This window comes from Quercus robur, chromosome 10, assembly GCF_932294415.1.
Source record: "Quercus robur chromosome 10, dhQueRobu3.1, whole genome shotgun sequence".
Classification (NCBI taxonomy): Eukaryota; Viridiplantae; Streptophyta; class Magnoliopsida; order Fagales; family Fagaceae; genus Quercus; species Quercus robur.
In genome coordinates this window covers 9,344,568-9,416,656 of record NC_065543.1, presented here as the reverse complement: position 1 = coordinate 9,416,656, position 72,089 = coordinate 9,344,568, and the positions used below count along the sequence as shown (strand labels likewise).

The 72,089-nt window shown below is 33.7% G+C and overlaps 3 protein-coding genes and 1 long non-coding RNA gene across 12 annotated transcripts; 1 reads left to right on the top strand and 3 right to left on the bottom strand.

Annotated features, from left to right (window-relative positions):
• The first annotated feature begins 16,010 nt into the window (after positions 1-16,010).
• Positions 16,011-19,258, top strand: LOC126701917 (uncharacterized). 2 transcript variants are annotated; one of them, XR_007647555.1, is made up of 3 exons: positions 16,102-16,452; positions 17,777-17,838; positions 19,045-19,258. It is a non-coding gene; the product is annotated as an uncharacterized LOC126701917 (long non-coding RNA). The 2 variants fall into 2 exon arrangements; XR_007647556.1 differs by having other exon boundaries at positions 16,011-16,452; positions 17,777-19,258.
• Positions 19,259-20,427: 1,169 nt separating this feature from the next.
• Positions 20,428-28,853, bottom strand: LOC126702793 (uncharacterized). Of its 3 annotated transcripts, none has more exons than XM_050401649.1 (9): positions 28,593-28,852; positions 27,473-27,663; positions 27,325-27,385; positions 26,931-26,979; positions 25,802-25,856; positions 25,633-25,720; positions 25,106-25,224; positions 22,006-22,131; positions 20,428-20,678 (listed from the first exon to the last, which is right to left on the bottom strand). In XM_050401649.1, the coding sequence occupies exons 1-8, from the start codon at positions 28,741-28,743 to the stop codon at positions 22,045-22,047; spliced, it is 801 nt and encodes a 266-aa protein (XP_050257606.1). In that variant the 5' UTR covers positions 28,744-28,852; the 3' UTR covers positions 20,428-20,678; positions 22,006-22,044. The 3 variants fall into 3 exon arrangements, with proteins under 3 accessions (XP_050257606.1, XP_050257607.1, XP_050257608.1); XM_050401650.1 differs by having other exon boundaries at positions 22,017-22,131; XM_050401651.1 differs by lacking the exon at positions 22,006-22,131 and having other exon boundaries at positions 28,593-28,853.
• Positions 28,854-35,660: 6,807 nt separating this feature from the next.
• Positions 35,661-42,984, bottom strand: LOC126703063 (uncharacterized). 2 transcript variants are annotated; one of them, XM_050401972.1, is made up of 11 exons: positions 42,479-42,984; positions 41,812-41,936; positions 39,683-39,816; positions 39,402-39,604; positions 38,573-38,854; positions 38,433-38,491; positions 38,078-38,114; positions 37,861-37,932; positions 37,547-37,697; positions 36,537-36,680; positions 35,661-36,362 (listed from the first exon to the last, which is right to left on the bottom strand). In XM_050401972.1, the coding sequence occupies exons 2-11, from the start codon at positions 41,927-41,929 to the stop codon at positions 35,946-35,948; spliced, it is 1,617 nt and encodes a 538-aa protein (XP_050257929.1). In that variant the 5' UTR covers positions 41,930-41,936; positions 42,479-42,984; the 3' UTR covers positions 35,661-35,945. The 2 variants fall into 2 exon arrangements, with proteins under 2 accessions (XP_050257929.1, XP_050257930.1); XM_050401973.1 differs by lacking the exon at positions 42,479-42,984 and adding an exon at positions 42,079-42,181.
• A 5,718-nt stretch (positions 42,985-48,702) lies between these two features.
• LOC126701659 (uncharacterized) lies at positions 48,703-55,403 on the bottom strand. Of its 5 annotated transcripts, XM_050399955.1 has the most exons (8): positions 55,245-55,395; positions 54,781-55,118; positions 53,803-53,902; positions 53,257-53,322; positions 52,202-52,316; positions 50,554-50,636; positions 50,150-50,232; positions 48,703-49,164 (listed from the first exon to the last, which is right to left on the bottom strand). In XM_050399955.1, the coding sequence occupies exons 2-8, from the start codon at positions 54,999-55,001 to the stop codon at positions 49,053-49,055; spliced, it is 780 nt and encodes a 259-aa protein (XP_050255912.1). In that variant the 5' UTR covers positions 55,002-55,118; positions 55,245-55,395; the 3' UTR covers positions 48,703-49,052. The 5 variants fall into 5 exon arrangements, with proteins under 5 accessions (XP_050255912.1, XP_050255913.1, XP_050255911.1 ...); XM_050399956.1 differs by having other exon boundaries at positions 50,554-50,618; positions 54,781-55,399; XM_050399954.1 differs by having other exon boundaries at positions 54,781-55,397.
• Between the last annotated feature and the right edge of the window lie 16,686 nt (positions 55,404-72,089).

Sequence of the window (72,089 nt, the reverse complement as noted above, 5' to 3'; positions counted from 1 at the left end):
TCAAACTTAATTTTGATGCCGCGGTTTTTAATGATATTAAGGCATCAGGTATTGGAGCGGTAATCCGAAATGACCTGGGAGAGATTATGGTGTCAATGTCTACTAAAGGTCCTCAAGTTGCTGACAGCGAAGAAGCCGAAATTCTGGCGTGCCGCAGAGCATTAGAGATGGCTGTCGACTCGGGGTTCTCAGAGTTAATAGTTGAAGGAGACAACGCCTCTGTCATGAAGAACATTGCTGGTCCGTGTCCAAGATTTTCTCGCTTTGGCCATTTGTATGAGGATATTCATTGTCTTGTTTCTGGTCTTCGCTCCAATTCTATTCAATTTGTACACCGTGAGGCAAATAGGGTGGCACATTCCTTAGCCAGATATGCTAGGAATTTAGATGATGACTTAATATGGATGGAGGACATCCCTCCATCTGTATTAGAAGCCTTGTATGTGGACTCTTCTTAATTTAGTCAATATATGAGCAGTTCATTTTCAAAAAAAAAAAAAAAAAAAGTATTTTCTATTTTTTTCTTCAAAAAACTATTTTTTTAATTTCAACTAACCAAACATGTTTTTTATTTCAAAAATATAAGAAAATTGTTTTTTTCTTTATATTCCCCAAAACAAGTTTTTGAAAATAAAAAACAAAAATTGTTACCAAGCATAACCTTAGTTTTTTCCCATTTGAGTTTGGTTGGAAGGATAGAAAAGTGGAGAGATAGAAAACTTATTTGTTTGGTTGAAAAGAAAAGTGAATATATCCTTATTAAATAAAACAAAAGGTAACACATTTTTTTGTAGAGAGATGAAAAACTTATTTGTTTGGTTGAGAAGAAAAGTGAAAGGATAAAAATTGAAGTTAGTAAAAAATTACAGTTATATCCTTATTAAATAAAACAAAAGGTCACACAATTTTTTATTAAAAAAATGGCATAATTGTATTTCATACATTAAAAAAATAATAGACAAGAAGTTCAAGAACCCAAAATTATTTTATATATATATTAAAAAAAAAAAACTCAACTAACTGTTTGAGAAAAAAAAAAAAAAACATTTTCCACATGCTAAAAGAAAAGAAAAAATTATGTCAAAAAAAAAAGTAAAAAACTTAAGAAAGGATAAGCACAAAAAATTTAATAATAATAATAACAAAGTTTTGTACGAAACCAAATGACAAAAGAAATAGAAAAAAAGGACAAAATGGTTCAGACTTTTTGAAAGTTGGTCTGGGCAATTTTGTCCAAAATGTTGCTAGACATTTTCCTCCTTATTTTCACCCCAAATTGGAATGATTCAATTTTGGTCAGCTAAGAGATAAAACTTTCGGCCCTAGCCACTTTTCCCCCCTCTTTCCCCTTTCAACCAAATATACCAATTACTCTTTTCTTTTTTTTTTCTCCTACATTTTCTATCTACTATGTTTTCAACCCAACCAAACACACCTTTATTGTAGGAGGAAACTTTTTTGATGTATAGAGCAGTTAAAGAATTGGTTATTGTGCATATGACAGTAAAATTAATTTCGACAAGGAATCTAAAACTTTTCAACATTACAGCAATATAGGACGCACCCCCCAATGTAGGCACGCCGCAAAGGAAACAGGGATGGGCCAAGTTAGCTTGTCTCAAGAATTAAGACATCAAGTTCAAACTTCAAACTACTCTTGATTTGACAAACTCTTATGATAAGTTTAAAGATTTTTTTTTAAATTATTCTTGGTTTGATAAAATTTTAAAATAATTTATTTAAATTAAGTTAAAGGGCCCATTTGGATACAATTTATTTTTGTTGAAACTGAAAACTGAAAATACTGTAACAAAATAATTTTTAAATGTGTGAATAGTACTGTGGAACCCGTGAACAATGTGTGAACAGTGCATGAACAGTGCATTTTGTCTCCTACACAATAAATTCATGTGATTTTACTATTCATGCGCTAGGGAAAAAAAAAAAAAAAAAAAAAAGAGAGAGAGAAAGAAGCTGAAAACGTGAACGTGGATCTGCAAACGCGGATCCAAACGCTCACAAAGTCTACCTTTCATAAGTGATTTTTTTTTTTAATCCATAGTTTACATTGTACTATTAATGTAAACTTACATCGTAGATACACAGAATATGTACAATATTATACACATTTACAAATATGTATTATATTACAAAAAGTGTACAAATGTGTACAATTTCTTAACAGTTTAAATTTCTGGTATAGTTGATAATTTATTATTATATCAAAGCAAAAGGTCTTGATTTTTTACCCTTACTCCATCCTATCTCTCATTTAAAAAAATATTCTCACATGTAAGGCTCTACTTATTAAGGGCGAGCTTTGGTTCACATGAGTGTTATCCCACATTTTGGGTCCCCACTTACTAGGGATGACTCTAGGTGCAAACTTGAAGAAGTGTTAGAATATTTGATTAGAGGAGGGGTACCACATTCACCCCTTTTGTAATGTCTAAAATACCCCCAAGAAAATGTTAAAATCCCAATAATTCTCCTAGTGAAAAAAATTTCCCCTTTTTAGAAGTTAGAACCGTCGATCGGATTCGTCTTCTTCTTTAGAGCGATGCTTTTATCTTGTAATTGAAAAACTGCCCAATTTATTTTTGGAGGGGTAAAGACAATGTTAATTGTTAGAATAATTATAGTATCACACACTTTTTGATCCCACGTAGCAAACTATAATTGGTTGTTTGTTACTATTATATAAACCCACAACTTTTTCTCCAACACTCGCAATCTATCATAAATAACAGTTGTGGCAAAGTCTATGGTACAAAAATCAATCAACCAATATTACATTCTAAAACCATAGACTTCACGTAGGAGAGTATAAGGTTCTGCCATATAGCGCATTCCTTGATTTTTTTTTTTTTACTTAAGTTTCCACCTCAATAAAGTTTGCACTCATATCAAATATTAGTTCATTGAATTAGCCAATGAAGCTGCATATATTAATTATCTATAATTGTGCATTAATTATTTATATTATTATTTTTATAAATTTTATGTGGGGACACGATTCTCAAACGGCCCAACGATGACGTTGGGCTCGCACGTGAAGGACCCCTCACAATAAGATTTGTAGAGCGTGGGCTTGAAAGGCTAGCGTTGGGTCACGGGGCGTTGATCCAAGCCGGACCTTAGATAAACCTAGACCAGAAAAGGCTTTAGTCCGGGTATCCAAGCCCAATAACCTTATAAATTTGAGGGATTGGACTCCTCGGATCATGTCCGAGGAGCACTAGTGTTTCTCTCCGGTTACCCGGCGGTAGGTTTTTTCATGGTGGAGCGCATATATTATCCGGGCATTCTCATTCCTGGAGTTTTTTTCCAGGAAGTGAGATGGGGGCCCCTTCCTAATTAGTTTACCTTTCCTTTTATACTAGCCTACGTTTGTTGTCCCTCGTCCACGTGTAGGGTCAGTTTTTCCAGGACTGATATTTGTCCCGTCAATCTCATCCCAACATTGTTGGGCATGGTTAATAAAGCCTAAGAATCCGGTTCTGTTAGGTGCAATGTCATATCAATGAGGGGTATTAAGGACAATTTCCCCGAGATATTTTCTGATCTTTTAAGTTTGCTTGCCTGCCACTTTCATCAATGAGACCTTGGGTCTGCCGAGGACTAAGCTGTCCTCGGCCGTATCTTCGGGCCCCTTTGGGCTTAATATTTTTGGGCTTGGGCCCTGGCCTCCTTCAGTTTGGGGTCTGTGGACTCCCCATAAGCGAGCGGGCCGAACCCACAAACTATTGGGCCCCACATTAGCCCCTCAAAACCCTGCTGTCCAACGTCTTGGTTGAAAAGGTGGGTTTTGATAATACCAAGCCTTTACTGCGGTTCATTTAATTCAACCCTTGACCAACGTTGGCGACTCTTCACCTCCCCGAGGAATGCACCGGTCTACAAGACGTTTCCCTCAATTTACGCGTGATGCGTTTATGCCGTTTGGTTACTCGAAGCATGCCTTCAATGTCTTCCTTTTATGAGACCTCCCAGATCTAACGGTTACTGACAGCGTGAGGAACGAAACGGATGTACATTTATCTGCAGATTTCCTTGGGGATTAGAACGTGTTACGTACCCTTGCCTTCCTCCCCTATATAAAGAGAGAAGACAAAAGGTGATTCTCTCATATTCGAACCCCTCAGGCTCTTCCCCAAGTTCACTTCTTTCCTCTGGTTATATCCTATCTAATAATATGTCCATCATAGCAGTCAGCCATGAATAAGCCCTTCCTTCCCCAGAAACACCATGTCCTAACAAAACTTGAGATGGCTCGGTCGGGGCAAGGGTGGCGGAGACTCAAGATTTGCCTCCCCACTCTTTTAGCCAAAATCCGAAGCAGGGACTCGTCACATCTCACTTCTGGTGTGACTGAGTCGAAAACCTCCCTTATCATCTCCATCCGCTCTCTCATGAGCATACCTAATATGGCTCCAGTGTGCTAAGAGTGAGGATTGAGGCAGGGACTAAATGCCCTTGCTTCTTCTTCTCTTTGTTCACTGGCACCATCCTTTGATTCCCCTTCTCTCTCTTTTGCTCCTTTCTATTTTCTTCATCTCTTCCCTCTTCTTCTCCTCCTTCCTGCTCATGTCCTCCATCTTCTTTTCCCTTTGCTCTCCTCAGCGACAAGAGCTTGCTGAAGTGCTTCCATGTGTTCCAATTCTTCTTCCTTCTCCTTCTCCTTTTCTATATAAGGCTCTTCTTCTGATATGAGCAGTACTGAGGCTGAGATTTTAGAGAGACTCTGAAGGCGAGTTTAAAGGACACCTGACGGTTTACTTATCTATATTACGGATGTTATTACTGCTTCGGCAGTTCATTTTTTGTATAGGCTTGCTTAAGCCCTTCCTTGTACGTTGTAATAATTTTTTATATTAATAAAAGTTACTGTTATTCTATTTCGCATGTTCTGTTTATATGTTTTAATAAATTTACAAGCTTTGCTCGGCACAGTAGTATAGCATTTGGACCGATGACAACTAAGGCCAAAATACTCGCTAATAAAAAGACGCTATAATAACTTTAACAAAATTATTATTCGACATAACAATCCGACCAGTGAGGAACGAGACTTACCTTAAAATTAGTCGAGATGGGGACTAAGTGTTCGATAAGGTGTAAGAAGCAGTTATCCGAGGACATGTCACCCTCCTAATGAACAATTTCCTTAGGCTAACGATCATCAATTCGTTTCGCCATCTTCTTAACACACTGGCCTCAACTTTTTCCCGTATTTGAGCCGAGAAACTTCTCCATCCGAGCAGTTGATTTCCCAAAAGGCCTGAGTCCGAGGACTTCGCAAAGCCTGGGTTTTATTTAAAACTTACATTTTTTCTTTTATGTACTTGGCTTCCCCATAGACTTGAGTCCGAGGACCATGCAAGCCCTAGGTTCTGTCCAAAACTTTTATGTCCTTGGTTTTCCCATAGGCTTGAGTCCGAGGATCATACAAGTCCCAGGTTCTGTCCAAGACTTTTATGTCCTTGGTTTCCCCATAGGTTTGAGTCCGAGGATCATACAAATCCCAGGTTCTGTCCAAGACTTATGTTTTCTCTTTTATGTACTTGGTTTTCCCATAGACTTGAGTCCGAGGACCATACAAGTCCTAGGTTCTGTCCGAGACTTATGTTTTCTCTTTTATGTACTTGGTTTTCCCATAGACTTGAGTCCGAGGACCATACAAGTCCTAGGTTCTGTCCAAAACTCTTCGAGTTCAGATTCTCCCTTTCATCAGGCATTTCATAAGGCGCCGAGCATGGGTTGTCCTCGGTAACGGCTATTTCTCGGCGTGGGCCGCAGTCCCTGGGCCCTCACGCAGAGCGGGCCTGGGCCGCGAATCCACTTAGCCCATGAATTAAGAGATATTTCTGCAACCTCTGGCCACGCGGTGCTCTTTGATGTCACAATGATCGAGGTGCGCCTTTACGAGGCTTCTTTAATCTTGTGGTTGCAGTTGATGTTGGAAGTTGAGCCAGAACTGTTTTGTCTGTAGCGTACCTTGGGATGCTGCGTGAGTTGACTGCCACCATCTTATCTTTTCAAATAAACAGGAGGGAGAGAAAGTTGCTTTATATACGCACAAATCCTTCAGTTTTCTCCCATATCATAGCTCCCATATCCGGAGCTCTCCTCCCTTAGCACAACATGTTTAAGGCAAGGGTTGGGAAGAAAGAACTCTCTCCGCCGCTGAAGCACCTTGTCCTCATGAGACTCAAAGTAGTAAGGTATGGGCACAGGAAGCATAAGTTCAGGAGAACACTCTATTTCGACCGAGGGGGAAGGGGATCTCTCCCTCTTTTAGTCAAAATCCGAAGCAGGTTCTGTTCATGCCAGAATTTTGGTATGTCAGAAGAAAGATTTTCCGCCATCAGCGCCTCTGCTTTGCGGCAGGCGAATATTTAGAGAAAGCCCCTCAACTTCCAACTCCTTGCACCTTTCCTTCAGCGGTGTCAGGCTCAAGTTGGGTCTCTTTTGCTGTTTAAGTTGTGGGCATGTGAAAGCATTGAGGAAGAACAAGGTCTTGGAGCTGTAACCAACCTCTCCTCTGATCTACTTCCTCAGCTTTATTTTATTCTCTTGTATCTTCCTTTCCTTTTGGTTATGTAGTGAGCTTTGACACAAACTGATTCCAGCTTTTCATTGTATGCTGTACTATTTCTTTGTTTTAGTGAAAATGGAAATTTCTTTACTTGTTTTGGATATTGTTCCTTTGACAACACTACTTAGTGAATGGGTGTGCCCTATGTGTGTGTTTCTTCAAGAATATTTAGAGCAAAGTAGCTCGAAACATAATCTAACTAACTCCAATTTATCAATACTACCAGGCATTATATCGATAATTCATAGTAAATCAAACTTAGGAAACTAACCGGGATAACAGTTGAATATTCTGTGATACGCGCTTGAACACCGTCCAAGGCTGATAATCTCTAAATAATCCATCCGAGCAATCGACTGGGAAGTAGGGAACTCCGATGATGCTTTTGTGTACTTGGTTTCCCCATAGGCTTGAGTCCGAGGACCATACAAGGCCTTGGTTCAGTCCAAAACTTGTAAGATCTCTTGTTTGTACTTGGTTTCCCCATAGGCTTGGGTCCGAGGACCATACAAGGCCTTGGTTCTGTCCAAAACTTTTTTGTTTTTCTTTTGTGTACTTGGTTTCCCCATAGGCTTGAGTCCGAGGACCATGCAAGGCCTTGGTTCTGTCCAAAACTTTTTTGTTTTTCTTTTGTGTACTTGGTTTCCCCATAGGCTTGAGTCCGAGGACCATGCAAGGCCTTGGTTCTGTCCAAAACTTGTAAGATCTCTTGTTTGTACTTGGTTTCCCATAGGCTTGGGTCCGAGGACCATACAAGGCCATGGTTCTGTCCAAAACTTGTAAGATCTCTTGTTTGTACTTGGTTTCCCCATAGGCTTGGGTCCGAGGACCATACAAGGCCTTGGTTCTGTCCAAAACTTGTAAGATCTCTTGTTTGTACTTGGTTTCCCCATAGGCTTGGGTCCGAGGACCATACAAGGCCTTGGTTCTGTCCAAAACTTGTAAGATCTCTTGTCTGTACTTGGTTTCCCCATAGGCTTGGGTCCGAGGACCATACAAGGCCTTGGTTCTGTCCAAAACTTGTAAGATCTCTTGTTTGTACTTGGTTTCCCCATAGGCTTGGGTCCGAGGACCATACAAGGCCTTGGTTATGTCCAAAACTTTTTTTGTTTTTCTTTTGGAGGTCAGCCCCTTGACCATGACGGGGAGGGCTGATTTGGAGTCGGAAGCCCCTAGAGATGCCCGTGCCACTGGCGCTACAGGATGTAAGCCCTAGTGCAAGTTTATATCAAAGCGACAACTTCAGGTCACCGGAGATGGGAAAAAACTCGCAAATCTCCGCTTGCTAGAGGGTTGACTCATGCGCCACCTGTGCCAACGCGCAAGCCTTCCCATAGACGGCGCCAATTGTGGGGACACGATTCTCAAACGGCCCAACGATGACGTTGGGCTCACACGTGAAGGACCCCTCACAATAAGATTTGTAGAGCGTGGGCTTGAAAGGCTAGCGTTGGGTCACGGGGCGTTGATCCAAGCCGGACCTTAGATAAACCTAGACCAGAAAAGGCTTTAGTCCGGTTATCCAAGCCCAATAACCTTATAAATTTGAGGGATTGGACTCCTCGGATCATGTCCGAGGAGCACTAGTGTTTCTCTCCGGTTACCCGGCGGTAGGTTTTTTCATGGTGGAGCGCATATATTATCCGGGCATTCTCATTCCTGGAGTTTTTTTCTAGGAAGTGAGATGGGGGCCCCTTCCTAATTAGTTTACCTTTCTTTTTATACTAGCCTACGTTTGTTGTCTCTCGTCCACGTGTAGGGTCAGTTTTTCCAGGACTGATATTTGTCCCGTCAATCCCATCCCAGCATTGTTGGGCATGGTTAATAAAGCCTAAGAATCCGGTTCTGTTAGGTGCAATGTCATATCAATGAGGGGTATTAAGGACAATTTTCCCGAGATATTTTCTGATCTTTTAAGTTTGCTTGCCTGCCACTTTCATCAATGAGACCTTGGGTCTGCCGAGGACTAAGCTGTCCTCGGCCGTATCTTCGGGCCCCTTTGGGCTTAATATTTTTGGGCTTGGGCCCTGGCCTCTTTCAGTTTGGGGTCTGTGGACTCCCCATAAGCGAGCGGGCCGAACCCACAAACTATTGGGCCCCACATTTTATATAAGAAACTATTTTTATTTGAAATAATAATAATAGATTTAAAGTATGACAATTTTCCTCAAGTTTAGTAGCTTTGACAAGAATTGACACAAAAGCCATCAAAAATTAGATATTTGTGAATTAACTAAACTTAATCTTAACCAGATCCTCAAAAAAAAAAAAAAAAAAAAAAAAAAAAACTAAACTTAATCTTAACCATTATATCCTATGTAATTAAAAAGGTTACTAATAAGATAAATAAATTTATTTCTTATATTAATTATTTTAAGGGTACTTTAATTATATAACATTACTGAAATTTTGATGTAATTTTTCTAATATTTTTATGAGAAACAATTGATTTGAAATATTGTATTTCTACTCAAAGTTGGTTGCTTTTGCAACAATTCAAATGAAGTCCAACAAAAGAATAAATAAATAAATCTAATTACACACAATTAAGAATGTAAAAAAATAATTGAAGGATATTTGTAATTTTATTTTATCAAAGCAATACTTGCATTCTTGAATAGGTATGAAATATGTCTATCTATATCAGTGATTATATCATGCAATTTTCAAATTTGTAAACATATGTAATATAATTAAATAACTACACCACTCTTATTGTCTTTCTATTTTGTCTATAATTACATTTTTTTATAAGAAAAATTATTGAAAAATTGGAGGAAATTATAAGTAGTTAGTAATATAGTTATCATAAAGTATTTCAAAATGTACCGCACATTGTATAGGCCAGTTATTCTAAGCGTGCATTTGGATTGGGCATTTTGCCCAATCCGTGCGTTCTACGTTTTTTAGTGGGTCCTATGGGTACTGTTCACTTTTCCATCAAACTCAGTAAACACAAATTTCAATGCATTTTTGGGTCCCATAATATTATTCACACTTTTAAAAATTATTTTGCTATAGTGTTTTCAGCAATAAGTTTTTAGTTTTCAGTTTTCAGCAAATAAATGGTATCCAAATACACCCTAATTGTTATGTTTCATTTTCTGATATTCAATAATCTGGGTGTTTAGCGTTTACAAATTACAACACACAATGATGCGTAGACTCTACTATAGTCCACATGCTTAGTTCATTTATGATGTGTAAAAGAATTCAGTATGTACTTTATCATTACGGAGCCAAATTCTCAGAAGGTCCGTTTTATTGTTGAGACTAGATAGGATGTGGGAGGTTGAATTTGTATTTTGACAGGATGATTATTTCTTTATATCTTCATTGATCACAATCATTTTGTTGTTAAACTATATAACAGTTCTGTTAATTACTGTTATGATCACAATCCTTTTTTGTTATTAAGTGAATTTATTTTTGTTCACATTCACTGATTACATTGATAAGAAGCTTACTAGAAGAAGTTTTAGCCAAAAAAAAAAAAATGCACTGCCAAATCTTTGAATTGATTTTTTTTTTTTTTAATTAAATTCAATAAGGACGGGGTGTAAACCCTTTGGTATACACCAGCCAATAAAAACATGCCATATCAGACTTTTATTTAAATTCATTGTAAAATCAATACATCCTAATGCATCTAATAACATCTCAACAAATCAAAAGAAAACCTATTTCACGTTTTCCCTAAAATCTCACTCCCTCCTCATCTCCTACCTCTCCAGCCACAATCCTCATCGGGCCTCCGTTTACCGCTGCACTCTCTCGCCAAACCTAGGTGATTTCTTCTTGTTCTTAATATTGATGGGACCTAATTCCGCCAGCCACAGCCCTCTTACTTTTTCCTTATTTTATTCGTTTCATTGTTTCTATGATGTAGTAAAATCTGGTTTTCCATTACTCACACAAATTGTTGCTTCTCACAAAGTGAAACCGATTGTCCATTCTACCTCAAAACTAGGAGGTGACTATTTGCCTATTTATGCTCTTTTTTTTTTTGGATATATATGCCCAATTGACTTAATAATTTGTATAGTATAAAAAAAGTGTTCTACCGTATATATGCCCAATTGAGTTTTATCCATTAATTGTTAGGTAGTGCGGCGGCGGAAGTAGGCCCGACGAGGTAGTGCGACCGCAAACGGAGGCCTAGCGAGGATTGTGGCTAGAGAGGCAAGAGTTGAGAAGGGAGTGAGATTTTAGGGAAACCGTGAAATAGGTTTTCTTTTGGTTTGTTGAGATGTTATTAGGTGCATTAGGATGTATTGATTTTACAATGAGTGTAAGTAAGAGTCTAATGTGACATGTCCTTATTGGCTGGTGTAAACCAAAGGGTTTACAGCCAGGGGCGGCCCAACATAATTTGGGGCCTAAGGCGAAAAATTTATGCGGGGCCTTTAATATGTAAATATTAGTTAAACAAAATTATTTAATACTAATCAAATTAAAGTTGTAAGAACCAAGTATGAGACTTCTGGGCCTTAAATTACTTGGGCTCACAATTTATTTGTAGTGGGTTTGGGGATTTCCTACTTTGGGTCGTTCTCGGCAAAAAGATTCAAAGCAACACTCAGTTTATTCTTTCTCACTTGACTGTTTTCTCTCAGTTTTTCTGAACCCCTTCTTCTCCCAAATTTCTTCTATTTATAGCCAAGGTTAGTGGGGAGATTATGATTACAGCCACCGTTAGTGCTACTAAAGGTCCAATATTATCTGGTTAAAGTGGATGTTTAGGTGAGAGGGCGGTGCAGCATTTATGGCCTTGGAACTTGGTTTCAGCTTGATCGATTATGTTCGGCAACTCAGTTTCCCGTGCATATCATGACTTTCCCGGACACGGCCCATTCGCTTGCCCGGGAAAGTTAAACCAATCGTCTATTGGAACTCAAACCCCAAAACTTGTTTTCACGTTAAGGCAGTTTCAAGAAGGGCGTAGGGTAACTGGACCTTTCCGCTGGGCCTGCACCCAAAACCGGTATGGGCCTGGGCCCAGGGCCTGTATGGGCTTGGGTTCAAGGCCGGTATGGGCTTTGGGGTTTCGGTGCCGTACAAAAGTTAATTTGATACATTAAATACATAAATAATACCAACTGGACTAATGTTAATTTTATATAGAGAATCGAATATCATAGTTGAATTATAAATATTAATAAAAAGAAATAAAAATATATTGTGATTGAAAAAGATACTTTATTTTGCATATAAGACAATGCATAGTTAAATAAAGTTGTAATCTAATTTTTAATTTTATATTTTGATTTTAAGAGAGAGAGAGAGATAGATATTATTTGGTGTATGGTTTTGTAGGGTATTAATTTACAAAAATCAAAGTCTCAAACTATTAGGGGAAATTAATCTATAATTGATTATTTAACATATTTGCAACATCTTTTTGAAATATTTTTGGGTTTCAATTGAGTTAAGGTTCTATTGGACTTATACTTTGAGAGTCTTAATAGAAATGAAAAAGAAAAATGTGCTAATTAAAAGTACTATAAAATGTTCAAAATATAATATGATATTGTCTCTCATTAATGAACATCATCAATTTAACTAATGAATGTTTATATCACGTTTTTTGTGATTAATAACATGGCAATTTGTAAGCCAATAGTAAAATTTGTACATCACTAATAAAAAAAAATGTACAACCTTTAAAAAATATATATAATTTTATAAAAATTTGGGTTTTTAACTATAAAAAGTGGGGCCTTTTTTTCAAGGATTTTTTTTTTTTTTTTTTTTTTTTTTTTCTAGTGGGGTCTTAGGCCTAGGCCTAACTTGCCTAGGCCTTGAGCCAGCCCTGTTTACAGCCCGTCCTTATTGAATTTAATCCTTTTTTTTTTTTAATTAGGGGAATTTTTAGGATTTTAATATTTTCATGGTCTATATTAGACTTTACACAATGGAATAAAAAAATTCCGTTAGGATTTAATTGAAAGAGTAATGAAATGGGAGTATTTGCTCATTTCTTAAACATAGAGGAAAATTGTTTGGTTTCAATGTTTGGGAGTGAAAACTGTGAACTATCCCAAACATAAAGGGGGAAAATTGCATTTTTTTTGTCTAATTAAATAAATTTTACAACAATATTTGTTCTTGATTTCTATGATTTTTTTTGTTTTTTTTTTTTTTTTTTTTTGTTTTTAATTGTGAAAATGATGAGATGAGTTATGGAAGTTTAACTAGAGATAATTTTTAGTGGATAAAGTGAATTTTTAAATCATGGATATGTATTTGTAACATTAGATAATGTGTGGGTGTGTCATTTAAAGATTAAAAAAAGAACCTCATGCCCTATTATGGGGTAAGAAAATTATGAGTCATGAAAATCAAGGAGAGAGAGAGAGAGAGAGAGAGAGAGAGAGAGAGAGAGAGAGAGAGAGAGAGAGAGAGAGAGAGAGAGAGAGAGAGAGAGAGAGAGAGAGAGAGAGTACAACAGTCCTCCGACAAAAGAGGTATGGCAAAAAAAGTCCATTTTCTTCACCTAACGCTATCGGCCAACGCTTTTTCAAAAAGGAAAGCTTCCCCCCCTTACCTTGAAATTTCAGTAAGTCCAATTTCCTCCTCCAATCTAGGTCTCTCTTCTACTCAGATTTTGCTTACAAATTCCAATGCCTTCTTGGAATTCTTCTAGTATCCACTCATTGTGGGGTCTCTCTTCTACCTAGATTTTGCTTCCAAATTCCAAATCCTTGTTGGGATTCTTCTAGCATCCACTGATTTGAAACGATAAACAATGGTTTTGATGGTGAAGAAATGCCCATTTGAGTGAATAAGTTTTTATAACCATATTTGTTCTTGATTTTTACAAAATTCTAATCTTCTTATCTTGATTTTTTAGAGTTTTTTATTTTTATTTTTATGTTTGTAACTATAAAAATGTAACGGAGATGACTAGGTAGGTAAATAAAGTGAACCTTTTTTTAAATTTAATTAAGCAATATCAAAATAAATCATAATTAATTAAAAAATAAAAATAAAAACATAAAAGGTCTCATAGTGTCAATTTGCACATGCAAGATTTGATTTTTGGAATAATGTAATTGCATGCCTCCTATAGGAAATTTAAGTCAACCTTATACAACACCAAAAGTGTCCTTTTAGGTTTTCACTATACTATTTACATTTCTTGTAATATAATCTCAACACTTTACATGAGGTGTCAATGTTTTTGAAGAATATTCCCCATTTTAAGACACCGACACATGATGTGTATGAAAAGTGTACAAATTGAGTGTCTTAAAAAAAAAGTATTTCTAAAAAAATAAATAAATAAAAGGTTAAAATGCAAATTGTACTTTCTAAATTTGATTGAAATTCATTTTAGTTTTCTAATTTAACTTTTATTCAATTGAGATATTTAAGTTTCAAATTTATTTAATTCAATTATCCTGCCCAATTTCATTAAAAAATTGTCATTAAAAAATATTTTTCTCACATGAAAATAAACTATAAAAATATTTATAGATTTTTTATGTGAATTTTTTTCAAATAATCTTTTTTATTAGTGAGTTGCATACTTGGCAGGAATTTTTTAACAGAATTGGAAAAAAAAATGCTTAAATTGAACAAATTTGAAACTTAGACGACTCAATTAAATAAAAATAAAGTTAAAGGACTAAAATGAATTTTAGTCATATTTAGAGATTTCAATTTGCATTTTAACCAAAAAGAAAAAGTGTAACTAAGAGGATTCATTTTAATCATACCTTAATATTTAATTTTACAAGATTTCTCACTACTCAAATTCTTCACCTGATTCTCAATAAATAAATAAATATATATATATATATAGAGAGAGAGAGAGAGAGAGAGAGAGAGAGAGAGAGAGAGAGAGAGAGAGAACAAGAAGATTAACATGTACCAATAGTTGTCTGCCACGTGGCATTTGAGATGTGCCATTGTTTTATGCATTGTTAAAAAGAAGAAATTACTAGGTTCATCAAGAGGACTGCTAACATGGTCATCGCAACCAATAAAATGTTATTATTTATACAAATGTGATTTAGCTTTAGCATATTATGTTACTTTGAGGCAATTGTTTAATGGAAAGAGTACCGAAATATTAGAGCCATATAGAATAGGGTTTTCTCTATTCTTGTAAAAGAGAGAGTTCCATGGGCGTACTTGAGGTTTGGGTTTTGTGAGATTGCCCTTGTGCTATTATGGTAAAACTCCAGGATGATTGATTCAATGAAGATAAATGCTCCTATAGCCAACGCAGAGGTAGTTAAGTTGGACAGAAGTACAAGATTGGTAACTTTGAGTTATGACAGAGAAGTCCAAGATTGGTAACTTTGAGTTATGACAGAGAATGGGGAAAATTTTGTTGGTATAACAAGTTTTGGTGAACTTATATTTCATCTTTTTAATGAAAAATTAATTAAATTCCATTGATCTGTAAGCAATGGAATTTAATTAATTAGAGAAAATATAAACTTTGAGTTCATGATGATGAACACAAGGTACAAAACGAAATCCAAAAATATCATATGACAGGTCGAAGAGAAGCTAGAAACTCAAGAATGGATGAACAATTAGATGAACCCCAACACCTAGATCAATCAAAAAGAGTGTAATTTAGCAAAAAAAAAAGTGTGTGTGTGTGTGTGTATATAAAAGTTTGTTGATTCCTTTCATCCCAATACATGCCATCTTTTTTCAAGGGCACATGATGCAGATTGGTTAAGGAAGATTAAAATATTTTAATATTTTATGTTGTTTTTTCCTTGTTGAATTAGGATTTTAATTGTTTTTCTTTTCCTAGTTAAATTGTTTTTCCTTTCTCAAGTAGTAGTGGGTTTATTATTTCTTTTCCTAAAATGAGTAGGAGAAATTCTATTCCTATAAATACTCTTTATAGAAGGGTTGATTATTGTTGTTATGCGTTGATTAATAAAAGTTTATTAGAGATGTTTTCTCTATTATTTTGCCTACTAGCCTAGTGCATAGTTTTCAGAACTGGACCGGACCGAAAGGTGATGTAACACCCCGATCCAATTTTTATAATTAAACTATGTGTTTAAGTGGTTAAGTATTATTAATATTTTAAGCCACTTACTTACAAAAATTAATATAAGAGTATTTAATAAACATATTATTTTATAATGCCATTGAATAAGAATTGTAAAGATTATACATAACTGAATTGCTATCGGTATTTTAAATATATACTAAGTATGTACAAAATTATATTAAGTGGTTTAAGTTATTTGATATATAATTGTTGGTGTTTAATTAAGTGTATAAATGTAAGGGTTTATATGCAAAGTTATTTTGTTATTTGGGCCTTTCTAGAATGTAGAACTATAGGAGGGTGAAATGTATAAATACTAAAAATTGAAAAGGTAAGTTATCCTTTCTTTCCTAGCAATACACGTGAATCACCCAAGATATTTTGTTGGACTTCTTGGCTGCACCAGAAATTTCCCTTGGTCATTCTTGCTTTACTTCTTTGTTTTATTCCTTCTTTGTTCTTATTGGTTGCACCTTTATCTCTTCTTTGACTTTCTCAAAGAAAGAAGACTCAAGAAACTCTTTTGCTCCCATTTCCCACGGATCAATGCAAATCAGAAATTTGCACCTCACTTTTCTCTCTTTTGTCTCAAGGAAAGTGCTAGGAAGCTCCCTTGAGTCTTTCTCTTGAGTCCAAGGGTTCACACACCAAAAGAAAGAAAATTCTCTCAACTCTTCTCTCCCTTTCATTCCCACGGGTCCTAAACCAAAAGAAAGAAAATTCTCTCAAGCTCTCCACCTCTCATAATTTTGGGTCCAGCCACTAGGAAATGGGGAAATTCTTCCATGCAAGAGTGATTCTATTTCTCCTTGGAATCAGAAATTTGGTAAGGGTCTAGCTACTCTCACCTTAGAATCCATAATTTCTTCATGGAATCTTAAGAAGTTGGTTTTGTGGTTTGTAAAATTGGAAAGCTTGTAAGTCTATATATATATATACACACACACACAGATATATATATATATATATATGTGCTGTTTTAAGAAGCTTTGAAGTTGTGTTGATGATTTGTTGAAGGTAGATTAGGGTTTTTATTAATTAATGATTTTGTATGATTAAGGAAGTAAGAAAAAGTTAGGATGAGTATTTTTGATGCTGCTGCTGGGATTTTTGGTTGTGCTGATTTTGCTCTAAATGGTTAAATGACTATGTTTAAGTGTTTTATAACATGTCTTATGAGTGTATAAAAATCCCCATATGAAAATACCATTCTTTGGTAATTGTTTGTGAATTTACGAGAAAAACGTTGCAAAGCTGTCACTGTGACAGATTCTGTGTTCATGCATGATAAATTATGTATTAAATTTTATATAGTGAATTTGGATGCTAAGGATGATTCCTATGAAACCTAAGACACTTGTGGTTGTTATTGAATTGGTCTCACAGAATTTGGATTAATATAAAAATAATGGTTTAATTTTTAAGTTGCAAGAAATTCTGTCAGGGCAGATTTGAGTATGCTGTCTTGTGTGATTTTTAGTAAATCATGGGTTTATGCTTTGACTCCGAAATTTTTATGGTATATACTGGACATACAGGGGAGTAGTTCTGTAAATTTTCATGACAATTGGATGTGTTTGAGCAGCCCGTTTGTATTTTACAAATGGAGCCTATGCTGCTGGAATAGAACAGTGAATAGTAAGGGACATGCCTAACTTTGTGGATTTAATTATCAAGTTAGGGTGAATGTTTTGAGCTATAATTTGATATGCTTATCTTTTGGTATGTTTCGATCATAGATTAATTTTGTGTAACTTGTTTTGAGGTTTAGTACCCAAAGGAAGGGGTTGTAAACCATGGGATGGTTGTATGTATGAAGCTGTTTTGCCCGACGTGTTGTATGTTATCATATGAATCTATATAGTTACATGATCATGCTTAAAAGATTTTATATTTATGCATGCATTATTGCCCTAACCTTAAAGCACCTTTTGAAATAAAGTTAGCTCTTTTAGAGATATGGGATTAATATAAGAATGTTGGTTTCTCTAGGATTTTGTACTTGTTGTTGATGAATGTATTTTTTGTTTGTGGGAACCTCGTTGAGGTGGGATTAGGATTTCCTTAATTCTAAGAAATAGGCTTTGAGATGAATGTGAAGTTTATGGTAAAGAATTATGGATAGTAATAAGCTTTGATTTATGGTTTAGGTGTTACCAGTATCCAAGTCTAAGCTCCTTCGACTTTAGGCTCTCGGTTCCTCTGCTTTCAGGTAAGGGATAAGTTATATGGGCATTTGGTAAGTCATGAGGTTATTTTAAAGTATATTATGCATTAAAATGTTTTTGATTAGAGATATGGCATGTAATCATTATTCTGACAAAGATATGTTCGTGAGCTTTCGAAACCCCATGTATATGATTTTTGCATATTGATGCTATTACTGATTCCACGAACATGATGTTTAATGAAAAGAATGGAAATGCTATGATTATGAAATGTTATGCAAAAGAAGAAATTTCAGTATGATATAAAGTATGAAATGTTTTCGGGTTATGTCCTTTGGTAATCTGAACTCGGCTAGTAGGGGTTAATTACTAGCTTTCCATGGAAATATGTTATCTGTTTGGCCATTTAAAGTAGAGGAAATGGGGCTACCCGTAACTTTAGGCCATTTAAAGTAGAGGAAATGGGGTTGCCCGTAACTCTAATCTGATTAAGGCCTTCTCCCCAATGTGTACGGACGGCGGGGAGGAACAAAACCTGGAGGGGATGTGCCATCAGGCCTCCCAAAGGGGACAATATCATACACACGGGGGCACCCAAATGTGATGAGGCATTCTCTGTACAGCTTATCAGATATGGACTAACCAATATGATATGAACAGCTATGTTATGTTATTAATCATGAGAGAATTATTTTGTTTAAATGCATTATGAAAAGTTAAAAGCTCTCATGAAAATAAGAAGTTTCTGATGAAAAGAAAGCTGTTCATTAAAGATAAAGTTTCTGATAAAAGTGCAGGTTATGTTTAAAAGTTATCAGGTATCTGTTTTTATGAAACGTTAAGTTTTATTATCATGAAAGTTATAGTATTCTATGAGAAGAAGTTTATAAAGAAAAGTTTTCTTATTAGTCAAGTTGTTTCTAGCTTAATACAAACTTGCCGATTATTTGATTTAAGTTAAAATAATTATCTTGTAATGAGAATATATGTATGGCGACTTTGTAGGAAGTGAAAGAAGTTTAATCTGGAAGGTTTTGATAATATTAAACTGATAAGAAAAATGAGAACAATTATTTTCTATGAAGAGCGTATACTATTATTATGAATAGTATTAAATACTATGCATGAAAAGATGTTCTCCTATTCGAATATTCATAGAATGAAATGATCTGATTTACATGCATCCTTATTGAATTCTCATATATCTTACCTTTACTGAGCTGTGTAGCTCACCCCTTCCACTCTTTCAGTTAGCAGGTTTTATTTTGGAGCAGAGGGAGCCTTAGTCGAGTTTTGGAAGGAGCTGGTTTAGTTTTATATGTATAGATCCTAAATTAGCATTCTGACGTTTAGCTTTATAGTTATTGTGTATTTTAGGATCAAATAAAAGTTGTGTATACCATAAAGTATCAAGCGATGTATTATGTAAAAGTGTAGAAATTAAATGATTGGTGGATTATGTTATTCTTTGGAGTACAATGTAGATGCTCTGAATGTCAAGTGAAAGGTTATATAATTTAAGTAAAGGAACAAGGATTGAAAAGAAAAAGAAAGCTTTTGGTGAAAGTTTTGTAAAAGTTAAGTGGTTCTTGTTAATATCAAGTTTAGGCTTGATATTAGCATGCCGGTCATGGTCACAAATCCGGGTATCGGGTTTGGGGCGTGACAGGTCGGACCATGAAAACCAAGAACTGGGATGAAAACCAGTTTTTTAAGCATAAAGAACTGGATTTTTTGTTAATTCCGTGAACCACTAAAACCGGGGTTGGACCACACGAACCGGTGAGAACTATGCTGTCCAACCCCTTAGCAATTTAAAAAAAAAACAACTTAACACAATTTTATTCTACTTAATTAAATTATCCATCTTTTACAAGAAATAAAAAAAAATTATAATTAAAATCCTTCAAAGATATTCAACTTTACTTCAAAAATTAATAATAAATTTTAATGTTTTTATGGTTATTATTTTATTTTATTAACTTTCTTATTTAATTATTAAATATATGCTTGAAAATCATTAAATTTTCCTCACATATATAGATATATTGTCAATTTTGCTAGTTTTATAAATTTAATATCTATATTTAGGCTTTAATTAATTATTAAATTAATTATGATGTCATCACGGTTCGACCCCGGTTCGACCTCGGTTCGACCTCAAAAACCTTGAACCTCTCCCTTTTACGGTTCAATGAACAGTCGAGGTCTGAAAACCTTGGCCTAGTGTTTTTATGGAACTTAGGTTTCGTGGAAGAGTTGTAGTAATTGTGTGTTACAGATTCTGCTTCTACACGCCCGCATTACATCAGTACAAAGGCAGACTCTTTTAAAGCAAAATTTTGAACTACTTAAACATTAAATAAATAAAGTACTTTTATTATTAATAAGTTACACATTCACCTAGTGGGTCTTCACGACCTCTCCCTCCATCTTGCTATTACAAGGGAAGAAAGTGACATTTGAACTAGAGCTCATTGGCTTAAGTTAGAACATGACTGATTTAAGCCACCCTCCAAGAAAAAATTAATGATTAATAATCTGAAAATTGTTTCCAAATGCCTGACAGAAAAGTTGTATTTGATAGTTTCTATTCAATCAGATGCATGAGAAACCAAAAGATCCAATACAACTGTAAGAAAATCTCTATGCCATATAGTGAGATGGTTAGATACATTTGACAGCATTTAAAAATTCTGTAAACAAACTTGTGCATACAATAAACCACAGTAAGAGAAAAAACAAATAGAAATTAATCTCCAAAGCTCAAATTCAAACAGATCCTTGCCACTTCCTTCCAAAGTACCCCAATATTTACTGGTACTCTTATTAGCATGCTTTGCAAGTGCCCTAGCTCCATGAATCAAGGTATAACCTTCAACCACTAGCCAATGAGAAAATTTACAATCAAGCCATATATAATTTTCATAAACTAGTCTGTCAAGCCTCTCAGAATAAAGATGAGCAAGAAATACAACTACGAGGTTGCGAAAATATTACTTTTCTCAACTATTTGACCAACAAAGCATGTGTACAGTTTTCACTAAGTTATAACTAAATCCATCCAGGGTAGTCTTTAAGGAATGATGTACAGGAGATGAATCTTACTTATTATGTACTTCTATTAAAGCTCCACGTTCCTACTGCTGTAATTGCTTACAAATTGTCAAATTGGCATAAGAATTTGTTCTTGAATCATTGGTAGTTTTATGTAATGTACATGAAGTATCAAAGGAGAAGATAGAATGCATCTGCAGTATAATTGTCTACAGATTCTGCAATTAGATAAGCCGTTTCGGATTGAGATCAGATGCAATACCTAGGGTATTGCATCTGATGCAATTGCTATGGATGTAAATTAAAAAAAAAGTAAAAAAGTAAAAGCAAAAAAGTAAAAAAAAAAAATTGTGAGAGGGAGGGGGGTGAATTGCATGGTGCAATTGCAACAAGCAATTGCACCGGATCTCAATCCAGCTGTTTCAAGTGCTGTTTCGTACTTTCAAGTGCTGTTAGATAATTGTACTTTCAGTATAATTGTACTTTCAAGTGCTGCAGTGTAATTGTACTTTCATCTGCAATTAGATAAGCTGTTTCAAGTGCTGCAATTAGACAATTAGATAAGCTGCAATTGCCTAAGAAGCTCTCCCTTAGAAGCTATTAGGTTTCAGGAGTTAATTGCTGGTTACTGTACTTTCAAAAATCTTTCATAAAAATTCAATTTACCTACACGATAAAAAGGAGAAAAAAGGGGGGGTGTGGGGGGGGGGGGGGGGGGGGGAGAGAGAGAGAGAGAGAGAAATTTCAGGGTCATGGGTCCCACCCATTCTTGTTTAAGAACTAAATCACCAATGCTTATAATTTTCAATTTAACCCATTTTGTTATGAATTTTCAAAATGAAACTTATTAAATGATTGGTCACAGCTTAGGTGCCTGAGTGTGAGGTACAGACAAGGCAGGGCTTCTTATTGTCCCTTACAGATAAGATTGATCCTCTTTTATAGCTTAACTGCATAGCTGCTGAAAGGTGGCTTCCTCATAAGTAAAAAAAATATGAGCTTTTCTTCATTTGACTTGATGATTTAGATGTCAAAAATTTAAGCTAAGCAGTTCCAAAATGTATAACAGAGAAAGCGGTTCCTATCGAGGCATAAATTAAGTCTTCTGCTTGCAGTGCAAAAGACAGGCAATTAATTAAAAGTCACAATCTTACATTGGGCTTACATAGAAGGGTAAATGATGATAGCAAAGTTCATCTTGGTGGGGAAGGTGCATTTGGAATAGTCCCTGTGGTGTGTGTCAGACCAAGAAGGCCTTGAACACCCCCATAACTCAATACCTGGACAAACCATACAAGTCAGGTTTACATTAAATTGCAAACTTTAAGTGACATAAGGCATGCGGCAGTCATTCAGAAAATTAGTTCCTACATCAGGTCACTGGAGCACTAAGTGCAGATGCACTCAAGAAAAAGAGGCATAATATGCACATACAAATGCATGTATTTAACTGTGCACACAGGTGAACAGGTACTTGGGAGTAATAATCTTATTATTGATTACAAGAAGTGAATGGCATGCAAGAAGCAACCAAGAGTGCTGTATTAGAAACACTAGATCATGCATCCTTAGGACGTATAAATATAAAGAAGGCAAAATCTAGTGAAACCATCTTAACCAAGAAAATGGTTGCCATATACATATCACTGAATTTAATACGCATAACATAATTGCCTTATTAGTGAAAATTTTATTCCATTAACGAAAAAGGAGCCAAATGATAGTAGGGTGACCTCAATGTTAGAAAAGTTGGGCTGCTTCTCTAGGGAAGATTTGATCTGCTGACATTCTCCAGAAGAGAGGTATTATTGTATTGGATTGGTGCTGTAAGTGTAAGAGGTGTCAAAAGTCTGTGGACCACCTTCTCCTTCATTGTCCAATAGTTTACAAGCTATGGAAAATGGTGTTTTGTTTATTTGGGCTCCAATGGGTGACGTCAAAAAGGGTTATCGATTTTTTTGCAGCCTGACAGGGCTCTTTTGGAAGGCATAGAAATATTGCCTTTCGGAAGGCTGTGCCACATTGCATTGGGTGGAGCTTTTGGCAAGAATGGAATGCTAGAAGTTTTGAGGGTCGTGAATGGTCTATCCTTGATTTCTTCCTTCATACCTTGTTAGATTGAAGTGTTGCTTTTCATCCTTCTCCTTGTTTTATCTTTTAGATTTGGTTGAGCATTGTAATTTGAGAACTGTTTGTAATTCTCCTTGATTACACCCGCGGTGTACTTAGTTTTGTTTTATTAATAAATTTTTTTCATTACTCATCAAAAAAGAAATGTTAGAAAAGTTTTTATGACCAGAAGCCACCTGCATGGTCAAAAACCTTCACTGAGTTATTCAAAAAATCCAATTCATGGTCACATTTTATGTGAGAATTCATGGCAAGCAAAAAGATGTATATTACCATCTTAATTACAGATTTCAACACAATTGCTGAAACTTGATTGGACTTATTTAAGAATTGTGTATTTGCAAGGGCATTACAGTTTGGAATCCTGTGGAATTGTAGGAGTGGTAGATTGGGAACAGAAACAATTGGAGAATTTGTTAAGTTGTTGATAACACTCCAGGGAGATGATGGTGGGATGAAGTGTGTAAGAAGGAATGGTTTGTGATGGCTGCTATAACTCTTGGGTATTTGGAAAACAAGGAATGACTTGGTTTAGTAAAAAAGATGCAGATCCTATAGACATTGTTAAATGAGAGATATCTAGGATTAACAGATGTAGTATGCAGGAGTCTTTAAGTAAAACTCTGAGTGGATTCCACCTCAGAAACACTGGCTGAAATTGAATGTTAATGCTGTGTTGGGATCTTGTAAAGCCTTTGCTGCAGCTTTGCTGAGGAATGAAGAGGGTAGTTTGCTGCAGCATGGTCCTTTAAAGTGAGCTAAGTTCAAAACGCTTTCTGAGGCATTGTCAATCAGGAATGCAATTCATATTAATAAAAGAACAGAAGCTGATAGAGTAATAATTGAAAGCAATGCCCAAGTGGTAGTGCAAGATACTAAGAAGCAATCCTCAGCAGTAGCCTGTGAGATCAGCTTGGTAATTCAAGACATAAGGGGTTTGGTTTCAGCATTAGGGGGGGGGGGGGGGGGGGGGAATTGTACTGTTTGATTGGGTGGCAGGGGAATGTAATTCTATAGCTCATGGGTTCAGTTATTGGGCATTGGAAAACAACTTTCATGGGTTATACCCCGTTTTGTTTGCCTGGGATTTAGAAGTCTATTCTTTGTTGTTTCTGAATGACAATTACATTCTAGTGACAGTTCCAATTTGTCCATTGGAATGGTTTATTTTGGTACCAGTATCATTTCAACGTTACCACTAATTTTATAATAAATAGAGAGAAACATATATTTCTAACCAGAACAAGATATATCTGGTTGGGTTCTGGTTTGGTCATCAAGCCTGTTAGGACTTTTCCATGATTTTGTTTGGGACTTGATATTGTTCTATGTATTTAGTTGGGCTTCTTCATTTAATAGATTAAGGTTTAGGGTTACTTATTAAAAAAAAGCTTCAAGTTTAGAATTGGATGTTCCAAGATGAAGGTTACAAAATTCATGCTACATGCTTCCAAATAAAGCAGGACAATAGCAATATTTCAATAATTGGTTTTGATTACCATCAGATTCAAGTCATCTGTTTACATTCCATGATCCATTTTAACTTATTGTTTACACAGACAACAAAAGAATTTTATAATTACAGAAATTACTAATTTTATCTGTGATTTCTCCACTGCAACACCATTAGCATGTAGCAGGACATACGCTCTTCATGTTCCAAGAAAGTGTCTTGGTTCTAAAGACACGATTATTAATGAAAAGTAAAAAGTTCAAGTCTTCATAAAATGCCATTCACCCTATATTAGTGATTAGATAACTTTTCATGAGAAACTTGTTTGCTTCTTTAGAAAAGGTGAGAATAGTTAGAGAAAATGTCGAAGTATTTCCACTTTGAAAAGTGGATACTTATATTGGGTCCTTCCAATAAAGAAATTAAGACATATATTTTAGAATGGCGGAGTATATGTTTACCCTAAAAACTATGAGATTTACATTCTATCCTGTTATTCATTATACCCCTTATCTCTGGCTAACATATCCAATGCTCCAACAGCATGATGAAAGCTAAGTCACAATCATATCTAAGAAATTAGGAGAAAGATCTCTGTTAAAAGATTTGAAGTCATTCTATTCATGCAATTGGATATGCAAATCATAACAGAGCAGCAACTAAGCACTTACAGAGATTAGGGTCGCCAGAGAAGTGTAAGGCTGAACATCCACTTTCGAAACATGGATTGCAAGAACGCCATTTGTCTTTTCTTTCTCTTCCATGTAGAACTTCCTATAGATTTGTACACCTGAAAAAGTGCATGCCTATTACTCATGGACTACTACAGGTACAAATCACTTTAAAGTTAGAAATCAAATTCATAAATAATTTTATTAGGTGAACCTCTTAATTGAGTACATCAAAGCAACCACAAAGCAGAAAAAATGCTTTACACAAAGCAGAAAACAAATAATTTTAAGTTTTTATGACATTACTATCTAAATCCCTAAAACCTAGTAGTCCTTTCACATGGTTAAAAAGATTTACTACACCCCTTCCCTTGGTATTATAACAGATTATTCCAGAGGTCAAGGAGAAGGAAAAGTCGAATGAATGCAGCCCCTATTTCTCATTTTCAGCTTTAAGAGCTTATTTTCTCATGAGTTGATTTATCACCATACAGGAAGTGAAACTCAATAAAAATAGCAGCTGTTACCTTCTTCAATGGTTTCAACTCCAGGAAGAACCTTTGCAAGACTCTCTGCCCCCAACATTTCAGAGAACGAAGCATACCGGTGGACATCCTGCAAATTTATGAAGTTACAAAGAGTAGAGCCAAGTGGAAATGAGGAAGTACAAATTGATTGAAAAAACAGGATTGACACCTGAACTTCAAGGACCACACGTTCGTTGAAAAGAATCAAAGTTCCTGAACCAATTCTATGACCACAAAAGGTAAAAAGTAATGCAAATCAATCAACAAAGAAATAGTGAAGTAAAATTACCAAACATATAGAAAACCCAATAAAATAATAATCATTTAACTTTGGAAAAATTGCAGGAATGGAAGCACAAAATTGAAATAGAAAAGATTGTCAGAATCCTATATGATAAACCAGCTTATTTTCTTAAAATCACTTTTTGTCTCACCTTTAAGTAAATAAGCTAGCCAAACGCATACTTACATTAATGGGTATATTCTGGTTGTGTTTGGCATTGGCTTAAAAATATAGTTTTTTTTTACTATTTAGCTTATTTTTGCTACTATCCATGGGTTCCATTGCATTTTTTGGTACTATTCATGGTCCCACTGTACTATTTCAACTACTTTTTAACTTTATCTACAATATTTTCAGCAAAAAGTTTTTAGTTTCAGCTAATTAAGTTGTTCCCAAATGGACTCTTTGTCTACTTTTGGGGTGAGAAACTAGTTCAAGTAACCTTCTCCTATGCATGTATATGTTACATATTACATTTTAAGCAAAATTTGATCAAATCTGATTAAGTTGAAATGGAAACAGGATCCTCTCCATCTCAAATGAATCAATGTCATGGTTTAGATTTTAAATATTACAAATCTAAATATGTCTCTAGTGCCATTTTGTATACCTTAAATAAAATATGAACAGTGAAATGGACTATCTCCATTCCACTCAAAATTGAGAGGAACCTTGTCCATTCAATTGATAGTGTTCTTAGGGAAAATTGTTAGGTTGAGGAGTATAGCATGGCTCCAATTATAAGTTTTCTGACATTCTAACCTTTTGATTAATTTAGAATCAGTGACAAAACCAACAAAACAAAAATTACACCTCCTACATACATAACATAGCATTTTGTTGCTAGCATTTGCTATCCATGCTAGGCACAAAAACCCATTCATACTTGTTTTCATTAAAAAGTATGAAAATAAGGAATTATATGTCAAAAAAAAAAAAAAAAGAGAAAGTAAATAAAAAATCATTTACCAACTGATTCCTACTGATTTATGCATAAAAATTGAATTTTTCATACCTATTGTAGTCACCAACGGCACACCTTCCTTCAATTGTTTTCTTGCCATCTATAGACAATGTCAAATTACCAAAGAGGATTCACTTCAAACAGGATTGGCAATAGCAAATCAAGAGATTTAGAATAAAAAGTGATGAGATTCATAGTTTCTTTTTACTTTTTTATTGGTAAGAATAGATACACACGCATTTGGTAGGTCTTGAACCCACAGCCTAACCCTCCACCTTGCTCTTACAAGAGAAGGAGGTACATTTTGAGCTAGAGCTCAATGGCAATGATGAGATTCATAGTTATAACAAAGAATTACTTAAAATCTCTAGTTATGACAAAGAAACCTGATCCAGTTATGTTCAGACAATAAACATGGAGATTCATAGCAGAAATGCATTGATACCTTTTAGCTGCGAAAAGAAAGGCTCCTGAACATGAAGTTCATGGACAACAGACTTCAAAATCTGATGAATGACAACATCTGTTAGATTAAAATTAGACGAAGAAAATTTGGCATTGAATGACACCCTCAGTTAAAGCTTAAAACTCACATTCACAATTTCGGATCCCTTTTCCAAAACCAGCTTTTGCCATTCATTTTCTTCCTGCTTCAAGGAGCTTCCTTCTGGGATAAACTTCAAACTGCTCTGTGTCCTACAAAAGGTTTTAGAATTGATTGATTCTAATAAAGCTGCTGCTAGATGCTTGTATAAGGGATATGGAGGATCTCCTTCAACAGATTCTGCATAAGGAGCATGAACGATGAAGAGTTAACATCCTCTTTGAATGTAATAAAGCAAACATCTAAAACTCCAGCGCAAATTGCACTTTTGCCCTTAATTATGGTGCAGTTTGCAATATCCTCTAAACTTTAAAAGTCAGTGGAACTATGGTTCCACTATTTCTAAAAAAAATTATTAGTAATATAAATTTCATTGATATCAAAAATAGAGTCACCCAACTATATAGTGAGTATACAACTGGGGACCATACAAATTAATCATGCAAAGTACATTAATCTATCAAATCAACAACAAACCATAAGGACTGACTGCAAAACTGACATCCAATCCAATGAATTTCTAAAGAAAAAAGATTTTAGATAAGGCATAGTTTTCTCTGTCTTCAAAAACTCCAGTTGTTCCTCTCCCTCCACATCAAACAATTTGGGGCAGCCACCCACAAATGAACATTCCAATGACGCTGAAAACAACCAAGTCAACAAGCTAACAACTCAACAACAGTCTTTGGCATCACCCAACAAACTCCAAATAGACCCAACACCATAAACCACAATTCCAAAACAAACAGGGCAGTGAAGTAAAAGATGGTCTACTAATTCCCCATTGCATTTACATGTATAACACCAGTCCAAAAGCCACATAGTCTTTCTCTGTAAATTGTCAATTGTCAAAATTTTCCCCAATGCTGCAGTCCAAACAAAAAAAAAAGAAACTCTAGAAGGAATCTCTGATTTCCATATACTTCCACAGATTCACCCCATAATAACCAGACACTAAGTTAGAACACTAAGTTAAATTTTTTTTTTTATTACATGTTTGGGTTTACAATTTTCCCAAATTTCTAATAAGCTAGAAAAAGAACCAATCAGGAACTAAGTACATTAAAGAAAGAAAAAAACAAAAAATTGTCGAATTCATCAAATGTTACCGGTAGTGGTGGTGTTGGGATCGAGTTTGAGGAGGTCGGAGCAGAAGGAGTTGGAGAGTCCTAGATCGAATTCAAGGGTTCCGTTTATGTGAGACTCCAGAGTGTACTTCACCATTTCTTCCATACACTCCCTCAGGTTAACCGGAGACATTTCCGTGCGGAAAAATATCGGTTATTTCGGAGTAGGACGGTGAGGCCGAAATATTTTTGCCCATATCCGAGATTTTCCATCCATACTTTTTTTAAAAAAAACAACCGACATTTCAAGGGGTGTTTGGTTTACGATTTTAAACAAAATTTAAAGCGAATATTTTCATACATATTTTTACCCACACATATTTTCACAAATATTTTTAAATAATAATTTTTAATTTTTAAACATATCTACCAAACGGACTCTCAATTTTTAATTTTTTTTTCATTGTCTGTTTGGATACCGCAAATGCAGTAGCTCATTTTTTTTATGGTCTGTTTTGATATTATTTTTGTAGAAAATATAAAAATTTATTAAAATATTTTTTTTCTTTTCACATAATTTTTTTTAAAAAAATAATTCCTAAATTAATATTTTTAGAATATCTGTTAACATTTTTTTATTAAAAAAAATAATTTTGAATAATTATAATATTAAATGTGTGGCAAAAAAATAATAGATAAAACTTTGTTATTTCATGAAAATATAAATATATAAATATATATATATATATATATCTATCTATATAACTTAGATCATTTATTAAAACAATGAAAAATAATAAAAATTTTGTCTTTTACTAAGGTCCGTTTAGATACAGTTGAAAATTGAAAAATACTGTAGCAAAATAAATTTTAAATGTGTGAATAGTATTGTGGGACTTATTTTTAATATATATTTTTTTTGAATAAAGTGGTTGTAGATCTCATGAACAGTGCGTGAACAATACATGAATAGTAAAATTTGTCTCCCGCATAGTGCATGAATAGTACTTGTTACTGTTCATAAATGCTAAAAAAAAAAAAAAAAAAAAAAAAGACCTACTGAAACGCAAACGCACACTAAATGTCATTTTGTCCTATCTAATCTTCACTAAAACGAGAAACTTATGTTGGGTTTCATGCTCTTTTTTTTTTTTTTTTGGGGGGGGGGGGGGGGTGGGAGGGGGGGGGGGGGTGATGTTGGGTTTCATGCTTAAACATTTGTAGAAGTCTGGTTGAGGCAACTTAGACTTGTCATCACATAAAGTGCAATGTCCTCATGGTGACCAAAGTCATGTGTGACAAAAACAAATGAAAACACAATGGGTTAATTTCATATAGGGCCGGCCTTTCTAGTACGCCATTTAGGTCATTGCCTAAGGCCCCTGAGTGGAAGGGAGACCCCAAAATTTGAGTTTGAAATGGTAATGTATTTGATCGTATGGGTTTTCATATAATTTTTAAAAAATTTAGGGGTCAAAGTGTAATTTCGACAATCTCAAGGGTCAAAGTGTAATTTTAGGGAAGCTCTAGTGTCAAATGTGATTTTTGGAAAGTTTGGGAATTAAATTTGTAATTTTGGAGAAGTTTTGTGGTCAAAATATAATTTTGGAAAAGTTACAGAGGTCAAAATATGGTTTTGACATTGTTTGTTGGGTTTGATTGTAATTTTAGAAATTTAGGTGGCTGGTGGGCCTTGTAAGTCGGGCGGGGTGCATATTAGGCTTAATTTTTAATGGGGTGGGTTTGGTTCCTTGTTAGGTTACAACCTGATGGGTTATGGCTTGGCTATATTAAATGGAATTGAACTTGGTGGGTTTGGTTCATTTTTGGGATTGGGCCTTTTGTGAACATGAATTGAGCTTGGTGAATTTGATGTATGATTGGGTCTATTTTCGTATTGGCTTAGGGTTTTAATAAATCATTTTATATAATTTTTTTTAAAATTTATATGAGTAACAATTGTTTTGGAATATGACATTATTACTCAAGTTGAGTTGCTTTGGGAACAAATAAAACATAATCCAAGAAAATACAAAAGAAAATTTAATCATAGGCAATAAAGAATACAAAATAATTATTGTTTGTTTAAATCAGTGGAATTGATTATTATTATTATTATTATTATTATTTTTAGAAGAAGATAAAAAAATTTCAATTCACTAAAGCAATAAGTTTATATTTTAAATTTATTAATCTTAAAAGTTTACATTTGCTCTCTTTTTGATGACATCATGACATAGAGTATAACTCCAACTAATTTGCCAAATATTATAACACTTAATAAGTATTACATTTCTTATGAAATATTTTAAAATGAACTTATACCATATCCATATATTATGGGGACATCGGGTAATATTTGTCAATAATGCATGCATTTTTTCATGGTCAAAATCATACGAACAAAGCCTACTCCTTATTTTCTTAACAAACAAGAGACTCGATGTAAGAACATAGATGTCAATAGTATGAACCTGAAGGAAACAACAATAGATCCAATCCCTCCCAAATTTTCTGAAATTTGTGGCTTCTTATGGATTAGCAAGATAGAAATTATGCAACAAAGGTATCCCACTAAGTTAGTGACCAAAATAGCAACTAGGAAGATCCTAGTCGGGGAATGTTGGCCACAGGAGTGAAAGCCAATGCTAGCAGCAGTTGATTGAACTGTGACCATGATGGACATCTTTGCTAGTTTGGATATGGTCGACCTCCAGTTCTTGCCTACATCTCCACCTCCACCTCCACCTCCATCTTCCATGTTACCTCGGCCTCCTCTTCCATCTCCATCTCCCCCTCCCCCTTCACCTCCACTTCTGCCTCTACTGCCACCTCTGTCTTCAGCTCTGTGTTCACCGTGGCCCTCACCACATCCTCCACCTTCTCCTCCACTTTCACTTTCTCCATCACTTTTGTCTACTCTTAACCCTACACCTCCAAAATTGCCTTCAACAGTACTATTGTCAGGTACAACAACTCTTAAGTGCTTCTCACTAGGGATCTCTTTAGAACACAACAATATTTCATTTTCATTGAAGCTCACTCGAAATGAACTAATGAATGACCATGGATCATGAGTTGATACGAGCTTCAACATGCTTACCAGTCTCCCTATGTACTCCAAGTCTCCAACAAAGCCCATGCATCACGTCCCTGTAATAGAATGTTATCCAAAACTTGTTATTTTCCTTGTATTAAATAATTTTATCACCAGGTTATTGGGTTGTCTGGCTTAAGCGTAAAAAATATATCAGATATAACTTGAACCCATTTCATATATAAGTTAAAATTTATGTACAATTATTTAGTCATTATACTTTAAGTTTTCTAATTAAATTCAACCATTTGGTTGCATTAATATGTATATATATATATATATATATAATTTATTTTTAGAATCAACCTTAAAAGTTTTATTTAAAATGCACTAAATTGTCAATGTATATTATATTGTTGAATTAAAATATTCCTTAGAAAAATATCAAAATTTTGTTATATTGACCAATCTCGATGCTAATTCAAGGTCATTGGCAGATTAAGGCCTAAGCCTAAGGCCCCAATTAATAAAAAGTTCTAACCCCTTTACAAAAGACCCCATCCCATGATAAAATTAAAAGACACAAAATTGTAAAATGGTGTTAAGGATACCACAAATTTTATTACATAGAATTTACAAACTAATGTTTTGTCAATAAAGAAAAAAAAAATTGAAACATTCTTTTGTTGCGTAGTTGAAACCTATCCTTTTGAAACCCATAAATTGCTTGGCAAAGAAAAATGTTTTAAGACTTTAATTTTTGGAAACCAAAATTTTTCATGTTAGATTGATAACACTAACTACCTAATCTCTCACATGACGATGCACCAAACAATTTGTATTTTTTAACACAAAAATCAAAATTTATAACAGTGTCTCATATTACAATACGGAATTTTTTGTAAATGATACGATATGTATTGCGTATTGTGCGAAACTAATAACTATAGTTCCAAACACAATCTTTAATCGTGTCGAGTAATATTGCATGGGTTTATATGCACTCTCCAAAGAGGGGTTCTTCAATCATCCTGCACTCAATCACTACCCATATATATATATATATAAGGTAATGTTAATTACACATGGGTGTGTGCGCAACATGTTAGTTGAAATTGTGGTTGCAAAATAAAATTTCACAATTTAAATATTTCAAAATTATAACTGAAATTGAGTTTTTAAAACATGATCTCGCCTCTTGTGTGTACAGTTGTATGCAATTCCATTTTTGCAACAACAATTTTCCATAAACAAAACATGTGAGTAGACTTTTTTCAATAAACATAAGACTTTTAAAAAAGAAAGAAAGAAAAGAAAAATAGATGGTACAAAGCTTGTAGACATTCATTTGCATATGTAATGGAAAAAGGGGAAACTACATTAAATCCATGGAGAGTGCATATATATATAGATAGTGATTGAGTGCAGGGTGATTGAAGAACCCCTCCAAAAGTACTCTAGAAGTACCCTCAATGTGTCATATTTTAATTATACCGTACTCCAAAAGTAGCCTCGATGTGTTATATTCTCTCATCGTCTCTCTTTTTAAAAAACAAAATCTCTCATAAAAAGGTCTTTGTTGTACTCTTTGAGGACACCAATGCCACTCTCTCTGTCTCTCTGCACACCCTCTCATTATTCGTCTATATCTCTCCCTCTTGAAAAAGAAAGTATACCTTGTTTCGGGTGTATGCTTCCTCCCCTCATAGTTAGAAACATACATCCGAAACAAGGTGTATACTTTTGTAACAGTATAAATAGGGTAATATAAAATCTTTGTGTGTATTAATTATATGTGCAAAAAATAAGATGCAAATGAAAAAAAAAAAAAAAAAAAGGGGCGAGAGTCCCCAGCCGATGTAGTGGTTGAAAGGGCTTTAGTCCACGATGCTGTATACAATCTAGAGGACAACTGAACGGAGACCCTTCCCACAATAAGTGACAATATCAGCAGGCAGAATCTAATGGTAGAGAGAAACAGAAAATTGGTGATAAGAAGAAGGAGGAGAAAATAAGGCTGAAAATTTGCCCTCAATTAAAAAGTGGAAGTTCTAAATGATAGAAAATAAGGCTGAAAATTACTAATATATATATGTCTCTATAACATACAATACAAATAAAGGAAAATTAGTATCGTTGCACACATATAAGCAGACGTGTGTGCAATAAAAGGAAGGAAAATTATTATTGCAGACGTGTAACACGTGTTACACACAACCCGTAAGCAAAGAGGTTGAAATTGTGTGTTCAAAACACAATATTATTGGCTGGGCAGAGTCTGTAACTATAATTGCTCCGCAAGAAAATGTAGGTTTTTCTTTTTTATGGAAAATTTGTCTCAAGCTCGACTATTAACGAACTCACTAACGTATGAACCATTTGACAGCTTGGTCTTATATAGTTAAATTGACTCATTTAGGTTGGCTTCTTCTCTGTTATTAGTGTATCACTTCACAAAACTTATCAAGAAAGTTTCCACATGGTATCTAAAACATCTCAACATCACACCGATGAAGGATGAACAAGGATGGGCCCAAGTTGGCTTGTCTTAAGAGTTAGACTTCAGGTTATTCTTGGTTTGAGAAAAAATAAAACAAACCAATTTAGGTCGACACTTGAAGGAGGAGTGTTAGAATATTAATTAAATAATTCAATTCATTATTTCAAAATATAATTTCAAAATCTCACACATTGGGACCCACTTTTTAAGGGTGAGTTTTAGTTCACGCAATTTTATTCCACGTTTTGAGCTCCATTTATCAAAGATGAATTTAGGGTCACATGTGAAGGGAGGGAAATTTAACATTTCAAAAAATTAAAAATCCCATATATTAGGCCTCACTTATGGAAGAGTGAGTGAGTAGAGTACATTTTTTGTACTGGGGGAGATTAATTCATTTTGATGTACTTGCTTTTCTTATCTCTTCTACATTTGGTTTTTGTAACCGTTTATTTTTTATACACTTTTTTTTTGATGGCTTATTGCTATATTTATGATATTGTGTATTTTTTCCACATGTTTGTTCTTATTGATTATTATATTGTGCATGTATTGATTCATTTGAGCAGTGATATTATTAATTGTCACGTTTTCCAAAGATTCCTTAATGCGTCTCGTTTAATGTATTCCAACAAAGATAGGTTTCTAAGCCGTATCAAGACTCATGCTCTATTGTTGCAAAGTTTTCCGGAGTTCAAGTTTTGGATTAGGCTAATTTTGATGTATTGCAAGTAGAATATATCAAAGGACATTCATGTACTATTGTGGTTTTGTCATGGATTGACAAAGGGGGAGATTGTTAGGGTCAAATGTTGTTGTGTTGGCAAATCCAAGTCATATATTTGAGTTTTAGTTTTTAGTATCCAAAAAAGTCGAAGACAAAAGGAAACAACTCAAAAATCTGCTCAAAAAGATTAGTGGTCTTGACTCCTGCCAGATCTATCTTGAGATATGTGCACTATGGTTCCCAGAGGTATAAAAACAGAAATTGCTGTGACATTGTGGTCCGAAATCAACACACAAATCCATACCATCTAGGCTATCTAGCTATTACAGTCTATGGATATAGTTTGCTAATTCCAACCATGTTCTTAAAGAATGTTGACATTATGTGTAGGTTCTCACTCTTTCTTTTTACCAAGCTATTCATCTCGCGGTTGGTTTATAGCGCTATTTGAAAAGAAAACTGCTAAACTAAATTTAACCAGCATGTGTCACAATCTGGGAAAATGTTAATCACATCTACGTTATAACCAAACACGTCTAGATCGATATAGTACAAAATTGGTGCGAGACTCAACACATAATCAATCAGCATATACTCATACAATCAAATTCATTACAATCCACACTATTTGAGGTATTACACCACACATTCGACTACTTCATATTATAGTTTCAATAATCATTAAACTGCAGCAGAATAAGTTGAAATATTTTAGTGTTGGAACTAGTCTTCATTGTTGAAAACGCACTAAAAGTTTGATTGGAAAGGTAGTCCTTCACAAATGCAGGGATAGAGATGCACAATGTGTTTACTGTTTTGGTACTATTAAAATGCTGCATGCTGCAATTAAGAATTGAATCAAGTAAAATATATTGCTTGACATATTTCCTTACACTTCATTATGGGGTTGGTCCCCTGCTTTGGCCTTCTACTGTATCAAAAAAACAAAGAATTGTGTTCCAGTTTTCTGGTACAATAATTTTGTTGCACCCATCGCAATTTCTTCTTGATCTCTGCTTTCTTTATGTACATATATAATCTTGTATATGATAATCCTATCCTATTCTAGAGTTTTTGGAAGTCGCTTGCGCGTTTGTCTTCCAGTATTTTCCTTGAAACTAATTGCTAGTTCTAGACTACGCTAGAATTTGGGTTACAGTTAATTTCTTTAGCTGTTCCTGCATCCAGCATATTTGCTTTAGCTAAATTGGGTTTCACAGAACCATCTGAAAAATGATGATTCTTCTCATGATTAGCTTGTGCTATCCATATCAAAATTAAAAACACCATGATCATTGACAGAAAGACCATTGACACCCAAACCATCTGAACATCTCTCTTCAAAGGTTTGCAGTGGTTTAGCAGGATCTCAGAAAAGGCGTCCTTCACTGACTGACATTCTACCAGACTTTCCATACCTGGGTACGCATTTAGCAGATTTTGTACTGAACTTGAGTAAGACTCCACTGTCTTATAATCGGTATTGGATATAAATCCAAATTCACATGTCGAATTGTTGGCTTCAGAACAAGTAAGTAACTTCAATACCTTCCAAAACAAAATAGATAAAAATAATCAGAGATAATGGATTAGACAGATTTTGTCACTGATTTCAGTGATACTACAAGATCCCGGGGATTCATAATGCAGATTATCGCTAAATAGTAGAGATAAATTGTCAATAAAGAAAGCACAAAGTTTTCTCAATTTCCACTGGCATACCTTTGGGATGTCACCTATTCGAATTGTGTCAGCTGGACAGTTGTCTGGCTGGTATTGGTACTTTGGTGGTGAAGAGAAAGGATTGCAGACATGAGCAAGATTTGGATAAGATGTTGCCTGTAGAACTGATATATTCAAGTTCACCTGGAGAGCAATTTACCAACAAAAGAAAATTATGAATTTTCAGTATTTTGTGTACATGATAAAGTTAATGAGGTTCAACTTGAAATTGGACTGGTAAATACGTAATATTTTGTTACATCAGTGTGCTTCCAATTTTGATTCTTTACTTATGGTTAGAGATCATTCATAAAAGGGCATATTTTGAAGAGGCTACAAAGTACAAAGTGGTTGAATCAATTAGAGCATTGGCCCCTTTCTTTCTTTTCCTTGACTTGATCCTTTTTTTCTACTTTGTGACTGTAAATAGTACATTTCTAAAAAGATACTATTTTAGGCTAATTGAACTCTTCCCTGATTTTGGCATTGTAATGATTTACACGCTATGTTAAACTAAATCATTTTAGGATTGTGCCTAGTATCTATTTTCTATATCAAATTATATTCCATTGGCTGGTATGTAATGTGTTTAGGAAATTTCATTGTAAGCAGCATATGGAAGGCAAGAAGGAATTATAGATAACCAATGCCACTTGAAGAAAATAACAAGAGCCTTGTGGCTAGGTGATATTGCACAGTCTCTTCATGAGAAGAACCTGGGTTCAAATGCTCTCATGTTGTGAGCAAAAAACAGAACCAACTGACAAAGATGCAACTCATAGCTAATTAAATATGCAGGCAAGGTTAGTAAAGTAATTATATAATAAAACCCATAGTTTGAACTGTATGGCAAATATTGATACAATTAAGACTTTTAAGATTTAATTTGACACCAAGATCAATTTTTTTGGCGTTTATTATGCAATTAATCTTAGAAGAGGAGACATTTACTTAGCAACATAAGACAATTTTCCATTAATTATGTGACCAAAGGAAACTAATAATTTTACCTCATTTACAAGGGTGTATATCCCTGCACTGACATCAAATAGGACTGATTTAGCTGAGAGCAATTCATCACAAGGAAGGATTGAGCTCAAGCTGTTGTTGTCGGGATTTTGTTGGAAGTTTTCAAGAGCTGTGCAAGTATCACCTGAGAACCTGAAATAGAATTGATTTTCTTTTCAATTATTATGTGCAAACTTCCTTTCCTATGTCAATTTCTTATTTTGGGAAATATTATAATATTTTGTAGAGATAGAAATATTATAATAATAGAGAACACATGAGAAATGGCAAAAAAAAAAAAAAAAAAAAAACTTACTTTTCCAAGAAGAAGTACATTCCAAAGAACAACCAGCATAGAACTGTAAGGAACCAGCATAGTATGATGAATCTGTAACAGAAGTTACATAATGAGTTTTAAAAAACTGTACAGTAGCAAATAAGCTAAAATCAAAAGCTGTTAGCAAACGGATACAAATGGGCTAAAATAACAGCTATGCTAGTGTGTCCATGTTAAAATGGTTCTATATACTCACAAGTGAAGGGCACGGCGAACCCTCAGAGTTCCGAAGCCTGCGAACAAGAAGAATTTTGACTTCAGTGATTTTAGGTCATTGATGATGGACTGGAACTACTGAAAGTATTATGTTGCTAAATTCAAGGCAAGTTCTAGGCAATAGATGTTTAGAATTTTCACTTTTTTTAGTAGACAATTTTCTGCTCAAGTTAATTTGAGGTAGCTTACTTGGAGTTTTTGGATTCTTTTTTAACATTGAGCAGGTTTGAATTTAAGTCCCAAGCAAACCTTAGAACTTAATTAAAGTTGACCCTTTTAACTATTTAGCTCTAAATTACTAATACTTGGAAACACACACACACACAGCCCCACACCTGATAAAGCTATGACCGCAACCAGGTTCAACGAAATAATGACTGTGGTTAGTATGTACCTGCAAGTATAAAAATGTCATTAGCATAAAAATTTCATTTTGATATCCAATGGAGAGAAAGAGAGAGTGAGAGAGAATTACACTATCCGTAGACCCTTGTCAATCAGACGCCTGTTCTTCTTAGCCTGCATTTGTATGTCTGCAGCTTCAACATCGAGTTTCTTGGATGTGGAGGTAAGGAAGCTAGAAGTTTCACTGTTTTCACTGGATGTTTCTAAGTTATTTGCAATGTTATTCATTGCCTCTGTTGTGTTGTGTATGGTTTCTGATGCCTCATTTGCGGTGTTAATGATAATGTTCACAACAGTTTTTGCTTGTGAGTGAAATTTTGCACTGCCCGCCAGAACTAACCCAGATGCAGCTCTGAAAATAATAGAAAGATATAACCACAGTTATACTTGTACCATGGCAGGATGTCTCTTATCACCTTGTTTCAATGTCTAATGTGTGGATGATTCACTTGACAACGCAAATAGTAAACTTGTTTTGCTGTCAATACATTTATTTGGTTTTGATCATCCATGAAATATGTTCATCAGATCATCTCCAACTAACTATGGCTCTCCTAACACCCTTACCAAGCACAAGTCCTTTTAACTTCATATCATGGAGACCAAATTTTGTAGTTAGTTTTGTTTAATTCAGTTAGAAATGCAAACAGTCTACATGTGACAATGAAGAATCTGAGAATGGAATTAAACATTTGTGTTTTACGATCAGGTTTTCTGAAATTTAGAAGATGGTAAGGTTTGAAACTTGAATTACACAAACTTGGAGATTAGTCAGGTGCTATAAGAGCCCTGGACACCCTTGTCAGCAAAAAAAAAATAAGTACCATAGATTTATGCAAATTTTGGTGTAGTGCTTTTAGCATTGTATTCTGTGTGGACTACAAAGTTGAATGACTTACATTGCCAGGATTGTCAAGGATATGACCACGAGAATATGCCAGAGGTAACACTGCCTATGACAAGGTGATCTTTTCCTCAGCTTTCCACTCTTTCTAGTTTTACTACAATATATATTTGCCAATAGAAAACCTCCATATACAAGTCCACACAAAAGCCACAACACCCCAATGCAATATCCATAACTTCCAGTAAATATAGTTGACTGCACAAAATAAACAGCAATTCTAAATACCAAGTTACATTAGAATTTAGGAGGAGAGAGAGAGAGAGAGAGATTTACACTCCAATAATGCTTGTTGGTAATGTTATATCCTCCTCTGTATTTCTTAAAATGGTCTAAAGGATCCACCCTCACAGTATCATCTGTCTGTCCAATGGGTTCTGAGACACTGTCTGTCTGAAGCAAATTTCTCCCTATGAAACCAGGTAAAAGGAACATTAGTTTTCTAGACAAAGAAAAATTAGTAGCTCAATTAAGTTAACTAGTATGGGCTCTGAATCCAGCTACCTAATTGACCTTGAAATGTTCTTCATATCATCATATGAATTTATGAGCCAACATTAAAATTTTTAACTTGCTTTCTACTTTTGCACTATGTATGCGTTTGGATACAGCTTATTTTGTTGAAAACTGAGAACTGAAAACAATAAAATAAAATTTTTTTTTTCTGTTTATTACTATTCAGCACTGTTCATTGGCCTAAAATCACTGTTCATTGCCAATGAACAGTGCATAACACGTTGGACTTGAAAAAAAAAAGGCCTAAAATGGGGACGTAGCCGCATTACCCAAACGGATCTTATATATGCCATTCTTATCCTTGTTGCTCCTAACATTCTAAAAATTAAAGACCTTTTATTTATACATATATATAAAGCAAGTCTTAACTATTAGGCATTGAATTAATAGGTGGATAGGAATGGCAATGGGTTAGGTTTATTTTCGACCCAACTCAACCCTAATTGTGAGGGTTTAAGATTATTTAGATGGATTTGGGCTTTAAATTTGTAAACATGCTAGAATTTGGAAAAGGTTTGGATTTTATGATTTAGGTACTAAACCCAACTCTGTATTTAAATTACTAAGATATTGCCATTAAAGTTTTCATAATAAAAGTAAGTGTGTCCTTCTTTATGCCTTAATATATTGTTTGACTTTTTTAATAACAAATATTGTTTGGTATAGTGTAATAGTATATGTTTTTGATGAAAAGTGTAATAATATTTAATTGTGCCTAAATTTAGATGCATCGTTAATTTAACTTGGACCCAATTGAATAAGTCCAGTCAAAATGCAAAAAGCTTTATAACTCAATAACGTGGTCTTTTTTTATTTTATTGAGTTTTAAAAAGTCCAGTGGTGACAACTTTTCCTATAACTTGTGGAGGAGAATAAAAATGATGTAAGTAATCTATGTAAAAGTGATTGTACAGCACTTATAACTTGCATTTTTAACGAATTCTTAAAAAGTTAATAAAAACTAATGTTATAAAAAATGTCATGTTCCCAATGAAATTGGTACGGAGATTCATAGTTAAACAAATGGAACATTATGACGGATATAGTTTTGCAAATAAGATGGAATGGATTTTGGATGAAAATTCTAAAATTTAATTGGATGTGATATGTAAAATATTTTGAAGATTTGAGTTTGAAAAGAATTCTTTCGCCCCAAACAGAATGGGTTGCCATTCCCTAAATGTGGATGGGTTATGGGTCAACCCTTTCACATGATTATTCTCCCGATGCCGTGGATAGGGAGTTATCCTTTTTCACCACAAAGGAAAAATAAAATAAAAAACACTTTTAGTCTTAGGCACCGAACATATATTTTTTTTTTTAATGAAAGAGTGCACTTACATTATTTAATGGGCTATAATCCATTGCAAATTTGCAATATAACACATACTTAGCATCTTTTTTATTTTTTGAATTTTATATTCACGGCATCTAATTTATCATATTACAAGCACACGCAATATAATCATTTCTATTTAAAATCTATTTGGTAAAATGTTTTGGGAGATTAAATAAGTGTTTTTAAAACTCAAAATTCTATTTTGCAATCATAACTCCTCATAACTTTTTTACAAACACTCATTTTAAACTCAAAATATAGTTTTCTAACAGTTTATACAAACATACCCTTATTAACAATATTCTTTGTTATAATAATTTCCACATAATTTAATAATGTTTTCTAACCAATAATTCTCTTATCATAGTTTGTAATAATAACTAAACTAAGAAAATTCAAATTAAATCTATAATTTGATTGATTGTCTACAAAAGTTACTAAATTATTATGTAACAACAATTCTGGTACAACAGAGAATTTCTTTCTAAACAAAGCATAACCTTAAATTATTTCAAATAAAATTTTAAAATCATAAAAATATAAAACTCACCTGTTATGAATCCACTAGATAAGATTGTCTGTCCTGCAATTTCTGGGAAACTCAAGGCGAAAATTACCATCATGAAAATTAAGGAGAGGACGACTTTCATTCCATGTGTGGATCCCATAACTAACCTGTCAAATAAGTTTACAATAGTCAACAAAAGCACCAAAGCTGACTCATTTTTTTTTCCAACTAACCCGTTAATAACTAAACTGGTATGTGAACTAAAACTCATTGAACAAGCTCTTAATCAAACCTAAACATGAACCTAACCAGTTAGAGAGGGAGAGAGAATGATGCAGCTTTTCATTCTTAAGTTAGGGACAGTTCTGATGCTTATATAAGCAAACATAGTTGCAAACAAGGAAACTTTGACTACATACTACTCCAAAAAGTAGAATTTATGTTAAAACTAAACTGAGATAGATTAGTTTTTTTAATGCACAGAACTATTCTAAAAGCAACCTCATTTCTATAGAATGAGTTCTTTGCAAGTAAAGAACATCTTAAGCTAACAGAATATATGAACATATGGATAAGAAACAGACTTATTTCTGAAGACTAATGTTTAAAGATAGACAAATGCAGGTTTTTCAAACACGAGCAAGAGAGAGTCATTATACACAATGAAGTATTTGGAGTATAGAAGAACCATACTATTCCATGAACTTACCTGAACTAATACAGTGAAAGGTTCTTCCACAAAGCTTCAATGGCGAGTTCTCTGCATTAAGTTTGATAAAGGGTTCTCCCAAATTAAGACTTCTCTCTGATGTATATAACTTGATCCTCTCAAAGCTTCTCAGATATATCCCAAAAGTCCCAACTTATAATATACTTGATCAGAACTTTAGCTGTGGCTTTTCTGTCAAGTGAACCATCCCATTCTCTGTTACAAGTGGAGCTTTATAAAGATATTCGTTGAGTGCAAATATTATATATCTAGAAGCCTAAGACTTCAACTTCTCTCTTTCTTCTGAGTTTTCAAAGCTTTTAAAGCAAAATTCAAGTCAGGCATCTCAACTGAAACACCTTCGTCAGAACTCCACTATTCCTCTCATTATTATTTTATTTTATTTCAAACCCCAGAACCCATTTCAGACCTTCAACTTTGGTCTCTTCCATGCTTTAAGGACTAAACAAAACCGTGTCAAACACTCCCATTATAACATATAGAAATAGAGGAAAGGGAGGGAGATTTTTTTCAACCTACTCCACTTTCTCTAATATGCAACTACTCCAAAATTAAGGCTTTCTAAATATATATCAATGAATTCTAGTGGGATGGTCTGAAATTTATCTGATTCCAACCAAACCTCTCTCTCTCTCTCTCTCTCTCTCTCTTTTTCAAAGTCAAAAACCTCAAATGTCTTTTAACGACAATTTGGTCATGGATGATGGATGCAGTCTCAGATTTCCCTCTCTCTTTTTTGGTTTTCTTAACTAGGTGTGACATCTTGTTTAGTAAGATTACAAAAGCAAAATTTCCCTTTACTTTTATTCAGCCAAAAAATAAATAAATAAATAAATAAAGATTACAAAAGCAAAACCGAACAAAATCATCTTCCTCATTTGCAGGTTCTATCTTATAGTCCACCGAGCCACCAACTTCAATATGTTACATGTGATTTAAAAAAAAAAAAAAAAAAAAAAAAAAAAAAAAAAAAAAAAAAGATTACAAATTGTTATTGGTAAAATATAAACTAAAGTACTCACATTGGGAAAACGATTTTTTTTAAAGCAAACTAGCTTCCCTTCACATTAGAAATAGATAAAGAGAAACAGGAAAAAATAAAATGACATAGACAGTTATTTTTTATTTTTTGCTATATTTGGTACCCAAAAAGCATATTCAAAGGATGGCAGTCAAGGAATTGGTAAGGTACTTTGTCTGGTAAGTTCGTAACTGTAGAGTTACATACTAAAGAGTTAATCCTCTTTCTTCTTACACAGTAATAATAATAATAATAATAAGCTTTATTTAATAAATTTATGTTGGAATCCCACTATAATTTCATGCGAAGATAGGGTACATTGTCTATGAAATGTTGAATAATTTTCCAGGACAAAAAAAGATAATGACATTGGCATTGGTGGTTGCACGCAAATTTTCTATCAAGAATTTTGGAGTTACAACTTGGGTAAGTTCGTGGAAGAGACAACATAAATAAATAAATAAATAATATGTATATCTATTATCTAGATTATGCCAATATGCCATCTACATAAAGGAACGAGTATCCAAAAGTTGAGAGAAAGTATATTTATTGGGAACTTTTATATCAATTTCACAAAAATAACGGAGATTATTATTGTCAAAAGTACAAAACTTTAATAAGTCAAACAATGCCATCTACGTATTTTAGAAGCTAACAGAATTTCTTGAAGAGACTTTTCTTTTTCTTTCGGCTTGAAGAAAGTAGCAAAAAGAGGCTTTTTTTATGGTGTATTTATACCATTTACACTTTTATGCCGTATTTTGTGCATGTATAAAATGTTCTTAACTTTCAACTTTATGAGATTCAAAAGCATATAGCAATTTGGATTGTCTCTTTCCTAAGTTTGAAACAAAACAGTGGAGATTCTTTGGGCAATCATGTACATTAATGAATATGTAACAATCCAACCTTAGTTTCCACGAGAAATTATGAAGCTAATTTGGTATTTGTGCACATTTTTTTTCCATTATTAATTGTCAAGTAGGTAGATGAACCCGAAAGCAAAATAAACCAATAAAAATGAACTTGGAGACCAACCTATGACACTCAAATTCTTAGGCTAATAAAGAGGGCCACTTAAACTTTTCGTATAAGATGGTCCCAAAACTCTATTTATGATAATGAGTAATGACACACATACTTTCTTGAAAGCAACTCAACTAATTCCGTGTGCAAGCATCTATCTTTAAAGTGATGCATGCATCGTCATTCTTTATCTTGCAATGTCCAATGTAATCTATGGTGCTTATTAAGTTTGTTAATTAATGGTAAAAAGCAGCCTACGGTTTGGTATTTGGTGCCGCCATTCACACACACTAGGAGCAAATGTTAGATAAAAGTAAATCAAGAATTAGGACAATTTATTGTTTTTTTTTTTTTTTTTAGAATGAGGATAATTTATTGTTAATGGTGATAAATACCCATCTAGCATATTTTCTATCTTATTATGTGTCTAAAAACACAGAGTTTCATTTAAATTTTTATGGAGAAGTAAACTATATACTATCATATAGTTAAAAGTCTTTTATGTTATATATGTGGTCAAATAAGAGATCTAAGGTTTAATGGGTTTATACCAAAAAGGCAAAAACTAATTAGTGTCTTAATCTGATAATAAATCACATTCTTCATAGAGCGGAATTCATAAATTTGGAAAATTATAGTATTTATTAAAAAATAAAAAATAAACTATATACTCCCTCCATCTCACTTTGTTTGTCCACTATTCTATTTTGAGATGTCCTAAAATATTGTCTTGTTTCTAAAATTAAAGTTATTAATTTACTAATGTTCTTATTATACCCTTACTTTATTTTTAAAACTATTTGAAAAGAAAACTAACAAATATTTAAAAAATCAATCTAATTGGGGCATCTTTTTAGTTATCTCATTAAGAATAATTCTTTAAAAAAAAAAAAAACTGATAAATTTATTTAAGAGTAGTTTTGTAAACTTATACATTTTTATAAAGCAAACAAAAAAATATATGATGTTCCCTTAAAAAGTTTGACTTTTCAAACAAAACAAACAAATTGGGACAGAGAGAGTACTAAAGTCAAAAGCTAAAAAGGTTACTATATCTAAGGCAAGACTTAGATACAGTACTTAGATATCGTTCCTTAGGTTCTCTTCTTAAGATTTTGCTATATGGATTTTTTCTCATGAGATGAAAGTATAATTTTTAATTAAATAGTTACATGAATGAATTTTAAGAAAGAAACCTAAAGAATAGTACCTGAGATACTATACCTAAGTTTTGTCATTGTATTTATATACTCAGCATGCATAAAACATGTTTCTCAAAAATTAAAAATAAAAACATGCATAAAATATGTTTTACTTTTGACACCAATCCTAAGTACATCATAATCACTTTCCTTTCTCCTCTCTCCTGTCTCCACATCTTCTTTTCCAAACATACCCTTTTATAATGTTGAAATTTGAAAAGCCTACTTCCATCCGTTCTTCCCTGATTACAACATGGGCAGCCTCATACATATGGTTATGAATAATGTACACATTAGATCTTTCTTTTTCAAATAGGAAACGTGTAATAAATTTTTTAAATTATTTTATGAAATATTAATAAAAATTCCACCTTTTCTACTTTATAAAATACACATGCTTCTAATGTGTTTACAAATTATCATCTCGTTCCTTCACTTCTAATTAAGAAAAAAAATACTCAAGCTAATGCAAGCTATTATTGTTGAATTAAGATGTACCATTTGAATTGCTAACAATTTTATAACTCAACTGATTAATATTTCCTGATTTTTCCAACTAAAACATATCTAGCGTTTGAATCTCCTTTTTCCATTATAACTTTCAAATTATAAAAAATAAATAAGTTTGGTCTTTAACCAGTCCAAACCAAATTCAAAGAACCTCCAATTAATATAGATCTTTTTTCTTTGCCGACAAGGACCTGAAAATAGATTTGGTTGTGGAAATTTTTGTCAATACTCGGGTCCATAAAAATAAAAGGCGAATAATCTTTGTAATAAACACAAAACAAGAAGATTTTGCTATGCACATGACAACTTATTTGACAATATTGAGCTTCTTTAATCGCAAATTTATTCAACTCTTTCTTCCTTTTTTCCGTATAAGTTAATTCTATATATTCAAGTCAAACGGCTGCTTGGATTGACATCTGAGCAGTGTGGCAAGCTTATGCAATCATAGTTATTAAATATGACCAGACCGATAACCCAGTAAATCAGTGCTTAAGTTGGTCCAGTTGTTTAATTGGACCACCTATTCAATTGAACACGTAAAATCAAGTAAGGTCCAATGGTTTTTTTACAACTCGTGCAACACAAACGGGTTGTTGTGACTCATCCGGTTTTGTAATTTTGAAAGCAAATTACTTTTATGGGTTCATTGTGGTACCTTTGGTTTTTTTGAGGCTAATGCTTGATTTTCAATAAGCATAGAGCTTCAAGTTTTAACTCAGATCGTAGTCCATGAGATTAAAGGAACTAGTGAGATATGCAATAAACATAAAATATGACTTTGAATTGTAAGATATGTTTTTATTCCTATAATTTTAAGAAATATAGTGCAATAAGTTTTTTTAACAAAGACTTTGCTACGATATGAAATCCTTTTTATATATATTTTTAGTGATGTTATATGTGAGATCTAGGAGGTGTTTCGTATATGCACTTAAAAATAGAAAACATGTATTTGAAAACATGTGTGGAAATACCTGTGGGTGAAAAAGTGTGTAGAAATACGTATAATGTTGTTTAAAAACTGAAAATATATTTTTAAGTGGGTGTACCAAACACCCTCTTAGAGTTTGTATCATGTAAGAATTACTCATTATTATTAGGTAACTCATTTTTTTTAGACTTAATTTTAGTTAACAATTTAGACATGCTTATTTTTATCAATTTTTATATTAATTTTATGACTTTATAAATTTATTTTTATAATATTAGTGACAAAAAAATTATAATTTGAAACTTGTAAAGATAATTAACTTGTCCTGGATGCAAAATTGATTTGGTTAGACGCTATTCTATTTCTTAAAGACAAAGTTTGAAAAAAAAAAAAAAATCTCAAATATTTTTTTATTGAAAACGTATAAAGATAACAGTAGAGTAGTTATTTGCACCAATTTTTTCCCCTGAAACAGTTTACATTTTAGAGAAAGAGAGAGAGTTGTTGCAAAAATAATGTGCCATGGGTTATCTTTTTAACATTTCATTTTTTTTTTCTTCTAAATCTGTAACATTTTTTTATTCATTTATTATGTCGTTTAATTAACTTCATCTTCTAGATGGCAAAGCTTGGAATAATAAAAAAAAACTCTTGTCACTGTTTTGTAATCGCCGCCGGCTGCTAAATCAAACTGCCAAAAATGAAATTGCCGTACACCGAAACAGGGAAGTTAGAACTTGACTTGACTGGTCACTGGCCCATTTGGGGAAAAACAAAATAGAAAAGAAAATTTTCAAAGAACACCCACATAGAAAAAATATAAAGTGAGAAAGTAAACAAATGAGTGGAAAACGTGCAATCATTATCGGACAATAACTAATGAGTGGACAATCATTTTCTTTTCTCAAAACAACTATATAATCCCAACTTATTATTGCTCATTTAGATGATTTTTCTTTTTGCTAAATCTTATTATTTCATTTTCTGAAAGTTGATTAAAATATAATTATATTTCAAAAAGATTAGACTTTAAAATTTTGAACATAAGTAAACAAATTCAATAACTGTTGAAAAACATTGGAAAACGTGCTCTATGAACTATTTTTAGCTTTTTAATGGAAAAATAAGTCCAAAGCAAAACCATAAATAGTGAAAAATCGAAAGAGGGTTCTTGTAAAACAAAATCAGGTGGTTGCATACTCAGATTTTCCAAAGTATGAATCACCACCGTGTACCCTTGACATGATAGTCATTCTATAAATACAAAATTCTTGTGGGGTGGAGGCAAAGGTATCTCTAGGAGAGAGTTTTAAACACGTATATATATACTTAGATTAGGTTAGAGCAAAATTTCTATTTTGTAAAAAAAAAAAGGGTTAAGAATCACATGCCAGTAACCTCACTTAGTAATACTTCATGTGAAATTATTCAAGTGCTGAAAGTACTACATAAAATCACAGGTCAGTGAGTAGACTAACATGGTATCAGAACATAAAAAAGCACTATGAACATGAACAGAGTAACATTTAATCAAAATGAGTACTGATTTTTATGACAAAAAAGAACCCTTATTCCCTAATTTCTAATCAACATCTAAGTCACAATCTATGGCTAATTTTAGAACCAAACATGAACAGCTAACAAAGAAAAAAAGAAACTGACTTCTGCACACTGAAACAATTGGGTCAGACAATTTTTTGGAATCAGGACCTGGTGGGTCAACTTGGCAGAGTTATTTTCTTCATTTCAAGGTCAGGGTTTCTTTGAGAAATCCCAGTTGAGCAGGACCAGTGTTGGACTGAGAAGCTGGATCATTCTTCGGGACAGATCCACGGCCTAGACAACAATAGAGGTCCATCATGATTGCATTGAGAGGTTTGGGGGTGGAAGGATTGAATTAGCTAGCTCTTCGTTCAACTTCACTGGAAGTGGTGGCATCTGCTTCATTACTTCTGGAGTGTCATTCAAGCTGAAGTAGACAAAGCATCATAAGAGAATTTACATGTGCATGAATAATTTGTGTCATTCTTATATTCAGTACTTTGAGGACCAAAACTCTCTCAACAGAAATTCAAACAAACCAATCTCAGATTTTGTAGAAGAAAATTATTAACCACATTAACATTCTCTCCTCTAGGAAATGAGTCAGAAATGGTAACGGCTAAAAGATTTAAATCCTACTAAACACATATGCATGCTTGGCAACCTATAGAGATCATAAATCTTGACATTTTGATGAGTAGTCTGTAACCATAACAATATATTCAACCAACCTAGATGGATACACAAAGGAGCATTAGAAAGCATAAAAATTTGTTTGAGACGACATAAAAAAAGGTATTGTTTCATTCAGGTTTTAAAGTAAGGCCCTTTGCCAAGTAGCACCGCAGGCTCTCCACCAAAGGGATGGGATCAGGTCCGACCACTGGCTAAGAGAGAGAAGACAGCATTCTTATAGCTGAGAAGATCCTCGAGCCTGATGTTCTAGTCTTTAAACTAAAAAACATTCAGAATGCAAGTAAAAGTAGTATACAAAATCTTATAATGATGTCCAATCTTATACAAATGTCTGTATATATAATCAAGGTGATTTTGGCATGTGCAAATTAGAGAGGGCCAATAACATGAAAGTCCACTAAGACAAAGGCCCAAGATTGGTAGATTTATTGAAGCCAATGTATGCATATGAGCCAAATGCCCAAAACTAAATGTCCCCTGATATTAATAAAATTGCCACTGAAACAATGATGGTGGTCACGGTACACAGGATTAGCAATGAAGGCCAGTAGAATTAAATTTCTACTGATGGCCATAAAAACATGCACTGCAAAAACATTTAAGAAACATATATTTACATGTACATAATGAAAACTACATATATGCACATCCATCTCAATCCATGCAAGCAACAGTATAATAAAAAACTAAACAAACATCAATCAAATTCAACATACTCATTCATGATTTTGTGGATGTTATCACGAGTTTGACAGAGAAGATCACGAGTTTGACAGAGAAGATTGATGTTCTCCGGTATCTGAAATCAAAAAGAAAATATGCCCAATTTAGTTAGATACTCAGCAAGAGTGCACCATAAAGGAAAAACACACTCCTTTCAAAATGTTAAGTCATATCAGCTTGAATTGTACAATGTTGATTCAAGCATAGAAATTTAAAATATTCTTTAATAACATCACAGAAAAAAGTATGTCAAGATCCTCCAGAGAGGACTGCTAATTTTCATCATCAATGAATAATGATATGTCTGGGTTTGTAGTTTTACTTTTGTCTATGATTTTCATACTAAAATAAAAGCTAATGTAAAATCAAAAAACATTTGGTGTAAGTTCTTCCTCACCTGTAAAGCTTGTAGGTTTGCAGAAATTTGATTTAAGGCCTGCGCGTTTTGCTCAAGAAGCTCTCCTGTAGGACCACCAATAGCTGCGAACAGCATAATCGAAATTTCAACATAATAGACAAGGGCATAGAATAAACAGTTTCCAAAAATGAGGATATACAAATTTAAACAATAAGGCTTTGTTCCTTGCAAACAAAACAAACTCTGCTTCCAAATATGCTTGACATGGAGGAGGGCATACAAGTTAAAAAATGAAATTTTGTTTATTGCAAAGAAAACAGTCTCTGCTTCAAAACACATATTATAACCTATTATTTGTGGGACAGTTAACCCATTGAATATCAGGTGTGTCAAATACTCGAGAACTCAACACCTGAGCCAATGTTTGACACTTTTTTTTTTTACACTAATCAAAAGAGCTTTCATTAGGGGAAAAAATGGGTGCTCAATTCTAAGAGTATTAGCCCTAAGTGTCATATATATATATATATATATATATATTCTTCACTTTATATATTCACTACAATCCTAGTGAAAGCGTAATCTTGGATCACTCAATTGACAACATGATACACTTTTCTCTCAATACTCCAATTTTGGCAACCCAATAATTTTCTTCATTTTCTTCACTTAACTCATCTTTTCTACCCAATGTAGAAATTAATATTACAAATACTAGACAAGAAAGTAATATTGTTACCCAAATTTTTTGTCCAAAGAAATTAAAATTAACCAAAAAAAACATACAACTAAAAAATTTCCAACAAGTGGGATTAGATGGAAAATTTCATTTGGGTGAACTCAACATTGGCTTTGCAAATCTTCAAATTGCCTTCTTATTTGTCATTTCATCAGGCACTCCTGTATATTTTCCAGGTAACAAGGCGGCCTATTGCTGCCTTCTAATGGATTTTCTTATTTATCATAGAGTTATATATGAGCACTTAATCCAACGTGTTCGAAAATTATCAGATTGATAAAGGTTCACTGCTTACACCAACTGAACTGCAATAATATTTATCAACTAAAAAGATTGGAATTTGCATTTATATTAAAACCACAGCTTCAAAACTACAAATCAGAAAACTAGTGCCATCAACAAAGGGAAAATCTTAAGTCCTTAATAAAGAAGGAAACCAAGGTGATATCAATTCTTTTACATCAGCTCTTTGGTAGTAATTTTGCATAATCTAACAAAGGAAAAACAGTCATCCACCAACATAACTGAGAAGCATGATGCATGTATAGAAAAGCCTAGACATAATAGACCCCCAGTTTACTTAGAAACACATGCAAAAGACACACATTGCAAGTTCAAATGACAATTGAGTGTAGGATACGACTGCCAGCAACTTAATAGCAACAGTAAAATGTATGATTCAAATATCTTCAGCCCACTTAATGATGAAACTGATAATGTTAACTTGAAGCTTGTAATTATTTTAAATTTGAGGTTAGATCAGACAAGATGATGACAGAATAGAGAAGCCTTCAGTTATAATGATATAAAAGCAGGTGTAGACAAACTATGGAAATGAGTTTATATAGATGCAAGAAAAGCATCCATGAATAGTGCAAGCATGTGATGCTGTGAATTGGAACTACTGAGAACTACACAGAAATTGGGAAACAAACTATATAACCTGACCTTTGAATGAGATGCCATCATCATTATCCACTGGAATCATTGGTGGAGCATATGGTGGAACACTTGGCCGTGCTGCAAAGTGAGATGGTTTAGCTGAAGGATCATTGACTCTTTCCTGAGAAACAAATACAAAAATAATTTAGCAGAGCATCTGGTGACTGAAGAAACATGTACTATACAGATAAGAAGAACCAAAATATTGCAGCAAGATATACACATGTAGACATCCCTATCTTCACAAGATAATGGGAGAAGAAGAAAAAAAGATGCTGCAAATAAAACCGGTAATCCAAACACTCAACCCTCATTTCTTTCAGGTAATGAGAAAAGAATTACAATCCTTGGGCTAGTTGAAAAACGAAAAAGGAAAATAAAAAAACACACGTCACACAACAATTTCCAATTCAAGACTATGTTCAAAAGAAATCATTAAAAGTCTTCCACTAAACAATCAAGAAACACGCAATACTAATTGCATAAATGTCACAAAAGATGAACTGCCATCTGATAATTCTTCAATATGCAGAAAGGCTTTTTCCAAAAAAGCAAAATTGGTACCAGAGCATTCATGGTATAATATTTCATTTACTCCAAGGATGCAAATTCCACTAACTATTAAGCATAATTTTACAGTTACTACTCTACACATGTAAAGCAATTCCAACACAATATTTAGAGATGTGGTGAAATTCATATTTCGTGTATTAAACATAATATTTGAGGTTCCATGTAGGCAAAATCAGCTGCAAGAGTCATACATAACATTAAATATCCAACGTGCTATGAAATGCTTGGCACATTCTAGAACAATTGCCACATGTTCTCAAGCTTACTAAGTTAGGTTGTGGTTCCCCTTGAGAGAGAGAGATGGAAAAAAATTTAGTACTAAAAAATTCTCTGAGCATGATGCATAGATACATTGATTAAGCAAGTGAACTAATAAGAATAAATCAAACATACATTTGCACAACAGTCCACATGTACAAAAAAATTAAAATCTTCAACACTTACCAAATTATCGCATAATAGATAGCACAAAATCATCGTAATCATACCTTTTTATCTTTGTTTTTCCTTGTTAAATTATGGTCTTCCTTCCTTCTCTTGCTATTTTCCTTTTTCTAGAGAAAGGAAAAAGAAAAAAGAAAAAAAAAAGAAAAAGAGAGAGAGAGAGAGAGAGAACAAGTACAGAGGTAAATCAACTCATAAACTTGATACTCTGATGCTGAATGAGATGGCTCACATACAATGAGATATCATGTATGTACTCAATTGGAAGATGTTGAATGAACTAAAAGATATCTACTAACAAAAAATAGAAGATGCTTTGAACCTAGCACATTTCCTAGTGCAAGCTTCTTAAAGATTTAGGTCTATTCTCCCTCTCTCTATAAAAACAATTACAGAAGGGTGTCACCAACCCATTTCTAGTTGAGAATAATCCCGCATGCACAGATAAGCCATTACCTCAGCCCACTTGACTATTCTTGCATGTCATCAATTCGTTTTTTGACTAATGCATCTGCATTTTTCTTTTTTCAGAAATACTAATTTGATGCTTATTCAGAAAAGATGCAAGCAAGAAGAGTAATAGAGCTTACAGTCATCCATCTGCAACGCAAAGCCACATCTCGAACTGTCTTATTTTGCAGCAGCATAGCTATCTTTGCATACCGAATAATGTTTGATTCTGAGGGAAATCTGCAAGGTATGTACCAAGGCCATATTATTTGGATGAAAGAACCACAAAAGAACTAGAATTAACATGGAAAATATATTAGAAACCAAAGATTTGGTGTCAAGATCAACAACAACAAAAAGTCGAAATATTGCAACTTCAATCACATTATATGGGTTTAAAAGTATAATATAAATTAGATTTTGAAATCCATAAACCCAAACTACACACATAATTAATAAAATTACAGAAAAGATAAATTTTCAAAACTCAAAATCCATCATATTTCTCAAAAACCAATTGAATTCAACATACAAAAACCTCAAATTAGCAACCAAAAAAAAATATATCCAACTCTCCATTCACAACCCAAAATCCAATCAAAACTCTCAAAAACCCAATTGAACAACAACTACAAGAACCTCAAATAACCCAACAGAAGAATCCAACAAAAACTTTAATTACCACTCATAACCCAAAATCATCCATAATTCTTAAAACCCAATTCACCTATAATTACAAGAACACAAAATACCACTCAAAACCCAAAATCCAAACATAATTCTCAAAACCCAATTGCACTAAACCTACAAGAGGGCCTCAAAAGAATCCAACAAAGAACACAAAAAATAAAAATAAAAATTACTAATCATAACCCAAAATCCAATCCTAATTCTCAAAACCCATTTCAGAACTCAATTTACCACTCACAACCCAAAATTTAATCCTTAATTCTCAAAACCCATTTCACCTAATAACTACAAGAACTCAAAAGACCACTCACAACCCAAAATCCAATCACACTTCTCAAAACCCAATTGCAATAAACCTTCAAAACAACCTCAAAAGAATCCAACAAAGCAAACCAAAGAAGAAGAAAAAAAAAGTAGTCTTTACTCACTTAGCTAGCCCATCATCAAGAATGGCCTGCTCCTCTGAGGTCCAATCCAATGAAATACCCGGGTTGTGCTTCATAGCCGAGGCTGAACTCTCCGGCGCCGCCGCCCCTGTAGAGTTCCCGTTGCTCTGGTTCCCTCCTCCTCCGGCTCCGGCAGCTGCTGCCACGTGTCCGTTGAACGAAGAAGACGACGCTTCTTGATGATTCCCAGTCGGGTTTGCCATCCAATTTCCGAATCAAAATTTTCCAAAAACAAAACCAACCTTCAAATTTTGCAATTACAAGCAAAACCCAATTCCCAGAAAGCTCAGAATTGACCGTTGGTTCCCGCCAATTGGACTCTCACAAATTGAAAAATCAAAGATTTGGGTCAGATATATATATTGACAGGGAGAGAGATAGAGAGAAAGAAACCAAAGAGATTATATAATTTATTTGAATATATATAAATATTTACACAGACATACACAGTTGAACAACTAAGTATATATTATTCTTATGAGACTGAAGGGAGCTCTACTATGAGAAGCTGAAATTATTGAAAATTGTTGTGAGAGAGAGAGAGGAAAGGTCTGTACGGAAACCAGATAGATAAAGATAGAGAGAGAGAGAGGGCTTTGAGAGTCTTTTGGCGTTTGATGGTATAGTTGAGTTGTATTGGACTTCAATAATATTAAGATTCCTTTTCTTTCTTTCTTTTTTCTTCTTTCTTTTTTCTTTTTTTTTTTTTTTTGGATTAAATTTCCTTTTTTATTTAATCTTCCTTTTAACTTTTTTGGAATTAATCTAAGTTTAATCATATCTTATTAATTTTTAATCCATGTTTTGTTTATTTATTTATTAAATCTGAATTTGATATTTGTAGATTCCATTTTCTAACATGTCACTTTGTGAGATTGTACGAGTGCGAGTGCGAGTGTGTGAGCAAATATTTTAGCAATATATTAGATCATAACAAAACTTTACCGTGGCTACTATAGGAATTTTATTATATATAAAAAAAAAATTTGTTAAGAAACTTAAATTATATAAAATCTGATAAAAAATAAAAAATTCTTCTTAAAAAATAATTTAAAAAAATGGGAATGTATGAATTTTTATAATTTTCTTCAACTAACAAAATAAAAAGGCAAAAAATGAACGAGAGATAAATTATGCTACATTTACAATATTTTCATAACAAATTGTTATTAGAGGATAAAAAATTAATGTAAGTTGTGAGCTCAATTTAAAACCAATAACAATTTATCATCTAAGATTTTTTGTTATATTGTCATAAAAATATTATGAATCTATGCATTACTCTATTTTTGTTGAACTCAAATTATTGAGATTCTCAAGTTTGGGTAGTTAATAACTATTTGTACGGTTGACAAAAACAGATTAGTTTAAAAATAATTATTTATAAAATAGTTTTTTTTTTGGGGGAAATTATGGTAGCCCCATGTGTCTAAAAAGGTAGTTTAGTGAACACTTTTGCTTACAAGTAGAGCCGCCACTAAAACTTTATTACTACTTTATAATATTGAGCTTACCACAATACGTAATTTAATTTTTTAATGGAACTTTAAATTTTATCAGAACAAGAAGCTCTTTAGCTAAATCCCGGAGTTTAAACATCTTTGTGTCTGGCTCACATGTAGGATGTAGCAACTTCCATATAACATGGTAGGAGACGTCATTCTCTCTTTCAACCGTTTTATTCACTAAAAAATAAAATAAACTATAAAAAGACTCACAATATTATAACTAAACCATCTATCACAACTTAATAAGTGGTCCAATACGAGTAGTAAACAACCATTTTGTCAAGAATCCACTATTTTTTCTGAGAAATGTCACGTATTTTCACAATATTTTTACAACAAATTTTAGGTAATTGGTTATTATTAGTTTTAATTTGAACTTGTTATTAAAATTATTTTTTTATCCACTAGTAATAGTCAATAACAACTTATCACTTAAAATTTGTTGTGAAAGTGTTATAAAAATATTGTGAATTTCTATGACCTCAAAAATTATTGCAAAAATTTTAACACAAAAATGATATCTCTAGATTTTCCAAAAATAATATTATAGATATAAGTAACAATTAATGAAGATTGGAGTGTATTGGTACTTTTTTTTTTTTGGAAAAGGGAGTGTATTGGTACTTAAATCCACATCAAAGTTGAGAAAAGTAGTATTTATGTAGGACACAATTCCCTTATTTACTCCTCTCTAGTTGTAGTATCCTTAAATGTCTCTCTTTTTTTCTCTCTGCCACTTCTTCACGAAACCGAATGAGGAAAATTCTGTACGGGGATGGAAGACTTGGTAGAGAACTATCAATAGGTAGCAAGATTATCCAATATTTTGTAGTTTGCAGCAACTTGATGAGATTGTGACAGAATATTTCAGCAAACTTCTAGAAATTTCAATTAATTTTTTAGATGAGAAACAATTAATGCATATTGTATTGGTACGACTGTTTTTCCTAATTGTACTCCTCCATTTTTGGTATCCTAGTTTACCTCTAAGTCTCTTTGATTAGTTTTTATTTATTTATTTATTTATAGCAAAATTTCAATTTACACTCAATAACTTTGCTCAATTGTCATTTTAGTCCGTTAAGTTTAAAGTTTATTATTTTGGTCCAAAAATGTTGCTAGCCGGCTAGCCCACACATTTCAATTCTTCCATCCATTGTCGTTAGGCCTGCTCTATTAAAACCCTTTAAACGACATTGTATTGGTGACTTTGCAATTAAAAAAAATCATTTAAAGTACTGTTATACTAGTTTAACCAAACTATTTAAACTAATAATAAATAAAATATAATAAAAAAACCAAAAGTACGGTGACATAGCACTAATTAAATTTTTAATGAGATTTATCATAAATGTGAGAAAATGGATCATCACGTTAATGTTAACTCTAGGATCCAAGCTTTGAGAAATTCAATGTGATGTCGCATTCAATAGAGTTCAAAGTAAATTTATCTTTATTTGTTGACAGATTATCTCAAGCATATCCATAATCCATTGCTATCGAACTTTTAAACTTCATACTTGCTTTATTCCATATTATTTACAAACGTCATTGTATTATTCTTTTTTTTTTGGTAGAAAGGAAGCTTTAATAAAAACTAAGCGGCAGAAACAAAACGTTCAAAATACACCTCAGTTACATCCAAACTAAGCAAAAACAACACCTCAGCTAGGGGTTCTAAAAAAATAACAAAATCTTGGGGCAGCAGAGCTCCCCTCCTAGCAAGAGTATCAGCATATTTGTTTGCTTCCTGGTAACAATGTTGAATTTGGACCATTGGGATCTCCCTCAGCCCATTCTTACAGTCACTTACCAAAGGCCCAATGCCAAATTTTTTTTTTTTTTTGAGAAAATTTCAACTTATGACATCTGCTTCTAATAATAGCTCTTTATCATCAAACCAAGACACCAATCAGTTTTTGGTATAGGCGGGGATTGAACCACAGATCTCTTATATAACCATCAAAGACTTTACAAGTTAAGCTAACTGGAACTCACAAGCCCCAATGCCACTTGTATGGCTAGCCATACAAGTGGCATTGGGGTGTATTCAACACCTCAGAATACACCCCAATGCCACTTGTATTATTCTTTCTTTAGATTTACTATATATACTTCTTGGTATTTTCAATAAAGACGTTCAAACTCAAAACTATCTATCTAACTATCAAAATAAAAATAAATGGAATAAAAGAAAAAGTACACATAGATTTACTTTGAGGGAAAGACTACAAAAATTTTATTTAAATTGAAAGAACTTATACATCGTGAGCCAGATTATGCTCAACACAAGGAGGGTTCTCCTCCATACTTATTAAAGTAGACGTAGATTCAAATTGTTCTCATTGTGCGCCTAACCTTTCTTCCTCATCTTCATGTCCTTTATGGTGCATAAATTACATAATAAATTATGTTAAATATATGGTTTGAGCATAAATTACAGAACACATTCACTCAATTACATTCTTGATTTTAGTCTGATGATAAAAAACTATCATCAGGAACGGACGTTATAGGTTAAAACTCTTTAAAAAATAAAACTACATTCTTGATTTTAAGAAATACATGGATTTTTTTAAAATTTTTAAATTTTATGGGAAATAATAGAGTTAAAATATTGTGCATATATTATAATTTATACATACAAAAGTCACTCAAATAACAATTTTTTTTCCTTTTCCTTTAGAATCTAGATCATGAATCCTCCCTCTCACTTTTTCCGTTCTGTCACCTCTTTTGCTGCCAATAGTGTTGCACCAAAATATACTTTGTTGTGGTAAAGTAAGCTTGAGGTAGATCGCAAGATTCATCCATTTTTTATTAGCAGGGTTTCCACATCTTAGGGGGGCTTAGCCACATTGGAACCATTTGTAAAGGAAAGTAAGGGAAAGTGGAAAATGATTTTTTTAATTTGGACCTCCTTTTATTCAAGATCAAGTTTGAGGGCATTAGTTTCTTCACATTATAGGTACAAAACAAGAATTACTTAACAAAACTCGCACAAAGTGAACGTAAAGTGTCCACAAAGTGAGGAAGAGTAGTAAGGGATTTGGGTATAGCCTGAAATGATTCTGCACCAAAATGGTACAAAGTGAATTTAAAAGTGTGCACAAAGTGCAGTAGACACACATCAAAGTATGGATGTTTAAGGCACAATGTGGGTTCGTGGTGTGGGTCGGCTAGGTGGGTTCATGGTGGTAGGCCAGTGTGGGTCCGCTGGTGGGGTTTGTGGTAGCGGACTGGTGTTGGTCAGGTTTGTCTACATTTGTGTGGTTGGTGATTTGGATCAGTGGTTTTAGTGGTAGTGTGGGTTTGTGTGGTCCAGTTGTGTTGATTGTGTGGTTGCACTACAAGAAACAAGGGCTATAGCTGTGTTTCTAAATCGCGGCTATAGACCCTAAAAACGCAGCTATAGGTTATAGCCGTGTTTCCTATAGCCGCATTTACAATCGCGGATTATACTGCGCGACAATAGCTCCTACAGGTCAATAGCCATGTTTTTTTAACCACGGCTATAGGCTAAGACCTATAGCTACGTTTTTAAGAAACGCGACTATAGACCATGTTTGGGCTGCATTTTAAAAACGCAGCTATAGCCTATAGGTACAGTTTTGGCTTCGCTTTAAAAATACGCCTAAAGCCTCCCATAGCTGCATTTTTGAAATATAGCTATAGGTTTTTTATATAATAATAAAAAAAAAATCTAGGTTTTTTTTTCCCCCAAAAAATTCAAAATTAAACACAAACCCAAAAAATTCAAAATCAAACACAAATCCAAAAAATTCAAAATCAAACACAACAACTCACAATACAAACACACCCAAAAAATTCAAAATCAAACACAAACCTAGAAAATTCAAAATCAAACACAACATACTCACAATACAAACACAACGTGCTCCAAAATATAAGAACACAAACCCATGAATCTCCTCTCATTCAACAAAACGAACCCAAATTTAACACTAAATCCATTCAAGGAACACAAAAGCACAAGCTCAGAAACACAACAAAAAAAAAAAAAAAAAAAACAAGTTTAAGAACACAAACCCAAGCACAATATCAGTAACACAATAGCACAAATTCAAGCACAGATCCAAAAATTTCAAAATCAAAACTCAAATCCAAATCAAGTCATAAACACAAATATTGCTAGAATATCCACTTCATTCAAAATTTTCAGCATTTCCTCAATTTTCTTACTAACTAAACAAAAAAAAAAAAAAAAAAAAAAAAAAAAAAAACTAGATCTATAGACAAATCAGTGTGCTTGAGATGAAGAAAAAAAGAAAGAAAGAAAAAGAAGAAGAAGTAGCTGCAAAGAAACAAAGAAAAAAAAATAGATGTGTGAGTGAAAAAAAAAAAAAAAAAAAAAGGAAAAAAAAAAGGAGAAGAAGAAGAACCTGGCATGACTTGCAAAAGAAATGAGCAAAAAAAGAAGAAAAAAAGAAGCAGCAGCTCCAAAAAAAAAAAAAAAAAAAAAGATGAAAGTGGGGGTAGGTGGGAAAGTGGGAGTACGTGGGAAAAGAAAGAAACAGTTAGTTTTTTTTTTTTTTTTTTTTTTTTTTTTTTTTTTGGTGTTACGTATAACCACATTTGCTATAGGTCATCCTTTAAAAAAAAAATTATTCGATTGGACTTATAGTTGTGTTTTTCAAATGCGACGATAGGTTAAACCTATAGCTACGTTTTTAAAACACGACTATAGGTTAGCTATTGTCGTGTTTTTTCAAGGTAGCTATAAGTCATCCTTTAAAAGATATATATTTATTTGGCTGGACCTATAGCTGCGTTTTTTGAACGCTACTATAGGCTAGGTATAACCCTTTTTTTTTAAAACGCGACTGTAGGTCATCTTTAAAAATATTCAGCTTGACCTATAGCTGCGTTTTTTAAACGCGGCTATAGGCCCTATCAAAAAAAAAAAAAATGCAGCTAAAGGCACTTACAGACGTGACTATAGGTTAGCTATAGCCGCTTTTTTGTAAACGCGGCTAAAAAAAACGTGGCTGTGGGTTGTGATTTGTGATTTTGTGGGGGTGTGGGTGGTAGTAGTGGTGTGGATTGGTTTGTTGCTGGGTTTTGTGGGTTTTAGGTTGTTGGGTTTTGTGGCTTTTGTGGGTTGGTTTGTTGCAAGCGGTGGTAGTGGTGGTGGGTGCTCTGTTATTAGTGCTGTGTTGAATACTAAAATAAAGCCAAAAAAATAGATTATTTTATTGTGTTTTTTTTTTTTTTTTTTTTTTTTTTTATATTACTTTGTTGTATTAAAAGCTAAAATAAAACCACTGATGTTGGGTATTTTGTAAAGTAAGAAAGTAAAATAGATAAAATAGCTTTTGGTGGAGTTAAATAGCTAAAATTATGGCTCCACCAATGTGAATGCTCTTAGAAATGGGTTTAGGTTTGAATTGTGTGGGTAGACCAAATAAAATGGGTTTTGGGTTGCTGGGTGCTTATGTGTAATTGTTTTAATATAAGAAGTTGTCACATCATTAAAAAATGTCACATTATTAGTCTATTAGACTTCGAAAAATTACTTATATGCAAAAAATTACAATGTAAGCAGCTATTGGCATACCTTACTATAGGTTCTAGAGTTGGAGATGCACACCATGCAACTACTATGAGGGCTTCTAGTGTGGTTAGTGTGGAAGGAAATCTTGGTGGTGCTCTTGAAGTGAATATTGCACAACCACAAAGCAATCTTGCGTCTTGTTCCAATGGCATGTCAGGTATTACTTCCAACATACCTTACACTCCAAACTTATCACATTCTATATTTTCTGTCAAAATTATCAATAGAAATGAGTTTAGTAGGTCAAATTAGGTCATAGATACAAGAGCTATAGATCATATGGTACATTCTGTTTCCTGTTTCACTTCCATTACTACCACTCTCAATACACATGTTAATCTTCGTAATGGTGAAGTTGCTCTTGTCACACACATAGGCACTATTAGGATTTCAGACAGTCTTTTACTCCATAATGTTCTATGTGTTCCTTCATTTACTTTCAATCTTATTTCTGTCAATCAATTGGCAAAATCCATCCTTTGTTGTCTCATATTCTTTGGAAATCTATGCTTTATCCAGGACCTTGTTCATTGGAGCACGATTGGTCTGGGTAAGGAGATCAATGGTCTTGCTGCAAAATGGAGAATCAACTTCAACCTCAAGTTGTTTGCCTGCTTCTGTTTTAGTTTCTGTTAATAAGACTCAGCCTTACATATGGCATACTAGGTTAGGGCATTTGTCTGATGCAAAATTAGCCTTGCTCAATAAGAACAATGTATCTTTTGTCAACTCTAATGAAAAATTTCATTGTGATATCTATCCTCTTGCAAAATAGAAAAGTATGTCTTTCAATCCAAGTTCACATATCTCCAATGAATGTTCTGATTTAATTCATTGTGACTTATAGGGACCATTTTCTGTTTCCACCATTGATAGTTGCAAGCTTTTCTTAACTATTGTAGATGATTGTTCAAGGTGTACTTGGGTATATCTGTTGAAGCACAAGTTCCAAACACAATTCTATTTAGAACAATTTTGTACAATGGTTGAAACTCAATTTGTAAGAAAAGTAAAATGCATTAGGACAGATAATGGTACTGAGTTTATAATGAAAGGTTTTTTTGAACAAAAGGGCATCTTACATCAGTTAATTTGTGTTGAAACTCTACAATAGAATGCTGTTGTGGAAATAAAACATCAACACATCTTAAATGTTGCATGGGCACTTAAATTTCAATCTAATTTACCCTTGCATCTCTGGGGTTATTGTGTCCTCACTTCTATTTACTTGATAAATAGAATCCCTAGTTCAATTCTGAATCATAAAACCCCTAATGAAGTTCTTTTTGGACATCTTCCCTCTTATTCTCACTTAAGGGTCTTTGGATGCCTTTGTTATGCCTCTACCCTTTCTCATAATAGAACTAAATTTGATCCAAGAGCAAAGAAATGTGCCTTTCTTGGATATCCTTTTGGGGTTAAAGGGTATAAAGTTCTTGATTTGTCAACTAATGTTGTCTTCAATTCTAGAGATGTTGTTTTCCATGAACATTCCTTTCCTTATGTTAAAGATGCATCTGCTTTTACTAATCCTTTTAGTCCTGGTTCTAAGGTTGTTACTCATTCTCCTGATAACAACATTACAGACTCATTTGTTACTCCCATCAACATTCCAAAACCTCACACACATTCACATACTCCAATTTCATTTCCTACTGAATTATATTCTCATGATTTGAGTACTGACATATCTGATTTTGTGCCCCATGAGGTTGATACATCACCCTCTAATTCTCTTAATCCTTCTAGAACCACTTCACCTCCTTTACTTGTATCTAGTTTGCTTTGCCACTCACTAGGAAATCCACCAAGGTTCACAAAACACCTGCCTATCTAGAAGACTATGCTTGCAATTCAGCTACATCCACTCCCACTCCAAGTTCACCATATGACTTGTCAAATTATTTGACATATTCTCATTTGCAGCCTCCATATCAGTCTTATCTGATGACTATTAGTGCTTGCCCTTAAGAACCAACTTCTTTCTCTCAAGCAGTCCAAAACCTTCTTTGGAGAGAGGCAATGGATAAAGAAATACAAGCTTTAGAAAAAGATTGGTACTTGGGTTCTGACCTTTCTCCCTGATGGTAAAAGGCCTATTGGTTGCAAATGAGTGTACAAGGTGAAGTTGAATCCTGATGGCAGTGTTGAAAGGTATAATGCAAGGCTTGTGGCAAAGGGATACACTCAAAGGGAAGGACTTGACTTCCTAGAGACCTTCTCCCCTGTTGCCAAAATAGTTTCTATCTGAGTGTTGATTGCATTTGCATCTGCCAAAGGCTGGCCTCTCCACCAACTTGATATCAACAATGCTTTCCTTCATGGAGACCTTGATGAGGAGGTATACATGACCTTACCACTTGGTTTTCATAGTAAGGGGGAGTCTTCAGCTTCTACTTCTTCTAATCCTTTAGTTTGCAAGCTTGTTAAGTCACTCTATGGACTGAAGTAGGCCTCAAGGCAATGGAATGCCAAGTTATCTGCTACCATTTTAGACCTTGGATTCACACAGTCACAAGCTGATCACTCCTTGTTTGTTCATTCAGATGGTGACTTGTTCACTGCATTGTTAGTGTATGTAAATGACATGGTCATTACAGGCAATAATCCAGGCTGTGTTGCTTCAGTAAAATCTGTCTTGGATCAGAAATTTGGTATTAAAGATCTTGGTTTCCTTAAGTATTTTCTTGGCTTAGAAATTGCTAGAAGTGATAAGGGTATTAGCTTGAATCAAAGGAAATATGCACTTGAGGTGCTCAAAGAGACGGGGATGATAGGCTGCAAACCTGCCAAAACACATATGGAACAGCAACTCAAATTGTCCAAGATTGATGGAGAATTGCTTAAGGATTCAAGCCAGTTTAGAAGGTTGATAGGGAAATTGATGTATCTTACTCTTAGTAAACCTGATATCACTTATTTTGTTCATAGACTTAGTCAATTTTTATCACAAGCTAGAGTACCACATATGAGGGCAGCTACTAAGATTTTACAATATATCAAAGGAACACCTAGACAAGAAGTGTTCTTCCCTGTGCATTCAGACTTGCAGTGCAAAGCATATTGTGATGTGGATTGGGCAAGCTGCCCTGATACAAGAAAATCTCTCACTGGTTATTGTGTTTTCTTAGGGAATGCCTTGATTTCTTGGAGATCAAAGAAACAGAATGTGGTGTCTAGGTCATCTGCAGAAGTTGAATACAGGTCCATGGCTTCAACAACATGTAAGGTAACTTGGTTGCTGTACTTGCTAAAGGACCTTCATGTCTCACATGACAAACCAGTCCTCATTTACCATGATAACCAAGCTGCTTTGCATATCTCTGCCAATCCAGTCTTTCATGAAAGATCCAAACATATTGAGGCAGATTGCCACATTGTGAGGAATAGAGTTTTAGATGGAACCATCATGACCTTTTGATGTGTCTTCTAGGAATCAATTGGCAGATATCTTTACTAAAGCACTTGGATCGGATAACTTCCTAAGGTTACTAAAGAGGATAGGAGTTATCAATATCTTTGCTCAAAGTATTCACTATCCTGAGTACTTGACACAACATCAAGAAGCAAGAGCTTTGCTCTTGAGGGGGAGTGTTGAAAGTAAGAAGAAATGTACTTAGGATCAAACTAAGCATGACAACAAAGTTGAAGGGATGAACACTGATCAAGCAGCTAAGACACAGGGTAACTGGGCTAGTGTAGCTAGACATGATTGAAGCAGTCCCTTACCATGAGTATTTCATCCATACCATTGAAGAAGCTATGACACGTGGATAGAAAAAGCAATTACCAGTTTTTTTTATCAATGTACACGTGGACAAGTGGTTAGGATTGATTGATAACTGTTTTTCCTTTAATTCTGGAGTTAGTTACTTCCTTTCCTTACTTAGATTGTATATATAGGAATAGTTATGTATTATTAATTCATTCATTGTATTCCCATTTCTCAATTAATAAGATCAGAGGTTCTATTTAGAGAGAGGGTTCTAGAATTTTACAAGCTTTTTTCCCCCCTTAAAATCTAGACCATGAATTCTCCCTTTCACTTTTGCCTTTCTGTCATCTCTTTTGCTGCCAATAGTGTTGCACCAACATCTACTTCGTAGTGGAGAAGTTAGGTTGACGTCGACCAAAAGAATCAAACACTTTCTATTAGCGAGGTTTCGACTTCTTAGAGGGCCTTAGACACCCTAGTACCACTTGTAAAGGTTGTAAGAGAAAGTGGAAAATGATATATTAATTTGGACCTTCTTTTCATTCAAGATCAAGTTTGAGGGAATTAATCTCTTTACATATTATATAGGTACAAAACAAATATTACTTAACAAAACTCGTACAAAGTTAATGTGAAGTGTCCACAAAGTGAGGAAGAGTAGTGGGGGATGAGATTTGGGTATAGCCTGAAATGATTCTGCACCAAAACGGTACTAAGTGAATTTAATAGTGTGCACAAAGTGCATTAGACCCGCATCGGTGCCGTCAATGTGGTATGGGTGTTTAAGTGTGTGTGTTTGAATTTGAGAATAAATCAACTTGTTTGAAATGTGTTTAGGTTTGAATTGTGTGGGTAAACCAAATAAAACGGGTTTGGGTTGCTGGGTGCTTATGTGTAATTTTTTAATGACAAAACTTAGGTACTGTACCTAAGTCTTGCCCATTTTTTAAATACAAGAAGTTGTCACATTGTCAAACAATGTCACATTATTACTCTGTTAGACAATTTTTTTTATAGAAAGTTTCAACCTATGGCGTCCACTCCTGATGATGCTCTTTATCATCAGACCAAGACACTAATATGTTTTTGGTGTAGGTGGGAATTGAACCCCAGATCTCTTACTCAATCATCAGAGATTTTACCAGTTGAGTTAACTGGAACTCACCTCTGTTAAACATATATGCAAAGAAACTAACATAAGTAATCAAAGAGACTAATTACACTCATTTTTAAAACTATAAAGAGTAATAATACTTCTAACAAAATGTTTGATAGATTTTTTTTTTCTTTTTTTTACTGAGGAAAATTATCCATTTTATAGTTAGATTAAATATAACAAATTTGAAAATGTAATTAGTAGTATTTTTAAGTAGTACGACATTCTGTATGTTGTTAGATCCAAAAAAAGAAAAAAAAAACTCTTGATCATGAAATAAAGAGGATCTTGTACCTCTAAAGTGTGCTTACTGCTTACCCAAATAAATTTTTTTTTTTTTTTTTTTTGGGGGGGGGGGGGGGTGGGGGGGTGGTGGGTATCAAGATTGAATGCTCAAAATATGTGTGATTCTGTAAGAAGTTTCGCTTCCACACAAAAGAAATGAAATATAAAAATTGTCATAAGATTTTAAATAGTATCGTATAGGTAATTAATAAAAATAATTTATACTATTCTTAATGATTCGCTTTATATTTGTTATATGTGTTTTTTTTTTTAAATTATTTTATTAGAATTTTTTCCAAAATAAATTATTTTATAAGTGGCAAGTTTTAATTAGTAGAGTTTAAACAATAAAACGAAACATTAAGAGTGGGCAATAACCATCGCATACCTTCGGTGCGATAGTCACTCCACAAGTATAAGTGTTTGTGGGGTGTGGGGGCAAGGGCCTGAGTTCAAGTCTTTAAGAGGGAGTTTCACACACATATACACTTAGATTAGGCTAGAGTAGAAATTCTATCTTGTATAATATATATATATATATATATATATGTAAAGAGTGGGACAATAAATTTTCACTCATAAATGGCATAGAATGAATGAGTTCCAAAAAACCATACAATATTAATTTTACTTTGCATTAATTGGTCAGTTAGAAATTCACATAAAGTCACTAAAGCAAAAGTGCACTTTAATGAAAACTTAGACAGTTTCTTTCAATCTCATGCACAAATGATATATAAACCCAATAACCTAAATCATGGACTAACCCATCTCAAAAAACATTTTCTTCCACCAAGAAAGGAATCTTTATCGACTGAATCACATCATGGCAAAACTTCTTTGCAAGCTCCCAGCCATTTTGGCAATGTTCTTTATATGTGCAGCAATGCTTTTTGTAACCTCAGAGGGTCGGAACCCAATTGCAGCACAAGATCAAGGAAAGCCAATATATTGGCATGGCCACCGATTTCCTCCACAGCCTTGGAAAGGATTTTATATACATTTAGGAAAATGCATAGATGTTTTAACTATCCAATGTGGGCACCAACTGTATGATTATATTTTTCACAATAGAGAGAGCTTGGACAACAATTGCTGTCTGAGACTCAAAAAAATGGGGGAATTGTGCAGTAAACAATTGTCGTATACCATTTCTCACATTAAACATCTTGAACGATGGAAGGGAAATATTTACAAAAGAAGTGATGAAGCCTATTATAAGTGTGCTAAAAAATATTCTTAAACTAATGTAACCTATGATTATATTTTTTAAGTTTTACATTAAAAAAAATGCTATATGAAAGTATAATAAATTTAAACGAGTCTTTTTTATATTTTTAAAGTTTTTATATGTAATGATGGAATGACACTTGGCACAAAATTGGAGTACAATAAGTATGACTGAGTTTCAAAAAAGCATATTGTATCAATTGCTTTGCATTTAAGTTGTCCAGTTAAAAGTTCACATAAAGCCTCATAGATGACTCATAAATGCAATTTGATTTAAACATAAAGACAGTTTCTTTCTATCTATGCATAACCATCTCAAAAAAGCTTTTTCTTCCACCAAGAAAGGAAGCTTTGTCGAGTGATTAACATTATGGCAAATCTGCATTGCAAGCACAGCCATTTTGGCAATGCTCTTTCTCACATTCAACAGTTTGAATGATGGAGGGGAATTATTTGCACAAGAAGTGATGAAACCTGTTATAAGTATGTTAACGAATTTTCTTAAGTATACATTACTTCAATTACAAGTCATGTAATCAATTTCTAGAAAAACAATTCCTACCATTATTACTCTTTTTTTTTTTTTTGATGAGACCATTACTCTTCTCTGAATTAAATGATGGATGCCAGAAAATTTATAAATTTTAAGCATAGTACCAACACCGAAAAGGTTGTACAAAATTCACAAATTTAAATTTTAATACATGTATAAATATATATTTTTTATATACAAGATAGAAATTCTACCTTAATTTAATCTAAGTGTATATGTGTGTGAAATTCCCTCTTGGAAACTTGAACCGTAATCTTTGCTCCCCACACTCCATAAGCACTTATACTTTAATACATGTATAAATATAAAATTCGAAAAGGTAGTGTTTTCCTAGGATACGATTTTTTTTTTTCCAATTGTACTTTTTCCCTTTTTTAGTATCCTAGTTTGCATCTAAATCCCAGTCCAATGACTCCAATCTGTATGTCTCTCTAATTAGTTTTTTTTTTTTTTTTTTTTTTTGGCAAAATTTTCAAATTTACAGTTGATAACTTTGTTCAATTGTCATTTTAGTCCATTATGTTTAAAATTTATCATTTTGGTCCAAAAACGTTGCTAACCCACTCACTTTAGTTCTTCCATCCTTTGTCGTTGGGCCTAATCCGTTGAAACCCTTTATACAACATTGTATTGGTGATTTCTTTTTTTCTTTTTTTCTTTTTTTTTGAGAAATCCGTCAAGAAATTTTATTCAAACTTCAGCAAAACTGCTGTCAATCAATACAAGGGAGTTAACATCACTAGGTATGTTACCTGCTACAAGGTGAGCCAGCCTGAATACAATTTAGGACAGTAGCCGAGTCTCCTTCGAAAATTACCTGCTACAAGTCTTTCTCCATCGCAAATTCAATTGCTCTCCTACAAGCCAGAGCTTCAACATCATCCACTGTTGTAGGGAGTGCAATCCTTTCCGACAGCGCACCTATAACTTTTCCTGCTAAATCCCTTATCACTGCACTGATGCCAGCATGAGAAGTATCCATGAACAGAGCTCCAAATTAACTTTGAGTAGAGGACTTGGTGATGTAATAATAAAATAACTGAAAAATCTATATATCATTCAAGATCAAAACTCATCTGTCTTAATTCTAAGTAATTATTATATACTTTCGGTGACATGTTAGTATTAATTAAATTTTTTATGAGATTTACCATAAATGTGAAAGAATAGATTATCACATTAATTTATTTTTGGAGCACTTAATAATTTTCCCTTAATTCTAGGGCTTAGGCTTTGAGAAACTCAATGTAATGTAGCATTCAGTAGTGATGAATCTAAATTAAATTTATGTTCATTTGTTTACAAATTATCTCAAGCATATCCATAATCCATTGCCATCCACCTTTTAACTTTATACTTGCTTTATTCCAGATTATTTACAAATCTGGTTGTATTACTCTTTCTTTAGATTTTCAACTTACACCTTTTGGTGTTTTTAATAAACACGTTCAAACTCAAATCCCCCTCCTCAACAATCAGATTATCAAAATAAAAATAAAATTAATAAAAGAAAAAATACACATAGATTTACTTTGAGGTAAAGACGACATAAATTTTAGAGATAATTACAGCAAACCCACCTGAGGTTAGGCCCGTTTTCACATTACCTACCCGTGGTTTAAAACTTAACACTTTGTCCACCTGAACTTCAATCTGTTACCCATCCGTTACCCACCTTTGGCTTTTCCGTTAGAAAACAGCTTTTACAACCAAAACATAACATAACACAAATCAAAAGGTTAGGGTTTGAATTTTTTTGAAAGAGCTTGGAGGGTTTTGTGTCTCTATACAAGGACAGAGACAGCAACACATGTTTCCAGAGTTGAGTTCAAGGGTATTGTTTCTATGTAATGATCTATTTCTTTAACAATTAACATTAATCTTTCTCGTAAAATATTTAGCATTGGAAAAAAAAAATCATGCGATAAAATTATAAACATGGTGGTGGCTCTTTTGTACTTCAAACTCATCGTATCAACATGGTGGTGGCTCTTCTGTACTTCAACATGATCTTTGCCTTCCACAAACTCATCAACAACCCCATCACCCAGGTCTGAGAGAGGAGAAAAAGGATTATGAACCACCCAATGGGTACTGACCAAGGATCGGCGACACCACTGTCAGACTCGGAGCCTCAATCGTCGCTGTTGTCGAGCTACCCACCATAACACTGGTGGACACAGAGTCATGATAGCCTCGTCCATGAGTAACCTCAGCATCGAAGACTGAGCCCAACAAGAAACCCACCTTAATGGAGCCGAGAACCACCGCGTTGGAGTTACTACAAGCCGCCAAGGCTTTTCCAGCCACTGGATGTCCAAGAACTCTCGACGGGATGGGTGCGAGAAGCTTCGAATCTTGATCAGAGCTGGATATCGGCGATGTGCCTACCGTCGTAGCCTCGGGCATCGCCAATGTCTCCGTTGACTCCATCGTTGGCTTTGAGCTCTCTCCCACCACACTTACACTCTGACTCACACTCACGCCCAACCTAACAGGAAGATCTCATAGAGATATTTCAAGTATGAGAAATTTTTGATCATGTGTTCTAGGTTTGAAATTTTTTTGATTTGAGTCATCTTCTAAGAGATGCCCATTTTGATCTTGCTTTCTTTTGGTTTTGTTTTTTTTTTTTCTTGTTTTGAGAGGAAAGAGACATAATTTTTAACAGAGGTGGGTAACAGAGGTTAAACGGAAGTAAGTTCAGGTGGGCAAAATGTTAAGTTTTAAACTACGGGTAGGTAATGTAAAAACGGGCCTAACCTCAGGTGGGTTTGTTGTAATTATCCCTAAATTTTATTAAAATTGTTAAAAGTTATACATAGTAAGCCAGAATATGCTCAACACAAGGAGGGTTCTTCTCCTCCATCAATATTAAAAGTACACTTAGATTTAATTGTTCTCTTCAAATAAAACCTCTGTATACTGCATACCCTTCTTTCTCTTCGTGCGGCTACCTTTCTTCCTTATCTTCTTGTCTTTTATATATGGTGCACTTCCTATATATGGCCATATCATATATTATTAACTTATAATTTTTATATTAATAAGTTCATCAAGACAGTAAGTTCCAATTAGCTTAATTGATAAAGTTTTCTATTATCGGACATCATAGCCTATACGTTGAAAATATCTATAAAAAAAAATGTGTTCATCAAGATACATCATCTATTGACATTACTAAGTCGTTTCTTATTATATATTGATTCATAATGACACACCCGCTATTGACTTTGGTAAGCTAATAAAGATAAAACTTAAGCGTTTGG

Coding starts and splice junctions, on each gene's coding strand:
- LOC126702793 (XM_050401649.1), bottom strand. CDS start 28,743: ATGTCTCCGGTTAACCTGAGGGAGTGTATGGAAGAAATGGTGAAGTAC. Junction 25,857..26,930: donor GCCGTTGGTGACTACAATAG/GTATGAAAAATT, acceptor TTGTGGTCATAG/AATTGGTTCAGGAACTTTGA. Junction 25,225..25,632: donor AGTTGAAACCATTGAAGAAG/GTAACAGCTGCT, acceptor GCACTTTTTCAG/GTGTACAAATCTATAGGAAG.
- LOC126703063 (XM_050401972.1), bottom strand. CDS start 41,929: ATGGGATCCACACATGGAATGAAAGTCGTCCTCTCCTTAATTTTCATG. Junction 38,115..38,432: donor TGCGGTCATAGCTTTATCAG/GTGTGGGGCTGT, acceptor TCTTGTTCGCAG/GCTTCGGAACTCTGAGGGTT. Junction 37,698..37,860: donor ATGTACTTCTTCTTGGAAAA/GTAAGTTTTTTT, acceptor ATTCTATTTCAG/GTTCTCAGGTGATACTTGCA.
- LOC126701659 (XM_050399954.1), bottom strand. CDS start 55,001: ATGGCAAACCCGACTGGGAATCATCAAGAAGCGTCGTCTTCTTCGTTC. Junction 53,903..54,780: donor CTTGATGATGGGCTAGCTAA/GTGAGTAAAGAC, acceptor CATACCTTGCAG/ATTTCCCTCAGAATCAAACA. Junction 52,317..53,256: donor GGAAAAACAAAGATAAAAAG/GTATGATTACGA, acceptor TTTGTTTCTCAG/GAAAGAGTCAATGATCCTTC.